This window comes from Rhinopithecus bieti, unplaced genomic scaffold (genome assembly GCF_001698545.2).
Source record: "Rhinopithecus bieti isolate Rb0 unplaced genomic scaffold, ASM169854v2 scaffold_11964, whole genome shotgun sequence".
NCBI lineage: Eukaryota > Metazoa > Chordata > Mammalia > Primates > Cercopithecidae > Rhinopithecus > Rhinopithecus bieti.
In genome coordinates this window covers 925,792-996,561 of record NW_016807677.1, presented here as the reverse complement: position 1 = coordinate 996,561, position 70,770 = coordinate 925,792, and the positions used below count along the sequence as shown (strand labels likewise).

The window sequence follows — 70,770 nt, the reverse complement described above, 5'->3', positions numbered from 1 at the left end:
CCCTGACCCACGGGCCTGGATACCCAGAAACGTGCTCTACTTTTAGAGGAGGGGGCCGTTGACCTGACTCTGTCTTTGGAGGAGAGGTCTGTTGACCTGACTCTGTCTCTGTTGCAAGAAACACATTCTCCCCTCCCTCCCCCCAGTGCATCCTCATCCCCAGAGAGCCAAGGCCCACATCCCTTCCCACGTAGGGCTGTCACCAGTGTATGTCCCCATCACACCACAGCTCCCTGGGAGCACAGGCACACCCTGGCCATCTCTGGATCCCCAGCACTGAGCACAGCAGCCACTCAATAAATGTTGATGTGTGAATGAATGGACTCTTCAGCATCATTATCCCTCTATGTCGAATCCATCCTAAGCTCAGAACAACCAAAGGATCTGTAGGGAATTTTTCAGGCATTTAAAACTTTCTCGGTATCCTCCATCCTCCATTGCCTCATTTCTAACCTCTGGGCCTCTGTCAAATCCCAACTATCAAAATGCTGTGATGAATCAGCCTCTCTCCTTTGACTTCAGCTTTTAAGCATCTCTCAGACCTCAGATGGGGTCAAATTCTTAGTTTCCAGACTCTAGCAAAGCAACTGGGAGGCTGAGATGACACATGGTAACAAAGGGATGTGCATCTTGGGAACGCATGGTGTGCACCGGGGCTTGGGAGACAGCCGGGAAGGGCAACCGGGTGTCCACACCTCCTGGTGGTGAGGACTCTTCCTCATGCGTGTCACAGCATACACGCTGCTCACTGGGCTTTCTCCATGTGTCTGACACTGTGCCAGGCACTATGGGGAGAACAGATCTGCCATTGAGAGGAGGTGCAGTGGAGTGCGGGGGGCGGGGGCAGGGCATGTCCATCCGCAGCTAAAATGCAGGTGCGTGCTCTCACGGAAGAACTAACAGGACATTCACGATATAGGAGGAATATGTTTATTGGGAATTTTAATGCCTGTTTATTGGGAATATGGAAGAGTTACCTGAAAGAATCAACACTTGGGAGGAGCCATGAAGGATGACATCACAATAATAATGCCATTCGAATAATCCTAGCAATGTGTCATTACTACCATTACTACAGCAGCTGATATCTCCTGAGTGTTTACTCTGTGCTAGGCAGCATGCTGAGCCCTGTGCACAACTCACCTCATACTGTCCTCACACTCATTTGACAGGTAAGGAAACTGAGGCTTAGGAAAGTGAAGAAATCTAGGAAGCATCAGAATCCAGGTTAGAATCCAAGTTTGTGTGTCTACAAAGACTGCCACCCTCTACTCGGCACATTCCAGCAAGGGCCTGAGCTCAGGCAGAGGGTGAGACAGTAGCAGGCTTCGGATGACCATCTGGAGAAGGTGCCTGCAGAGGTGGCTGCAGCCAGGTCACGCTGAGCCTGGAGTGCCCGCACCATGTACCTGTGCTTATTAATAGGCACAGTCGAGCCTGGGGAGGTTTTTGAGCAGAGGAGTGGCAAACCTGAACCTGAGCTGTAACATCAGCGGGTAAAATGGAGTGGGCTGAGAGGGTGGACATTCAGAGGCCATCACCACGGTCTGAGAGACTGCAGCTCTTTGGGCGAAGAGAGAGGGCGTGTGGGAACGTGCGAGCCCCTGCCTCTCTGTCGGGTGTGGGAGATTATGTATGTGTGAGGAAGGGAAAGTGTGTGTGAGCATAAGTGCACCCGTGATTGCATGGAGGGGCTCTTCTTATGGAGGAAGAAGGTCGCAGAGCCTCCTGGTAGGAGGTGGACGTGAGGTGGGCAGTGGGAGAGAAGAAGGAACAGGATAAGCCAGTTGATCTACCTGAGCAGGAAGGCTCCAGTGAAGGAGAAACCTCAGAAGCCCACAGGGCCTGCCTGACCTATGAGGGGAACACTTATTAAAAGGGTGAATGGAAGAGTTTGAAACCTTAGCCTCTGGTCTCTCAGTACGGGCCTGGCTTTGTCCTCCAGCTGCGTGGGGGGTCACTGTCATTCTAACTACATCCCTTCATCCTTGGCCCTCTCTGCCCACATCACATATTCTGAGCTGGAGCAGCCCTATTCCCATGGCTCCAGCCTGGTCCATGGGGCCCCAGCCCCTTCCCAGGCTGTGTGCTCCCTCCCACATCTTTGTAGCAAACACGTTCCTGTGCAGCCTCCAAACTGGCTTCATCCCTTCCCAGGTCAGGGCCTCTCCCTCCCCCGATTCTGGAGCAGAGATGATGTTGCCAAATTGATCCCATGCTTTTGTTTCGGCCAGAGATGTCCTGCCTCTCATCAGGGACAGTGTCAGAGCACTGTGTTCCCGACCGGCCCCTCTTGTTGCAACTCTCCAGCTGGCCAGGGGTTCTCCCTGGAGAAGATTTCTTGGACCACCAAAATGACAGCCCTGTCCTCTCCAGTTGTCCTCTCCAGAGAACAACTCTTTAAAGACCCCACCCAGTGTGCACCCTGGTAGAAAAGGCCAGGTAGACCACAGCGTCCAGGAGGAGCCAGCTCCCTTGGCCCTCAAGAAAAACATTTGGTTTCAGCTTCTTGGTCACCTTCTGCCACACTGGGTGAAAAGGAGGCTTTCTCCAGGGTAACCTGAGCCCAGCCCCTTCCTGTTCAGCTCAGCTGCAGCCCTGTATTGTGAAATGAGTACTATTTGGTACCTGGAGAGAAAATGGATCTGTTTCAAGACTGTATAATCCACACAAATTTAGAGGAAGACATGCCTTGGAAATCATGAATCTAAACCTCACTATTGACAGAGGCGGAAACAAAGGTCTAAAATCCGAAAGGCTTTCAGTTGCTAAAGAGCAGTCTAAGCCATTTCTGGATTTCACTAGAAGCCCAGTTTGCATCCAAAGGGGTATTTGTGCGATGAATGCATTTGCCTTTCAGTAGCGTGGAAGCTCAGGGGCAGAGCTGGGGCTAGAACCTGGCCTTTCCACTTCAGGCTCCCTGCCTCCTTGAAGCTGTGCCTTTCATGACTGGTTTGCTTCCTCCAGGGTGCTCAGAAGGTGATTTGTTCGAAGGTGAGTCTTGGGGGGCTGCCTGGCATAGTCTGCCATCCAGATGGCAGCTGACTAAGTCCAACAAGGTTGGCAGGAAGAGAGGAGGTGCTCTTATTTAGGGGAGATCTTGGTGGGCTGACTCCCCCAAGGCTGTCGGGGAATTTCCAGGGTCTAGGAAACTGCCCCTTCTCCCCGCTCTCCTTGCCACACCTTCCAGCTTCGCCTTCCAAGAAAACATAGTGAAGCAGGCTCCCCAGTTGTCCCCGCCCACTAGGGGACCCTCACTTTGGAAGGGCGTCCCAGTCACCAGCTGACCAAAGGCTCTTCCTCCAAAGGGCTCCATCGACCCACCATCTCTGATGGTGACTGAGAAAAGAAAGCAAGGGATGCAGGATAGGCAGTGTGAAGACCAAAATTCTGGCTGAGGAGTTAGAAGGCCTCAGCTGCTACTGGCCATGTGACTGCTGAGCCTCAGTTTCCCCCACTGTGTTCTGACTGGATGCTCCCTCAAGGCCTCTTCCGGCTCTGAGAAACCTAGGATTCCAACGTCAGGGACTGTGTCTCCCTCCTCACCTTCATGTCCCCTGCAATTAATACATAGTAGACACTTAAAACAGTTCATTGAATGATTGAATGAAATGGGTCGTAAGGTCAGTCTGAAGATCCAGTGGAAGCCAGGAAGGAAATTCTTCCCCCAGGAGCCTACCTTGCAACAACTGTAGAAGCCACACATCTTGGGAGAACCCTGGCAAGCCTAGAGCCCTTTGCACACCCGCTTCCTCTCCTAGATGCACAGATTTGGTTGGAGGAGCCAAGCAGGAAGCAGGAAAACGTGCCAGGAAGAGAGGGTGGCCTGAACCCCAGGCAACGGTGAGTAGCCCTAACTTTCACTTTATTGACTCCTGTGGCCCCTCTCCTTCCCTCTTTCTGGTTTCCCTCCCCTTCCTACCTCCCTGGTCTGGCCTCCTCAGCTTCCCTGGAACAGTAACTACTTTTCCTTCTCTCCTTTGTGGGGGCTCAGAGCGTCCGATGGTCCCAGTGCTGGCCTGATCCTCTGCTGGTGAGGATGACTCCCAGAGCCTCAGGCTTTCTCTGGGTCAGGGAAGAGAGCAGCGGCAGTGAAGAGATTGAAATTCTGGTTGGTGCCCAGCCTGGCTCTCGTTAACACCTGGAGCTCCAGACTAGGGCTTTGAGGAGGAGGGAAAAGGGCTGCACCCAATCTTTATCCAACCTTCCCTTCCAGGTTTAGGGAAGGGGCTCCTCTTTTGAGGGAATCTGGCAGTGCCTTTTCCTCCATCTTGTTCTGCAGGGTTCCTAGGGAGATGTTAGGGTTTTCCTTCTGGGCTTCCTGAGACTCCACATTTTCCCCTCTACACCCCTAGGGAGGTGGCTGGATAAGGAAGGAAACTGCCCTCTCTCTCCCCTGCTGCAGCCCAGCCTGAGACTTATGTAGACGTACTGTGTGTGTGCATGTGTGTGCATGTGTGCATGCACAGTGCAAGTGTCGGGTGTCAGTGTAGCATTGTAGGTGGTGTGTGGTGGTGCGGTATATATGTGGTGTGTTTCGTGTGTATGTGTGTATAGGTATAATGTATGTGTATGTGTGGTGTGAGTGTGAGAGTGTGTTGATTGCGTAGTGTGGTATATGTCTGTATGTGTTTGTGGTGTTGGTGATGTGCAGTGTGTGTGAAGTGGGTGGTGTGAGTAAGGGGCCACTGCAACTGGGTGTAGGAGCCAGATATCTAGGTCTCCTAGCCAGGGATAACCAGTATCTAGGCAACCATATTGGGGGGAGGGGAGGAGATATGGAGGTGAGGAATGGGCAGGAGAAAGAGGGAGGCTGAGAAATGGAGGAGTTTCCATAGCAACCACCAGGCAAGTCACGTGCAAAAGGCTAAGTTGCGGACATAGACATACACATCCGTAATATGAGGGTGGCTGGATCCCCAGTGGGGGCTCCTTTCAGAGAGGGCCTAAGATGCCCACTGATCCATATTCAAAGCTGGAAATCCTAGCCCAGTCAGAGAGCACGAAGCCACCAAGACAAAGGTAGTGGAGGCAGACGGCACACTGGTGGGGAGAAGCCTCCAGTAGCCACGGTCCCGTGAGCGTGCAGGCTTGCAGCAGGTGACGAGGCAGGCCCATGTTTCCAGCGAGGCTGCTCCCAGCTCCCACCCTTGGGTGCCTCCTCTACCAGCCACCACTTGTAAGAGCCAGAAGCCAGCGCTGGGAGCCCCAGGCTGCACACCCAACTCTCCACGGAAGCCCGGGAGACACAATAGCGGAGGCTTTGCCAGGGCCAGCCCTGCTGGGGAAAGGGGCAGTGGGGGACCCCAGGGCCCCCCGGAGAGGAAACAGGATTGGATGCATAGACAAGAAGGAGGGGGAAAAAACGATGCACTCTCATGAATCCTCGAGCTCTAGAATCCTTCTTTCCCTGCGCCCTCATCCAGTGCCCACTGCCCAGCCCCACCTTCCCCAAGCACCAAACCAGCAAGTTCCATTTTGTGTCGCTCATGTGTCCACACTCACACCCAGCCACACGCTCTCGTCCGTAATTCCCCAAGCTCCCCCAAGTGTCCACAGCTTCCAAGTAACAAAGGGAAAACTCCTCATGGATAAAAGGGTGGGCGCAGCCCTTTCCCCTTCTCCTGAAAACCCTGACCCCAAGCTCAAGGCAGCATCGAGAGCAGTTCCCAGCCACCAGCGTCACCCCCAGCGCCACAGCCTGCCTCTCCTAGAGGCTGCTCTCTCTTCCGACGCCGATCTCCTTGTTTACATCCCCAGCCCGGTTTCCCGCTGCCCAGGCGGGGACCGCGGCGCTGCTGACCGAGGACGTCCGCACACACCCACTGAACAAACGAAACCTTGCGCTCCCGGCGCTCCAGAGATCGGTCCCCAAGGAGCCTCGCTCCTCCTCGGAAAAAGGAGCCAACTTTGCCCACCTCCCCAGCCGCCTACCTGCACAGCCGGTCCCCTCCGAGACTCCCAGGAGGACCCGCCGAGTCCCGAGGAACCTGGGAGTGGCGGGGCTGGGGGCAGGGCGGTGGGTGAGGCTTGAGCTGCTTTCCCGCCTCCCCTCCTCCTAGGAGTCGGGCGGGCTGGGAGGCGCGTCCTGCAGGGGCGGCTGCGGGGGGCTCGCTCGGGGCGGGACGCGGGGACAGCCCACTCCGTGCCGCCGTCCTCAGGCTTCTGGGTAGCGGCCGCGCGCAAACCCCTTCTCCTCCTCTCCCTGTCCGTCCTCCCGCTCCGTGCTTGCGCGCGTCCTCTGCTCCCCTCTCCTGTCGAGGGGCGGAGAGATTTTTCCAAAGGGCAGTCAAGCTCGGAGAAGCAACAGGAGACTGCCGCCGAGGGGGCGTGCAAGCGCCGGAGCAGATTTGCCATCAGCTGTTGCTTTTCGGTTTCCCTCTGGTTAGGGTGGGAAGGGAGCAAAACAGACACAATGACAGACCTGGTGTCTCTCTGCAATAGTAAACTCCGAGGAACAGAAAAATAGGAGAAAATAACCCAGCACCAGACACGGCAGCCCACGTTAATTGGGAACCTTGGTAATTAAGGGGAGTGTGCACCAAAAGCATGAATGGCTGTGTCGTGGGCGCAGGAGCCAGCTCCAGTTGTAGTTGTCATTTTCAGCTAGAGTCAGGTGGGGAGCTGGGGTGATGGCCCTCACTTGAACCATAGATCTGCTGCCATGAACCCCCTTTTCAAGCCCCATCCAAATCTGGCCCTGCCAGGAGCAGTACCACCCCATCCTCAGCCCAGTCCCCAAGAGTCAAAATTCACAATGACGAACTTTGAATGGGAAGATGTAAATCCTGGCTCGGCAACCCTGCCTGTGACGCGGCTTGGAGCACATCTCTGCACTCAGCTCCTGAGTCTATTTCCTCACGTGGGAACGTGGTGATTAGAAGACTGACCCCACGGGAGGCTTAGCTCATAGCCAGTGCTCAAGAAATTGGCTCTTACTATTAGGGGCAGAGCTTGTAGGAAGGGACAGTGGCCAGGCACTGGTGGAAACCAAAGAAACCCAAGTGTCAGTAGCCAGGAGCCATGCTGAGATGGAGGCTGTCCAGCCTCAGTCAAGGCGTGTGTATGGCCGGGCTGTGAGAAAGGCTGGGATTGTCCAAACCTAGGTAGGGCCACGGAGAACTTCCTTACAAACCCCAAGCCAGGGGTGATGGGTATTGCTAGGAAGAAACCCAGCCCTGCCTTTGCTGCCCCCAGTTCTAGGTCTGTTTCCTCATTTGTGAAATTAGGGAGACGGAATAGATGATCCTGAAGTCTCTTCCAGCTCTGCCCTGGATGATTGAACTATTTTAATAAATAGTCAGGTCTCAAAACCCCAAGGCAGGAAATATACATGAACTCAAGAAGGCTTTGGAACCAGTAGAGGAACCATAAATAGCTAATGAGAAAGAGTACCCAAAGAGCATCTCCTCAGGGAGACTCCTGGGGGACAGTTCTGACCCCTTAATCATGGGACTGGGCTGAATGGATGCCACTCTGGCCCAGTCCTGAAGTCTCTGGGGTTCCTGTGAATGCTAAAGCTCCTTCTCCAAAGCCAGACTCAAATCTTGCCCATTTGCATGCCTAACCCTTCCGTTCCTGTCTTTTCCTCTATAAACTGAGGACAGCATTACAATTGTCCTTTTCCCTTTTCATGTGTTCTAGGTGGCAGATTTAAAACCACACCCCAGCTGGGCGCAGTGGCTCATGCCTGTAATCCCAGCACTTTGGGAGGCCAAGGCAGGTGGATCACGAGGTCAGGAGATCGAGACCATCCTGGCTAACACGGTGAAACCTCGTCTCTACTAAAAATACAAAAAATTAGCCGGGCATGAAAGCGGGCGCCTGTAGTCCCAGCTACTCAGGAGGCTGAGGCGGGAGAATAGCGTGAACCCAGGAGGCGGAGCTGGCAGTGAGCCTAGATCAAGATCGCACCACTGCACTCCAGCCTGGGCGACAGAGCAAGACACCATCTCAAAAAAGAAAAAACAAAAACAAAAACAAAAAACACACATCCCTTTCTAGGCCCATGTCCTTAGGCAGGTACATTCATCCCTCCAAATGACCTCGAATCCTGCCTTTTGGCCACCTCTCTGTGTTGCTTTTTAGAGCACCTACTAGTGATAACACGTCAAGCCCAGGCTTTGCAAGCCTGTTTGAGAAAGGATAGTTCAGAACTCCAAAGCCAAGCCACCTTTTGGTTCAGTCCCATTTCCAGCCAGTGTTTGGCCCAGTGACTTCCCAGCTCCCCCTACCTAATGCTGACCAGCCCAGGCTGCAGAGGGATAACAGGAGTTAAATGTGCATGAGAAACTGCCATGGCTTGACTCTCAAATAGTGCTTCTTCACTTTCCATCCAGGGGTACCGCTGGAAGAATTTGGGGTGTTACAGCTACAAAGCAGCACACAAGCTTGTTCTAGGGTGAGTCACATCTCCCTTCTAGCAGGAAAAGAAACACATCTATCCCCTGTGAAAAATGTGGGCATTCATAAAAAGAGGTCACCAGCTGCTCCATTCTTTCAACCATTTATGGACGGGAGGAGCCACTCTTCACTGAGTCCTGGGCCAAGATCTGGGGATATACTGTGGAGAGGAAAGATGTGGTCCCTGGGTGAGATAGAGATTTAGCAAATGTTCCCATGAATAAAAGTGTAATTAAAGCATAGTTCAGAGCCCTGAAGATATAGCCCTTGAGAAAGGTCAGGAGGTGTTAAGAAGATGAGGTAAAGAGCCAAGGATTTGGATGTCAGGGTGGGAAGATGATTCTGCCTCTGGAACAGAAGGTACGTGCAAAAGCCCTGAGGCAGGAGGGGTATGGTATGGAAGGAGCCAGGGTGGGACTGGCCCAACAATTCCTGGTGATTCCAGCTTTTATCCGGAGAAGCCACTGATGGGCATCAAGAAAACTGTTCTGAGCAAGAATTGGTGAGAGGCTGGTTTGGGATGTTCCTGGTGGACCCTACAAGTCAGAGTTCAGGGGGCTGTGTGGGAGCAGCACTAACATGAAACTGAGAAATAAGACTAATCCCCACTAAAGAATCCTGCTTCTTTACAAGCCCAAGGAGCAAAGAGAGAGCCAGGGCAGGGCTGCGCAGCCATGGAGAAAGTAGGATAAGAAAGGATGGAAACCATTCCTGAAACCCTCTCCATCCCCCGGAACTGGAACCATGGGAAGACCTGGAGTTGGAGAGAACAGTATAACTGCTGGGAGCATCAGGGACTGCTCTATGCTTTGAAGCTTGCTCTGGGCTAAGTAACTCACAACTGTGCAGCTAAAATCCCATCTGGAGAGCACTTGCCCTGGTCCCCTTGTATTGCGGCAAAATAACCCTTCCCCATGTCAGTGCCCCGATCACACAGCCACAGGCAGGTCACAGAGTGACCACCTGTGTCCTGGTCACACAGGACACGGAGGGCCCGAAGGGGAAATTAAAGGGGAGAGACCAGGAGTCTTAGAAGAGACCTCATCCCTCCTAGCAGGTATCCCTTCTAGATAGACACAGAAGGCAATTGGGGCACCACTTCATCCTGGGGTGGGGCTGCAGAAGGGAGCTGACCTTGCCCACTGACTGCTACTTTGTGTCCTTGCATACCCACTTGGCTTTGCACAGGTGTGAATGTGTGTCCTCCCCACTCAGCCAAATGCCAAGCCCCCAACCCCTAGGACAGAACTGTTTCCTAGCTCCTTAGCTGAAACAGCTCTGCTCACTTCCAAACCACTCCTTGATTCTGGGTCCCTTCCTCTCTCCCCAACCTTTCTTTGTCAAACTCCTCCAGCCTATCCCTCAAGCAGCTGTATTGAGTCCTCGGTCATTTTATGCAGTTTCTGGACAATCTAAATCCACAGTCACTTAGTGAGTTTTACCACCCACTTAGGCTTGATGAGTCCACAATCTCCAGCCCAGTCCTCTCCCCGGGAGACCCAAGCAAGTAATCCCAGGGAGTCAGCACCGCCCACTCCCAATCCATCCTCCCAATCTACTCCGTATCCATCCTCTCACACCTTGAAGCTGTTCCCTCTCATATCTTCCTTGTATTTATGAAAGGCACTGCCCCCAATCCAGTTACCCTGCAAAACACATGCCACGCTCAGACCTCTCTCCCAGTGCCTCCTTTCCTGTCCACCACTCCTGTTCTAGGTCAGGTCTCCGGCACCAGATTCCCACTGGTGACTCTGCCACAGTCCCCCTACCTCTAGGTAGAGTGATCTTCCACAATACAAATGTGATTCAAAACTTCAATGGCTCCCTATTTTCTACAAGTTAAAGTCAAAATTCTTTTTTTTTTTTTTTTTTTTTGAGACGGAGTCTCACTCTGTCACCCAGGCTGGAGTGCAGTGGTGCGATCTCGGCTCACTGCAACCTCCGCCTCCTGGGCTCACGCCATTCTCCTGCCTCATCCTCCCGAGCAGCTGGGACTACAGGCACCTGCCACCACGCCTGGCTAATTTTTTTGTATTTTTAGTAGAGATGGGGTTTCACCGTGTTCGCCAGAATGGTCTCGATCTCCTGACGTCGTGATCCGCCCGCCTCGGCCTCCCAAAGTGCTAGGATTACAGACGTGAGCCTCCGCACCCGGCCAAAGTCAAAATTCTTGACACGACATTCAGTCTTTACAACCTGACACCCACCTGCCTCTCCTGCTTCATCTCCCGACCCACTCCCTGCCCTATTTCACCCCATCACCCTCATCTCTCCAATCTTTGTAAATGCCGTGTCCCAGACCAAAAGAGCCATGCAGTTATCCAAATATGCTGCCTGCTTCCTACCCCCAAATCTTTGTTTACATAGTTTTCTCTGCTTGAAACATCCTCTGCCTCTACATCCTCTGCCTATTTTCTCTACTTTCAAGAATTCTACCTACGCTGCAAAGCTAAGTTCAAATATTACCTTATTAAAAATGAAAGCTGTCTTAGCCATGCTGTAATTAACAGCATTGTGTCTCTACGTCTATAATTGCACTTATCATAGCCTGAACTTTGCTATGTTTACTTGCATGTGTCTGCTGCCCTAATAGAATGAGAACTCCTTAAGGTCAGACCTGGCCTCTCACTCCACTTACAGACCCCATTATTGTGTGCGGTGACCCATTTATAACTTGTTGAATTTAAGTGAATTGTAGTTGTTGACTTGAAGGACCCTGCCTGGTCTTGCTCCAACCAACTTTTCCACATTCATTTTGATCTCCAGCCAGCAACCCACCGGCTTAACCAAAGGTCTTAGCCATAAGTCTTCAGGGAGTCTTCAGAATTGGTTCCCTGAGCACTGATACCCTGTGCCTAGACCACACTTGTGAAATTCATTAGCTTTGCTTTCTCTTGCCAAGATGAAGGGAGGAAGTAGTTGGTGCTCAAGGCCACAGTCAAAGGAGAGATGGTTAGTGAGCCTCACAGGGCTGTGATCATTTCCAAATGAAGGTCTTCTCCTCAATGGTGAGTCCTGAGGACCTCCCAGGCCAGGACTCCAAAGGAAGAGCAGACAACCCTCACACTGACCCGGGGGATGAAAAGCAGGTGTTCTCTGACTACGCATGGAACTGTAGGGATAGGGTGGCAGACACTGCTCGGTCCCTAGCCAGCTTCAATTCTCTTCTTTTTCCTTTCTATCAGAACGTTTTCCTAACTGAGCAGCAATGTGGTCAGTTTAAACTACTCACTTTCCCAGATTCCTTTGCAACTCTAGGTGCCCATATGACCAGTTCTGGCCAAGGGGATTGGAACAGAATTGCTCCAAGAAAAATACAGTGGTATGTTCCTTTTGCCCTCAGCCCTTTGTTCTTTCCTGTCTTCCTCCTCCTCATTCTTCTGCTTTGTCAGAAACATGGATGTGATGCCTGGAGGTGAAGCAGCCATTTTGTAACCATGAAGAAAATAAGTATTTGAGTAAGGATGGTAGGATGAGAAGCTGTAAGAGCCATCAACAATATCCGAATGCCTTCACCCCAGATTTCTTGTTATGTGAGCAAATTCAACTCCTATTACATAAAGCGACGGTAGCTGGTTTTCTGTTCCATACATCCAATACAAGCCTAACTGATGTACGTGGGTTGGAACAGCTGGGGAGGACAGGCTTTCACCATGAGAAAGCAAAAATTCAGCACAAGTGCTTCTCCTCTAAAAGACCTTGACCTGCCACTTGCAGCCCAGTAACACACACCTGACACGTGCCTGCACATCAGAAGCATAAACACCAGCATCTCTCTTCGTAGAATGGGTCCTGCACAGTCCGTTTCCTTACTTAGATACCTTTATACCAGGATCTTGATTTTGGGGAAAGGGAGAAAGCAAAGGCAGTCAGAGTGAGGGAAGTCTGAAATAAAATTTCACTCTGTCTTCCCGCAGGGAAACCATAGCATATGTAAGGAAAAAGCATGATTCAAGGCATGCCAAGACACGGATGAGATTTGTTTCTAAGTGAAAAATCCACCCCAATCCAATTAGTCTAGAGAACCAATTGCTGCCTGATTAACTTAAACTTCTCTTGTAAGTGTGAAATGTCACCTTGAGGTGCCGATCTCTAATTATGAACACGCCTCTTTCAGAAGCTGTTGGTGATCCAAATCAGAGCACATGACCACTCCTCCCCCAAGCCCCGCGTCTCTGCAAATATGCCCCCATTTGTCTTTTCCCGGTGAATGCAAATGGGAGAAAAACGGAGCATTGTTGCCCTTTGGAGATAATGACTTTGGAAATTCAAGACATAATGGCTCCCGAGACAAGACCAGAATAGCTTCATATTTCTGCTTTCCTGGTGCACAGAGAAGCTGACAGCCTGTTAGCATAAGCAGGCGCCTGAACTCCCCGCCCCTCCCTGAGTGCTTTGAGCCAGCGTTCGTGGGGAGAGGCACCTGTTTATCATCATATACTTTCTTCCAGCCCACTGGCTCCAGGCTCAGAACAGAGGCTGTAGCTGAGGTTTTAAGCAAGGAGGAATTGTAGGGACCCAGTAGGCACCTCCGTTCAGTCTGGAGAACAGCTTCACAACTAGACAATAACCCACTAGCCCAATCATGTTTGCTGGGCAAATAAGACTGATTTGAATCCACTTATTCTCTTTGGCATCTCCCACTCCCACCTCCACCCCAAAGCCTGAACTGGAGTTTAGGAAAACAATAAAAATGATTTGGGGCTGGTAGATCACTGAACTTGTTTATAAGGAAGTCACATGAAGCCTGCAGTCTAACTGCCGGGAAGGTAGAAAGGACCTTCCCTGTAGGGAAAATTCAGTGCCTGTAGACAAACTTACATTTCTTCCAAGCAAGGTATAACAGTGGCCAGAGGCCTGGCATCCCAGGGCTGTGCCTGGCCTGTCTTGGGGAAGCGGCTCATTTCTGATGACACTGGGTGCCCAAGTGGAGCGCTAGGCAGGTCAGCAGACCACTCTGGCCGTAGAGGCACTGCCTCTCTTGTCTGTTTCTAATGGACTCCTGGGTCCATTGACTTCTCCACACTCCCAATCCTCCTGTAATTTAATGATCTCTTTGATGATACTGTTAGTGTAATTGCTCCTCAGACCAGATGCATATTTGATGTCCACCATTTATAACGTTATCTCTATTGATTTTTACTTTTCAGACCTTGTAAGGACCTTAGATATGGCCAGTGGGAGGTGCTGGCTGTAAAGCACTCACTATTCTGGCCACTTATAATTTATTATTAAACATTTATAGAGCCCTGAAACACATCTTCCACATCTTCCTGGCACATTGTTAAAAAGAGAACGCACAGTTATCTTCTTAAGTTTAGCTTGGAACTTTCTAATTAGGAATCAGAAGGGATGTAATGACTCAGTCCCAAGAGTTAGCTAAGCTGTTTACTTTTAGATGGCAAGTAACCTAAGGATGGGAAAGCTGTCTCGTTGGTGTTTTTAACCCTCTCCCTCCCCTCCCCCAGTGTCAATATAAAGGGTGTGTGATGCTTATTTGTTGAATGCAAAAGATAGGAATGATATAGACAGAGAAAACCAAGATGCATCAATAATTAGTCCCCCATCAGCCTTGGGGGCAGCCTGGTGCTGCTCATCACCCGTCAGGAAGGAGAAAGGGGAAGTGGGACCAGACTTCCCGGGACGTGGTTCACAGACCTTGAGCACATCAGACCAATCTGGAAAGTGTTTCTAAAGTTGTGGTCAATTATATTTCCAAAGATGGCCTCAGCAATAGGTCCTCCTCCCTTGTGCTCTTCTGCAATGAAGCTTTGCCACTGCTTCCACTGAGAGAGGGGTCTGTTTCCTCTCTCTTTCAAACTGGGCTGGCTCTGTGACTTGTTCTGAGCAACAGAAAGAGGCAGGCTTATCACTGTATAACTTTTAACTGGGCCTTAAGAAATCTGCAACTTCTGCCTTCACTGTTTGAATGCTGCCTCTTAAGAAGTCAGACTAACCGGGCACGGTGGCTCACACCTCTAATCCTAGCACTTTTGGAGGCCAAGGCGGGTGGATTGTCTGAGCTTAGGAGTTTGAGACCAGCCTGGGTAACACGGTGAAGCCCCATCTCTACTTAAATAGAAAAAAATTAACTGGGTGTGGCAGCATGCTCCCGTTGTCCCAGCTACTCAGAAGGCTGAGGCAGGAGAATTGTTTGAACCCGGGAGATGGAGGTTGCAGTGAGCCAAGATTGCACCACTGTACTCCAGCCTGGGTGACAGAATGAGACTCCATCTCCAGAAAAAACAAACAAACAAACAAACAAGAAGTCAGACTCCCCTACTGGGTCTACAGAGAGACCACATGGGGAGAGACCTGAAGTCTTCTGGGACATTCCCATCCCAGCTCTCAGCTGAAGGCAGCCTCTCCAGCTACCTTGACCAGAAACTACACAGCTGGGCCTTGCCTAATTCTTAATCCTCAGAAATGAGCAAGTTCGTTGGTTGTTTTTTAAATGCAAAGTTGGGAGGCATTTTCTGGTGCAGCAGCAGATGACTAAAGTAAGGTGATAAGGCCTCATCTCAAGCCCATAATTCTCCAGGGATGGGACCTGGACATCTGTATTTTAGCAGGCCCTCCCTGGGACCATGAGTTGAGCCTCCCACTGAGTTCTCCCCTGGGCTGCTTCATGCATGACTTGCAGACAACACAGTGAGCGTTAGTCTTGGAACATGCAGTGAGCTTGAGCCGCAGGAGCCTGGGCCAGGGACGTGTGGTAAGAGTGACCAGGCAGCCTCAGAAAAGCAGAGCTGGGAAGACGTGGGGCATAAGAGATTTCCGTGTGCAGAGCCCTGAACCAGACACAGCAAAGTGAGTCAAAGGAAGCTGAGCCATGGAATATATGAGCTGGATGAGACCTTTGAGAATGTTTTACAAACTGGGAGTCCAGGACTCAGAGAGGTGAACTGACTTGCTCAGAGTCACACAGAGCTTGTCAGTGGCTGAGTCGGGACCAGAACAAGATCTCGTGAGTATCGGTCCAGTCCCCCTTCCCTTGCCCCATTCATCTCGTATGATTTCTGCATCCTAACCAAGGAGTGAGAAAACACAGAATTTCCTAAATTGTCAAAACACTAAAAAATATTAGCGAACCTATGTATTTGTGAGTGCTGATTATTAATCTCCCAATTAAGGTGAGACTACCAAAGGTATCCAGAGTAAGAGAGAGATCAGAACAGGGATGGGATGGGTCGGGGCCATCTTCTTGAAGAGCCACCCGTGAAGGAGGAGGGTTTAGGGTGGGGGCAGGCAAGCTGAGGCAGAGGTAGGAATGACTTGCATGGGACCTGCAGGCTGCTTACTTGGCAGGAAAAGTTCTACTGGGAAGGAACAAGGGTTTCAAAGTTTCCATGTGGTCCATTTGTCTTATTTGGTTCCTCCACCAGCAGAGAGGGGAAAGGACTGGCTGGTGCCCAAGTGGGAGGGCCTTTAACATAGACGTCCTGGGCTCCACCGTGCCAATCAGAAATCTCACCAGGGCCTTGAAGAGGACCAGATCCAGGCGCTAAATCAGCGAGGCGGAGGGCTTCTAAACCTGGTGTCCGGATTCTGCTCTCTGCCTTCCCTTCCCCTCCAAGTCCAGCCTCTCTTTGTCATTGGAAGAGGCCTCAGAGACACCACCCAACAGAGTTTATTTTTAGTTTTCCATTCTCCTAAGAACCGCTGGTCATGGCGCAAGCTGTTTAAATCTTCCCATCTGCCCTGCTGAGGACTGAACAGTAGAGAAGGGGTTTTGTTGAGGTAGAAGGGGTCAAGGTCAGGCAGCGGGAAGAATCCACCCTGTGGCCAGAGCGGGCAGAATGAGCCAGGTTCGTACATTTTATTTCCTTGGCAAATAATTCTTGCTCAACAGAGAGGTCAATAATGCTGTCTGCAGTTTCCATGCCAAAGAATGAGGTTCTTTTGGAAGGCAGTAGGGCGGTAGCAGAATGAGCGCAAATAATCATTAATTGAATTCCAGGACTTGACACTTAATTCCTGTTGGTCTTGGACAAGTAACTTAACTTCTCTGAGCATCAGTTTCCTCATCTGTTAAGATTATATCTGTGATATTCATCACTTCTTTCATAGGGTAATTAGGAAGATTCATTAAGATAACACAGGTAAAATACCTGCCGCAGTGCCTGGCAATGATAATTATAATAACTATATTTACCACCAAAGGTATCCAGAGTAAGAGAGGGGTCAGAACGGAGATGGGACCAGTCAAGGCTATCTTCCTGAAGAGCCACCCATGAAGGAGGAGGAGGAGAGTTTGGGGTGGGGGTAGGTTAGCTGAGGCACAGAGGTAGGAATGACTTGTGTGGGACCTGCAGGCTGATAGTTATAATAACTATAACTATAATAGCTCAATAACTATTCATCTCTTGACTTTCTTATACTAACTCAGAACACTTTGATTCATCCCAAGATAGAACTTAATCTACTTAATCTTTAACAACCTATTTTGTACCTACTATGTGCCAGGCCTGGAGCCAGGCATGTCCCACACCTTATCCCTAGAGAACGTAGCAGGCTGGGCATTACTTATCTCCACTTCACCCATGACTCTCTTTATGGTGAACTTCACCCTATAGCAGACTACTGTGATATAGTCATGGTGGATGCCGAGATGCAAGGCATCAGAAACAGTGGGGCAGAGAATATGCCCACTACTTCAGATACTTCAGATCTTTACAGGGTGCCCAGAAATTAAGTGCTCCAGGAGGAAAGAAAGAGCCATTGACCCCAACCCCATGTCTGTGGGACCCTGGCCATACCAATTTAACTCATGGAGCTCGTTCAGGGAGTGGAGCAAGAAGACCAAATGTAACTCTCTGGTCATGCCTCAAGAAAGCAATGCAAACACAGCGGCCAACTTTAACTGAGCATTTACTATGTGCCTGGCATGGTATTGATCAGTTCACACTTGTATCTCATCTAATCCGTACAACAGCCCTGGGATGTAGATTGTATTGTTATCCCCATTTCAGAGACAAGGAGACTGAACCTCAAAGAGTTGAAGCGACTTTCCCAAAGTCACTCAGTTGATAAGTGGCAGAGCCAGGACTGGAATCCGGGTGCAAAGCAAGTAGTTGCTTGAGATTTTGTTTGGGGGAGACGTGACTTTGGCTCACAGCCTTCAGGCATTCTGTACTCCTGGTGACTTCTTCCCATGAGGAGATCCTGCTCCACAGGGGGCCCACCATGCCTGATCCTGTGACACTAGGACTCCCTCTCTCAGTCACTGGCCATCTCTGACCCCTGCCCCATGTGGGGCTGAGATCTGGATGCCCACCCCTGCTCTCTCTGTCTCTCTCTGCATACCCAGAGACATCAGTCAGGGGTGGGTAGAAATGGTTTCCTTTGTCCCAGCAATCTGCTTAAGGGAAGTACAGGATGTTTTTTGACTCCTAATCGGTCATTTCTCCTGCTCTCCCAGTGTGAACCTCCTGCTTTCTGCACAGTTGAGATTAGATTTCTATGGTGATAAAAGGAGGGCAACTTGTGGCTGCTCTACCCAGGGACTGATAAGAAATGGGGGCTCAGCTGGAGACGTGTCTGGCTCTGTCATTACCATCAACATTTAATATGTGCTAAGTGCCCCAGAGTGCCTGCCCTAACCTCAGGAGTGCTCTCAGAGGACAAGGTCAAGTGAGATAGAGTGGGCTGTCTGCCGTAAGGATGCGTAGATGCAAATCTCCACCTGCAAGTCAAATATCCCCAAGCCTAGGGCACACAGGTGCGATCACACAAACACGCCCTCCAGGCCAGTGGTTCTCAAACTTGGGAATGCTTCACAGACCTTGAGAGGCTTGTTAAAACACAGATATCTGGGCCCAGCCCAAAGAAATGCTTATACTTCTGGTCAAGGGAATGCATCCTGATGGGCAGTGACCAGTACACCTACCAACAGCACTTAGATGCTCACACATGCACCGTTGCATGGGCACCCTGAGACACGCAAGATCAGGCACATCTTCAGTACCCGGCACATCTTCAGTACCCACTGGCCTCACTCTCCCGTTCTCTCTTTGGGCTCCAGCCTCTCCAGGCTTCTTTGCATTTTTTGAGTCATAGCTTCCTGCCTTGGGAGGAAAAAGAGTTGGGAGAACAGCGAACCGAGGCAGAAAGGCAGGACTGCTCATGTGTGTGGAATGGCAGTAGATTTGCTTGGCAAGATATTCCTGCTGAGGGTGGAACAAGAGATAAAAATTTTCTCTCTGCTGGGAACACGGTTCTTCCTCCTACTCTTCATCTAGTGAATGCCTTCTTATGCTTCAGAGCTTAGCTCTAATATTCCCTTTTCAAGGAAGCCTTCCTTGATCTCCCCCAGTCATCACCAGACCGGTGTAGACCCTCAGTACAGGCAGTCATATCTTTACATAATTTTTCTTCATCCACTGATGGCAGTTGTTTTATTTTAAAAAGATATATGTTCGACTCCATCAGAGCTGGAGTCATGTTGAGTTTCTCACAGTTGAATCCCTGACTCTCTGCCTCATGGTAGATGCTCAAAAATGTTAAATGAATAAGTGAACCCTCACGCCTATGGAAAACTGACATATACACACAGGTATCCACATAAGAACACATTCACATGCACTTTTCTGTCAGCCTTTAGCTTTCTTTGAAGCTACAGTAGACACCATTGGAGGAATAGAAGTGAATTCAACTCTTCTAAAAAACAGTTTCGCATTTGGGTTAGAAATGTAAACAATCTTATTTATAGGAATTTACCTTTTGGAGATCATTGCTTCAGAATGCACGAAGAAATTTATTGCAGTATTGTTTATATTAATACTATTACCAATTGGAAACTACCCTACTTAGATGTCCACTTGTGGATTAAGTAAACTGATACATCCATACCGTGAAATATTCTGAAACCATTAAAAAAGAAAGTACAGGAGTCCTTCCATTCCATGATTTAATTTTTTTTTTTTTTTTAGAAACAGAATCTCACTATGTTGCCTAGACTGGTCTCAAACTCCTAGGCTCAAGTGATCTTTCCACCTCCACCTCCCAAAGTGCTAGGATTATAGGCATGAGCCACTGTACCCAGCCCATGATTTCATTTTTCATGTTTCAGTTCCCTATGTTCAACCAAGATCCTAAAATAATAAATGAAAAATTCCAGAAATAAACAATTCCTTAGTTTTAAATGGTACACTGTTCTGAGTAGTGTGATGAAAACTTGTGCCATCAGGCTCTGTCCCTTCTTCATCACAGCAAGAAGGGTAAGGACAGTTCAATAAGATATTCTGAGAGAGAGAGAGAGAGAGAGAGAGAGAGAGAGAGAGAGAGACCACATTCCCATAACTTTTATTACAATATATTATTAAATTGTTCTATGTTATTATTATTGTTGTTAGTTTCTTACAGTGCCCAATTTATAAATTAAACTTTTTTGTAGGTATGCGTGTATAGGAAAAAACATAGTGTGTGTATACACACATATATATACACTTATATAGAGACAGCATGTGTGTGTATACATATATATATATAAAGAGAGAGAGAGTGTGTAGATAGACATGTAGACAGATAGATAGATGATAGATAGAGATAGAGAGAGATAGGGTTTGGTACTAGCCACAGTTTCAGGCATCTACTGGGAGCTTGAAACATATCCCCCTCAGATGATGGAGGACTACTTATAATGTCCAACCTCATGGGGAAGGTGTTCATCTCATTTAACAGAAAAAAATCAAGATACAAAACAACCTATATAATATGATCCCATTAATATACAACTGTAGACATCTATCTATGGATGTGTAGAAAAAGTTCCAGAAAGATTTTACCAAAATGCTAGCAGTATTTACCTCTAGATGGTGGGATTGATTACTTTCTTTTTTGTAACAGTACCTACTTCATAATGTTTGGAGAGATTGAGATAAGGTATGTGACAATGTGATGAGTTTATAGCACAATACTTGGCACATATAAATGGCACATTTTATATTATTTTCATAATTTTCAGGATTTTTGTTTTGTTTTGTTTCGGTTTAGAGACAGGACCTCTATCACTGAGACTGGAGGGCAGTGGTTGGATCACAGCTCATTGCAATCTTGAATTCCAGGGCTTAAGAGATCTTCTTGCCTCACCCTTCCAAGTAGCTGGGAGGCACCACCATGCCTGGTTATTTTTAATTTTTTTTTGTAGATATGAGGTCCAATATGTTGTCCAGGCTGGTCTCAAATTCCTGACCTAAAGTGATTCTCTCACCTCGGCCTTCCAAAGTGTTGAGATTACAGATGTGAGCCACTGTGCCCAGCGAGTTTGGATTATTTTAAATGCTCCTAAAATGAGAACTAAATTACAAAATTACAAACACAATCAAGCTTAAAAAAAACAAAACAAACAAACAAAAAAAAAAAAACAAGAAGACCAGAGTAGGAAGGGCCAGCGAGGGGAACACTGTGATGAATTACCAATAGGTGTGTGTCCTCTAACCCAACCTCAGCCTCTGTTCCCAGTGTTTCAGACAGTCCTTGGTACTAATAAGTGCCTGTGACAACTTGTTGAATTCAATTGAATTTGGGTCATCTATTAGTCCAGTTAGAGGGATAATCAGAGGGGAACTGATGGATTCTGATCTCTAGTCCCAACCACAAAACTGAACCCATCCAGATGTCATCACTGATATTGACTATATCAGATATGCTTCCTGAAACCCAGAGAGAATTATTGAGGTGTTTCTAAGTAGAATCTGAGTGCTCACCTGGGATGCATCAAACCCAGGAAGTTAAGAAAATGCAAATTCCCAACCACTCTTCTTCCTCCCACCCACTGTGCTCTTTATTAAACTGCAGTTAGATTTTCATCCATCTCCTTCAACAAGACCCAACATCACAGCATAAAGCTGACTAGACTTAGGCCTCTTCAGATGACAGATTGTTCACTTTTCCCCGAAAGTAGGAAAAGGTAGTGAGGGTGAGATAAAGATATGACTCCAACAGAATTTCCAGGAAGTACGGTTCAAATCAATATCTCTAGATTTTTCTTTTTTGTCTCGTATGGTCTAATGTAGCAGGGTCTGAGAACTCCTGGGGCAGCCAGAGACATTTTCAGGGAGTCAGCAGGGTCAAAACTATTTTCATAATGATGCTATGATGTCCATTTGTCTTTTTCACTGTGTTGACATCTGCACCAACGGCATAGAAGCAAGGTGAGTCTCCTCAGCAGGAATCAGACAGTGGCACCAACCTGCTCAGTACTTGTAGTGACTGTTGTTCACCTGCACACACTTGCCAGTTTCACTTAAGAGCATCCTTGAAGAAGCCACAAAAATTATTATTAGAAATTATTAAGATGGTTAAATTTCAACCCTGAGCACATGTCTTTTTAATATTTAGTGTGACAAAATGGGAAGCATGCATAGAGGATCTCTGCTGCACACCAAAGTGTTAAGTGTCTCTCAAAGAAAAAGACTTCTTGTACTTTTGAGCTGCATGCTAAGCTAACTGGTTTTTTCACAAAACACCATTTTTACTTGAGTGAAGATCAACAGACAAATTATAACTACGCAGACTTGAGAACTGGCAATTATTTTTTAGAAATTAGTAAAATGAGCTTATCACCTCAAGGAAAACAAACGACAATATTTGTCACTAATGATAAAGTTTAAACTTTCCATTAAAAATTAGAATCTTCAGGCCGGGCACGGTGTCTCACGCCTGTAATCCGAGCACTTTGGGAAGCCGAGGTGGGTGGATCACCTGAGGTTAGGAGTTTGAGACCAGCCTGGCCAACATGGTGAAACCCCATCTCTACTAAAAAATACAAAAATCAGCCGGACGTGGTGGTGCATGTCTGTAGTCCCAGCAGCTACTCAGGAGGCTGAGGCACAAGAATAGCTTGAACCCAGGGGGCGGAGGTTGCAGTGAGGCAAGATCTCATCGTTACACTCCAGCCTGGGCGACAAGAGAGAGATTCCATCTCAATAAATAAATAAATAAATAATAAATAAAAATTAGAATTTTAGAGAATCTACATCCTTTACCAAGAGCTTGACAGCTTCCCAATTTGTAAAATCTTTTCCGATGAGATCAGTGGTGATTTTTGTTGTTGTTGTTAGGCATGATGAACATTTTATTTATTTTTTGTATTAAGTATTTTTATAATTTCAACTTTTATTTTAGATTCAGGGGGTATATGTACAGGTTTGTTATATGCATATGTTGTGTAATGCTGAGGTTTGGTGTACAAATGAACCCACCATCCAGGTACTGAGCATAGTGCTCAATGGTTAGTTTTTCAAGCCTTGCCCCACTCCATCCCCCCTCTTTAGTAGTCCCCAGTGTCTACTCTTGCCATGTTAATGTTCATGAGTACCCAATGTTTAGTTCCCACTTATAAGTGAGAACATGCTCTATTTGGTTTTCTGTTCCTACATTAATTTGCTAAGGATAATGGCCTCCAGGCTGCATCCATGTTGCTGCAAAGGACATGGTTTTGTTCTTTTTATGGCTGTGTAGTATTCCATGGTGTGTATATACCACATTTTCTTTATCCAATCCACAGTTTTTGGGCACCTAGGTTGATTTTATGTCTTTTATGTTGTGAATAGTGCTGCAATGAACACATGAGTGCATGTGTCTTTTTGGTAGAACTGTTTAGTTTCTTTTGGATATGTGCCCAGTGATGATAGCTCTGTTTTTAAGTTCTTTGAGAAATCTCTAAACTTCTTTCCATAGTGGCTGAACTAATTTACATTCCCACTAACAGTGTATAAGTGTTCTCTTTTCTCCACAGTCTCCCCAGCGTTTGTTGTTTTTTGACTTTTTAATAGTAGCCATTCTGACTGGTGTGAGACGGTGTCTCATTGTGGCTTTGATTAACATTTCTCTGGTGATTAGTGATGTGGAGCACTTTTTGGTGTTTGTTGGCTGCTTGTATGTCTTGTTTTGAGATGTGTCTGCTCATGTCTTTTGACCATTTTTTAATAGGGGTATTTGTTTTTTTGTTCGTTCAATTGTTTAAGTCCCTTATTGATTCTGGATATTAGACCTTTGTCAGATGTACAGTCTGTGAATGTTTTCTCCCATTCTGTAGGCTTTCTGTTTACTCTGTTGATAGCTTCTTTTGCTCTACAGAAGCTCTGTAGTTAGGTAGGTCCCACTTGTCAATTTTTGCTTTTGTTGCAATTGCTTTTGAGGACTTAGTCATAAATTCTTTCCCAGGGCTGATGTCCCAAATGGTGTTTCCTAGGTTTTCTTCTAGGATTTTTATAGTTTGAGGTCTTACATTTAAACGTTTACTCTATCTTGAGTTAATTTTTATCTATGGTGAAAGGTGGGTGTCCAGTTTCATTCTTCTGTATATGGCTAGCCAGCTATCCCAGAACCATTTACTGAATAGGGAGTTTTTTCCTCATTGCTTATTTTTGTTGACTTTGTCAGAGATCAGATACCTATAGGTGTGTGGCTTTATTTCTGGGTTGTCTATTCTGTGTTTCATTGGTCTGTGTGACTTTTTTTGTACCAGTACCATGCTGTTTTGGTTACTATGGCGTTATAGTGGAGTTTGAAGCCTAGTAACATGATGCCTGTGGCTTTGCTGCTTTTGCTTAGGATTACTTTGGCTGTTTGGACTCTTCTTTGCTTCCATATGAATTTTACAATAGTTTTTTCTAGTTTTTTGAAAAATGGCATTGATAGTTTGATAGGAATAGCATTGAATCTATAGATTTCTTTGGGTGATATGGCCGTTTTAACAATATTGATTCTTCTAATTCATGAGCACAAAATTTTTTTCATTTGTTTTTGTCATCTGTGATTTCATTCAGAAGTGTTTTGTACCTCTTGTAGAGATCTTTCACCTCCTTGGGAGACGTACTCCTAGATTTTGTGTGTATGTTTGGTTATTGTAGATAGAATTGCATTCTTGATTTGACTCTCAACTTGAAGGTTATGGGCATATAGAAATCTACTGATCTTTGTACATTGATTTTGTATCCTGAAACTTTACTGGAGCTGTTTATCAGTTCTAGCGGCCTTTTGGCAGAGTTTTCAGGGTCTTCTAGGTATAGAATCATATAATCAGTGAAGAGAGATAGTTTGACTTCTTCTTTTCCTATTTGAATATCTTTTATTTCTTTCTCCTGCCTGTTTGCTCTGGCTAGGACTTCCAGTGGTGATATTAAGACATGTAGTTTTCGATATTGTGTAATGAAATGTGCTAACATTTGGAAGTCATTTACAACTTAGAGAACCAATATTTTCCAAATGATCAATGAATGATGCTATAAAATTAGGCATGGGTAAAAGACCCATTTTGGAGTGCAAGATAGACCAATATCTAATTAGATTTTAAATTAACCCAATACAAAAATTAATTAATATGGTTTCTGATTCCACATTGCAACTAAACTTCAAGAATTTGCCACTTCTCAAGGTTAAGTATAATATTTTAAAAAGGATCCAGAATTGTCTGAAACTGAATACCCTTCCACTTTCCAACTCTGTATCTATGTGAGATTGGATTTTCTTCATATATTTCAACAAAAACAACATAAACAACAGATTGAATAGAGAACCAAGTATGAGAATCCAGTTATCTTTTATTAAGCCAGACATTAAAGAGATTTGCAAAAATGTAAAGCAGTATAAACAATGTAAAATACTTTGTTTTGATTTGAAAAACATAGTTATTTTAGTAAAAATGTTATGTTAACCTGTAAATACTTAGCTGTAAGTCTCACAAAATAGGTACAGGATTTGTGTGCTGAAAACTACACAACCTAGATGAAAGAAATCTAAGCTCTATGTAATATAAATGGAGCAACATGCTCAATATAATTAACATGTTCATTCTCTTCAAATTGACCTATAGATTTAACACAATCCCAACAAAAAAAAAAAAACTCTAACAGATTTCTTTGTAAATATAGACAAGCTGTTCTGAAACTTACATGAAAATGTAAAAGAACCAGAATGGTTAAAGCAATTTTGGACAAGGACGAATTTGGAGGATTCACTCTACCCAATTTTGTCATACTATAAAGCTACAGTGATTGAAACAGCATGGTATAATTGAGAGAACAGACATGCAGATCAATGGAACAGAACAGATAGTCAAGAAACACACCCACACAAATATGTTCCACTGATTTTTGACAAATGTAAAGACAACTGGATGGGAAAAGTGCAGTCTTTTCAACAAATAGTGCCGGAACAACTGAACATCCTTGAACATCCTTTTGCAAACAGACAAATAAAAATGAACCTTAATCTAGACCTCAAGAGTATTCAAAAATTAATTCAAAATGGATCACAGGCCCAAATGTAAAACATAAAACAATAAAATTCTTAAGGGAAAATATCAGAGAAAATTTTCCTGAGTTTGGATTTGGCAAAGAGTTCTTAGATACAATAGCAAAAGCACAATCTAAAAGAAAAACATTGATAAGTTGAATTTTACCAAATGAAAAATGTTTGGTCTGTTAAGGACACAATTAAGAGAATGAAAAGACAAGCCACAAAGTGAGAAACTATTTGTAAATCACATGTCCAACAAAAACTGTATCCAGAATATATAAAGAACTCTCAAAACTGAGCAATAAGAAACAACCCAATGAAGAAACTGGTAAAATATTTGAACAGATACATCACCAGAGAGGATATGAAGATGGCAAATGAACACATCAAAAGGTTCTCAATATTATTAGTTATTAGGAAAATGCAGATTAAAACCACAAAGAGATAGCATTGTGTCTTGTTGCATCCATTAGAATGGCTACAAAAAAAGATACTGACAATACCGGTGAGGATGCGGAACAAACGAAATGCTTACATTGTTGGTAGGAATGAAAAATTGTATAGCCACTCTAGAAAAAGCCTGGCAGTTTTTTACAAAGTTAAACATACAATTACCAGAGGATACAATAGTCCCACTGATAGTAGTTTATCCTAGAGGAATGAAAACTGACATTCACATGAAAATGTGTGCACTATTACTGAATTCTATACTCATTCTGATTTCTGGCATGATCTTATCAGGAAGGAATGGCCTTGATCTCATAGAGAATTTACAAGCCTTTGTGCACTGTTCATAAAAGAGATAGGCCTGAACTACCTGCTAGGGGAAGAAGATTTGAGGGTTGAAGATTTGAGGTGCAGCCTCAGTCTGACCCAGGGACAGTGAGGTCCCTGAGCGTGAGGGCACGGAGAACAAAAGTTTGGAAACTATGCCCTTTACCTGTACAGTACTCGGAGGGGTACCCACAAGGGCTGCAGATGGAGTACCCAACCTGGGGATCAATGGCCAAGAAGCTCTTCTGGGGAAGAAGATGACAAGGGATGTTTTTCAGCCAGGCTGCAGCAGTTCAAAGTCAGATTCGTCTGATTTTAAAAAGAAAGGTGAGATTTTTTACTCTTTAGTGACATGGAGCAAATTCCTGCTGGCTCCATAGGTGTATGTTGCAAACCCTGGGAATAGATGACATGGCCCATGGTTAGCATTTACCATTTACCAAGAGAAAAGAAGAGAGCTGGGAACGTCTCCTGGGAACACAATTTCAGAATCTGTGGAAGACTGAGAAAGAGCAGCCAGAGGGCAGTAAGGGGACCTGGGAGAGTCCATGTCCCAGAGGTCATACCAATGTCATAAAGTAGGGGGCACTCGATGGTTAGAAGCTACAAGGGTTCCAGGAAGACGAAGACTAAGAAGTGTCTCCCAGACACTGGTATGATGGGCAGGAGATGGCTGTGGATTGAGGAGTTGTGAGGGCTGAAGATGAATGCCGCTCACAGCCCTGAGTTGCCTGATTCTATTGGCTGAGCAGTCTGAGGCTGCCAGGGCAGGACATTAACATCTCCCAGAGGACAATTCTTCCAGGGTCAAGCAGCTTTCCTGGCCCTGTCAGTGATAAGAGAGAACAGGGTGAGCTCCTCTCAGTCATGGAGCACCACAACTTAGAGGGACCACCAGCTGGGACTGTCCACCTGGCCTAGGTGGTAGCGTCACCTCCGTGGAGGATCAGTTCATTGCTAAAAGCCTAGGAGCAAAGTTTATGGAGAGACATCGCAAATTTCCTAGGACTCGAAGATTTATCCAAAATTCTGTCTCCCATGTCATGTGTTTGATGAAGCGCCTGGGGGTGAAGGATCTGACCCTTTCGCTGCGAATTCAACATCTGCAGAGAAGTCATGATATGCCAATCACTTTGCCCTGCATGTTTATATGGATCATCCCATTTAATCTCACAACAAAGGTAGGCCAGATACACCCATTTTACATATGAAGAAACAGAGAGGATGGTTTGTCTAAGACCACATAGCTAAGTAAGTAGTAGAGCTGGAATTTGTACCTCCAGGTACTTCGATTCCAACTCCCAGAGCTCTCTCTGCTACAACACAGTGTAATTAGAAGGAATTATTCAAAGCAGATTCCCAGACCCTTCCTTGTATGAAAAGTAAAGAACCTTTTCTGGGACTCAGGGCTTGGACAGAGAAGGCCTCCTGTTATGTCCACCTCCCATGTCCCATTGGAAGGAGTGAGCTGTGGAGGGCCATAAACCAGGCCATGCCCTCACCTTTCTTAGAGGTCTCATCTAACAAGACCTCCTGTCCCGGAAGGTCCAGGGCTGTTTGTCTCCTGAGCACAGTCCTCCCTGTTCTCTGGGAGAACCCACTGTAAGATCGGTACAGCGCGCTTACTTCCTAGACTGGGTGGCAGCCTTCCTAGGGACAGGAAGCCTGGGCCAGTGCGCAGAAGATGGAGAATGAATGGCATGTTCCTTTCAGAGTCATCCACCTACACTTGGAGGTGTCCTGGGTGACAGCTTGTTGTGACTTGACAGAGCCTCCCAGAAACCATCCACTTGGGACCGGGGTGGAGAATGGCTTCCTCCCACTCATGATGCACTTGTCCAAGTTTCCAGAAACCGCATAGTTTAAGCCTCTGGTCATGCCACACTCTGATGGGTGCGCCCAGCCTTCTCTGGGGAGTTGTCTCACCCTGCCACTCCTGGAAAGATACGCAGAGCCAGACAGCGGAGCCTATGAGGTCCCAGTTGGGAGGATTCCACCTGACTCTGGTGCAGAGTATAAAAGAGCAGCTGAATGTCAGAGCCTGAATTCAAATCCACCTCTGCCATGCAGCAGTCATGCAGTTTGGGAGGCTTATTTCACTTCTCTTGGCCTTTGTTTCCTCATCTGTAAATTAGGAATGATGACAATGCCCACTTTATGGGATCTTGTGCTGGCAGGAGATAATATACATCAGGTGTCCAACACAGCATGTGGCACACAGCAAACGTTTAGCAAACGCTGGCTATTACTATAATTATCCTCATCGTGGCGTTCACGGGGACTCCATATGCGTGTCCCCATGTCCACCCAATTGCATCAGGACCACAGCTAAGCGATTATGGGGAAGAATGGTCCCTGGGAATCTAACCAAAGCCCAGAGGCAGCTGGGGCACCTGCTAGGCTGTAAGTGGCTCCTTCTGCAAAGAGCCATCATCTCTTCCCACAACAGCCTCCTCCTCCTCCTGCCCAGCACACTCACTTGGCACTCCTTTCCCAGGGAAATTACATGGAAATGCAGCAGTCAATAGAGTCGACAAAGCCAGAAGGCTTGGCTGGTACTTGGAGGTGCCTAGGCTCCAGGACACAGGACAATGTCACTGCAACTCCCTCCCTGCCCAAAACACAATTCCCTGGAGATTCTGGGCCAGTTTAGAATGCCCCATCTCCCCACTCCATCTATAATTTTTGTAGCCTCTATAGATATCCTGGGCCAAAGGAATGTATTTTTCTTTTTCCATCCAGATCCTTCTTTTTCTCTACCTTATTTCCCTGTCCCGTTCCCATACCCTTACACCCCTGCCAATCAATTTATGTCCTAGGAATCCCCTGAGAGAGAAGGGAAAGTGTCTGCTTTCTAAGGGGAAAGAAACAGAAATGGCCTAAGCCTTAAGTCTCTGCCCAGGCCGGGCTTCTGAGGATGCAGCCACCTTCCTACGGTGAGTGGACATGGCTGGTTGTCTTCCGAAATGAGTGCTGTCTCCTGCAGGGGAATCTGCCAAGGACTGCCTTTCCCAGCCCAACTTTGTCTAGATGGTGCCGCATGACACATATGACATGTCTGTACCCATAAAATGTCAGTGAAAATGACTTCTGGGCTAGAGCACTTAAGGACTGAATGAATCTTTTTTATATTTTCTTTCTGGCTAGAAGTAGACAACAATGTGGATGACAAGCTCCCAAGATGGAAAAAGCTTGTGGAAGAAAGTCTCCCTCTGATCAGAACACCCTTACTGGACTGTTACATGGATGCGAAACAAACTTCAATTAAGTTAAACCATTGAAATGGTGAGAAACTGTGGGATCTATTACAGTCAGTGTCACTCCTCTTAGGAATATAGTAAGCGTGGCACCTGCCACCTCCCCCATACCTTCTTGTGCACATGGAGCGAGAAAGGAATCGAAAGAAGGACTTTCCCTGGCATTGATATGAAAGACTAAAGCAATCAAGTTCAGGGTGTCCAGAGGCTGGATGCGTGTGGGGAAACCTGGAGAATCCTGTGCTTGTGGCTGGTGTGCTGGGGACTACGAGCCCACTGGTGAATGGGGGTACAGAGGTGGAGCTGGGGATTCACCAGTGGGCTCAGAATGGTTGAGGTCAATATGGTAAACACAGGAAAAGTGCAAAGCAAGAAGGGGTAGATTGTTCAGAAGAGGCCAGCGGGACCACCCATCTGATTCTCTTGGAAATAGCTGAGTAAGCTTTGGGGCTTCCTTGTCAACACACCTGTTGTTAAGCCAGCAAAGGCAGAAGTGGAGGAAGAGGAAGAGGGTAAGAACATGCCCTGGAGTGCCCTTCCCCTGCCCCCACCTGCTTTGTGAAGGTTTATTCCAAACCTGACCTTCTCTGTGAAGCTTCCTTGACATCTCTAGGTGTGGCTGGTGGTTGTTCTGAGCATGTTCCAAGCATGGTGTCCACACTCAATCACAGCTTCCATCACATTGGGTCATGACCCAGTTCCCTGAGGATACTGTCATGCCCTTTGTATCTTCTGGGCCTAGTATGAGTACCTGGCACAGAGTAGGTACGGATGCAGTTGGTGAATGGATGAATACATGAATGTATGGCTAAATGAGCAGAACCCAGAGACGAGGAAACAAAACTAAGAACCAAAACCAAGAGTGTCTGGGCACTAGGGTGGGCAACCTCAATTTGTTGCCTAGGGTACCAGTAAAACATCCAAAGACAGATATCTCAGGTCACACAACTTTTATTGCTGAAGACCATCAGTGGGGGCTGCTGCAGACAGGAATGTGGCCGCCTTCCCAGTCTTGCTAACATTCCCCAGTGTACCTAGCCCCATGAGCCCCTGCCCAGCCTCTCCAGCCTGCTCTTCTGGGGCAGTCTTTCCCTTGAGCGGCCACGGCCTGCCTGAGCTGGGCTAGGCTGGGCTGATCTGCTTGGATCCTGCCTCTGAGAACCACAGCACCACAAAAGACCCTGACGGGCCCAAGGAAGGTGAGGGGAGCAGGGCTGGCAGAGGAATAGGCGCCCCAGAGAAAAGGCTGTGGAAGGCCCAGGCTTTTAACTGGTGAGTCCAGGCACACTGATGATTTGCAGGAACATGGTCAACTTGGATCCTTCAGAAGGGCTGCCTGGAGGGCCTGGGACCACATTAGGTTTCTCTCCATGGCAGTTTTTATGTCAGTATTATGTTTCCGGAACAACTGAGAAATTGAAAGGTGGAGAAAGCTGAGAAGAAATTCCAAAGTCCCAGGACAGTCCCTGGGAATGAGAGATGCTCTCCACCTGGACCTCCCTGGGGCCCTTGGGAGCCTATGCAGGAACAGCATCCGTTTCTTCATGCCTTTGTCAGGGCCCTTGGATGCAGAAACAGTTTGTGGACCTCGTCATGTCGGATTTGCTTGCCAGTCCAAAAGAGTATTTGCTTCCCTGAGTATCTCCTAGGGGCTCCAGATGCTGTAGTGACTTGGGAGATGTCTATCCTGGGGACTCAGTCCAGTCTCTTCATCCAGTCCCTTGAGGCCAGAAATATTCTGTAGGATTCTTAAAATATGACACTTCCCATGAGTCCCCTGGGGGTCTTGGGCTGATTGATGCTAGCTGTCAAGGCTCCTGGAGTTTTTGGAGAATCTTTAAAATACCCGTATTTTCATTTCTTAAATATAAAAATAAAATAAAATAAAACCCGCCCCAGCAGCTTGTGACCAGATGAGTACAATGAATCCTCATCTCAGTTGTCAGTCTGGTTAGCCATAGCACAGCTCAACTGCAGACATCTACGGCACCAGCAGGAGGTCTGGGTGAGGGCTCGATGCTTATAACGACAACAGGAGCAGCTTTCCCCAGAAGACAGTCCAGGCAAAGGGAAGCTGCATCCACCAAAACCTGCGATCCATCCCGGGACAGCAATGGCGTCACCTGGGTTGCTGGCATCTGTCCACACTGGGCTAGTCTGTAAGTGAGGGTCAGAGAAGCAAGAATTCCAGGCCCTTCCTTGGGCTCTGGGCTCCACCTCCTCCATCCATCTATGGACACCCCTGTAGGAGCATCCACAGTACTCAGGCTCTTGTCTCCAGGTAATTTCCAGCCTGGGATTTTGAGAAGAGTTGACAGCTCTGCTGGTTTCTGAAAAACTTGAGAGTGGCAATGCACACTATGTACACACACACACACACACAGACAGCAGACAGTGGAGGTGAGAGTCCGATGGTGCCTGGTGGCCATTAGCCCAGATGATGCCACACATGGCCAGTCACTGTAGCCAGAGTCTTCACAGCAGCCGGTGCTGTGCAGAGCAGCAGGCCAGCTGGTTAGGATTTTCCAAATCGCACCTCGCTCTGAGGAAGAGAACGGGAGAAGAAGGTGATGGTGGGCTGGGCGGGCGGGGAGCGCAGAAGCCCAAGGTTGGGGTTCAGAACCTATAATTCAGCCCAGCTGTCACCTAGCACTGCCTCTCCAAGGAGGGACAGTAAAAGGAAAGGATGGATGCAGGCTTGGAGGGCCTCTCTGCACTAGATTTCTGGAGCCTTCCCTGCTCCCCCTGTGTGAGCCCTCCCGTGTTCCCCAGGCAGAGAAGGGGAGGGCTGGCAGAGCAACCTCTGCTTTTCAGCTAAAGGCTGAAGGCCCAGAGAAGGCAGGGTCTCAACTGGGTCAGCAGAGTTGCAGGCAGACCCCTGGTTCCTGATGCCCAAATTCCTGCCATGGAGGGAAGCCTCCCATCACTCCACCGCCAGTGGCCTGTGTGAACTCACACCTCGGTCATCCCTGGGAGAGGAGAGTGACACTGGGGCCGGCACCGAGGTTAGGCCCACCTTTTATTCTTTACATTTATTTGTTTATTCATTCATCCTTCATTTATAACAATACATAGTAAATACCGAGGATATTCCAGGCGTTGTAAATGGCTGATTTTGATAGATCAGTCAGAGCTCTTCAGTAAGAAAAACGGAAGATGAGAAGGTAGAAGTGGGAGAGGGGCCTCTCTAGGGTGGATCAAGTATTCCAAAGGCCAAGGGCAAGGTAAGGTGCACACTGAAGAATTTGTGGTTCAGTTTGACCTGAACAATGACTTCTAAGGCTGGACATAGGTTAAAGCAAGTCAAAAAACATAAAAGAAGTTTTTATTTTATTACTTTATACGCTTTTACGATAGTAGTGAGGCGCTGCTGAAATATTTTAAGTGGGAAAGGGAAAGAATTGTAGTTCTCAGGGAGCATTCTGGTGACAGCTGTGAAAGTTGTCAGAGTCAAAATGAAGTCCCTTGTGTTTTTTAAAAAAGACAACAACAACAAAAAGAAAATAAAAAAGACTCCAGCAAACAGAGCTGGGAAAGGCCATGAAGAGCGGGTTCTCATGCATAAATGCTTGATAACAAAAACTATCACAAAACCCTCTGCAGAAACTGAAACGTTTTCAAAGTCCATTGCAACCTTACACAAAAAATTACTTCTGGGGGAATATCTGCCTAGCAACTGCCTGCCTAGCCTCTAGGCCCACCCTTTTGCAACTCTCTGAGCTCTGTTTTGAGGGAAGAAAAGCAGGGAAAGAAACACAGGCAGCTGGGATTGACCCCAGGCATCACGTTTGACACTGTCCAGAACACCCCGAATATGAGACTGCTGAGGGGATCTCTGCCTACACCCTGGGTGCTCCTCCAGGGTCCCCACCTTAGGAAGTTCCCAGGCTGCTGGGTGCAGTGTCCTGGTGCAGGGATCTTACCTCCATCTTGCTGTAAATCCAGGGAAGAACTTCTGTCACTTTGGTGTACACACCGGGTTTGTTTCTCTGGCCACAGCCTGTGCCCCAGCTGGTGACACCTGCCAGGTACCAGCGGTTGTTCTGCTCGCAGACAAGAGGCCCCCCGCTGTCTCCCTACAGGGAAGAGGGGGCACATGTGCAGGATGGGACAGGTAGTCCGTAAGCAGGAAAGGGTGGGGTCCCAATTCCCACATCAGCCCCAACACCCCAGCCTCCCCCATCCCCAGGGTGCTGGGACCTGAGCCCCACCCCTAGGTACCCTCACCTGGCAGGAGTCTCTGCCCCCACGAAGGTCCCCAGCACACATCATCCTCGGGGTAAGGTAACTGTCATAGACCAAGTAGTCATTGCATTTCTTGAAGTCGATGAGATTGACCTGCACCTCCCGGAGGAAGGGGGATGTCTTGTCTTCAGTGAAGTGGGGTGGAGGAGACAGAGGATGGAAAGCCAGTGAGATTCTGGATAGCTTCCTGGTGGTCCAGCTGCCACCCCAAGACCTAGAATCACAGCCTCCCGGGAATGGAGGATGCCATGCCTGTGCCTGGCTCCGACCCAAGGGAGGCCCTCTGTGGTTGGACATCCAGGACATATTGACACACATGCCCTCACACAAGACACAGCTCGCTGCACGTGAAACAGAGACATCCATGTACACAGACACACTCACAAGCCTATCAGGCTACGCGACATGTTGCACAGCACTTGCCTACATTTAAAGCACCTGAATACATGGCTTTGTTTAAGCATCTGAATACATTGCTTTGTTTGTTTTTGGAAGCTATGTGTCCTAAAGAGAGCAGATGGTATTAATCCATTTACAGGTGGGGAAGCCTGGGGCTGGAGAAGTGACCTGCCCACAGTCATACAGCTAGTAGAGTATGGAGACAAGACAAGAAGAAGGCTGTGCCCAGATCAGTCATCGCTTTGCCTCACGGAGGGAGGGAAAAGCGGTCCCAATGCCTGGCAGTGCCCTGAGTCTAACTGCGGGGTCATCCTGCTCAAAGTAAGCCATCTCACAGGACAAGGCACTCTGTGATTGGGATGATGTAAAAACAAGACCACTTCATCATCTTGTTTAAGGCCAAAGACAAGGGCATCTGCAAATCACAACAGTACCAAACATCCCCCTCTCCTGGCCAATATGAGTGACTGCTGCTTCCTTACCGCTTAGAGCTCCTAGATAATTTTTTTTTTTTTAATTGAGACGGGTTTCACTCTGTCGCCCAGGCTAGAGTGCAGTGGCATGATCATGGCTCACTGTAGCCTCAACCTCCCTGGGATCAGGTGATCCTCTTGCCTCAGCCCCTCTCGTAGCTGGGACTACAGGCACACACCACCATGTTCAGCTAATTTTTCTATTTTTTGTAGAGATGGGGTTTTGCCATGATGCCCAGACTGGTCTTGAACTCCTGGGCTCAAGTGATTCTCCCACCTTGGCTTCCCAAAGTGCTGGGACTACAGGTGCAAGCTACTGTGCCCGGCCTCTAGATAAGGTTATTAAGCTTCCCAATCACAGAGTAACCTCTGCTTCCTGACACCATCCAATTTAGAGAAAAGTCCTACGTATTTGAATCCTCCCCAAGCCACCCAAATCCTATGAGCAGTCCTCTCTGACACGCTGTTGCTGAGATGCTCCATGGTTCTTCATGGTGTGCTCTTTCTCATTGCAATGAGCAATGAACTCAACTGATTCAACCACAGCAGTTTTCTAGGTGGTCTTGACTGGAAGGCATTGTCACAGCGACCGCACCGGCATATACTCAGGTGTCTATACACACACATTCACACCCAGGCCCATGAATCTGTATACCCAAACTCTCATTAACATAGGTTCTCATCTGTATACCCAGACACATTGCTTACACGCACTCACGTATACACACACATGCACATGAATACACACACACAACCAAGCATCTTTGCCGCTTACCATCTGTCTCCCTGGTCTTGCCAAAGCCTGTGATCCAGCAGGTCTCATTGAGGCTAAAGGTCTGTCCATGCATGGGGAGGCAAGCAGGGTGGATGTGAGCTGCAACAAGACCTCCAGATGTCAGTGAAGGAGCAAGTCTGAGACTTTCAGTAGGGGGAGGAAGAAGGAGCAGAACCACTCTGGGGGCAAGGAGGAGGCTCCTAGAGCATTAATCCTTGACTCTAGAGTGGTTCTGAATCCTCCAGAACCTTGGACTGACCAGACACGAAACTTGATCACTTTATCAAAACCCACTAGCCTTTGGGGACTACCAGAGGCTGAAAGCCATTCTGATTTCAGTGGTTGCCCTGTGGTCAGATGCATAAGCCTTGGAAGCTCCCTTGTACAAGCTGATACTGGGCAGCTGAGGGTCTCTCCCCACAAAGAGAGTCTCTCCTGGCAGAGCCTCTTCCATGTCTTTCCATTAGAACAAGGAACAGCAGCAGGCTAAGACCCAGATATTATGACCGTTGCCTCTCAGCGGTATGTCCAGCCTGGTCTGGCGAGGGTACCCACTGGTTGTCCAGGGCCTGTGGCTCTCCCTCCAAATGTTTGCCCAGCACAAGGTAAGAAATCTCTCCAAACAGGAAACACATTCCTAGAGACACAGACCACAGAATTCCTGCTAACTTGATCCCACACTCAGAAGTATTATATTTAGAAGTCACTGTTATATATCACTTCATAAGCTCTGAGGACTGGTGTCTCTAGGGGGACCAGGGCATTGACCAACACACCTGAGTTTGCAGGAGGAAAATATTAGTTGATAGAATGTTTGCAGTATTCTCTACCATTTGTTATATTCACTGCAGTATTCTGCACCTAAGACAATGCCTGTCACATATTCAGTGCTCAATAAATGTTTAAAAAGAGAAAGAGAGAGAAGGCAGGAAGGGTAGATGGGAAGGATGATTTTAAATTCTTCTCCCATAAATTGGAATTAGGCTTTAAACATTGGTGTCTACCCTAGTTTTGTCTGCTAGAGAGTAAACAAAAAATAGATGAAGGAATAGCATGCATTATTAACAAAATGCAAAATAGGATTTCTTTTCTCTGCCCCTTTTTGAGATGTAAAGTTTTAAAAACATGTAACACTGATATATGATCCATTGTTACATATTTCACTGTTTTTTATGGGGAAATTAAATTTACCAGTGAACTTTCACAAACGAAAGTACTTCTAGTGCTCTACCTGCTAAATGAGTTTAAGAAATCTTAAGAAAATCTGCACTGATTTATAAACCAAAAATCAGGGCACATGTTCTGGCCACAGGACTACATACATCTGAGCTGTGATTCTCAGACTAAGGGTCTGCTTCCTGCCCAAAAGCCTATCAGAGTCTATTTGAAAAGCATACGCAATGTGAGAATAGCCTTCATTCGGTTTTAGAAACTATTTAGTTTTGGAATTTCAAATAATATTAAGGGGTGGGGGGTGGGTGAGAGGTAAGATTTGGATGTTTAGCCAAATACAGCCCGGGTTTGACAAGGTGAGAAGGCCTGCTCTGGTCCTGCAGACTGTGCTCTTCCTGTGTGCTGAGCGGCAGGGCAGGGGGCAGCGGGCATCCCTCACCTCAGCCCTGGGCTCCACAGACAAGGCTGGAGTTGCAGAAGGGCTGGTGGGCGTGTCGTGTCAGGGCGTGGCTACTAGTGGGAGTGACGCTGCGTGGGCGTGGTTCTGGGCTAGCGCTGCCCAACCGATCTCTTGCCAGGGATCCTCCTCCTCACCCCACTCTGATGATCTAACTGCTCTGACTCGTGATAGACACCGCCTCCACAATTAATGTGCGAGGAAACACCAGCTCACAAGCTCAGAGCACGAGAATGGCTAGACTAACCAGAGAGTCCTCCAAGGCTTCCAGAAATCCCGGTACTCCTCCTCCCTTTTCCACCTGTAAAACTGCTTATGCCAGGGGGCTCTGGCTCCATTCTTCAGGATCCTCCCTGAGCCCCCATTGCCTGTCTTCTCCAATCTTTTCAGGACCCACCTTGGCTATCCTTCCTCTGCTGAGCTTCCCCAGGATGATTAGTTGCTCCCGCCTGTGCCACCATAGCTCCCCGCTCACCCAAAACATCGCATAATTGACCTCTACTGGTCGTCTTGGTGTATGTCACCCATTTTATTTCTATTTGCAACTGTACTATAGGACTGCCATATAGTAGACGCATAGTATTTGATAAGTGAACAGATGAGTGAATGGATGAATGAATGAATGAATGAAGTCTTCTTTGAGGTCCCCTGTCCACAGTGATCATCTGAGAACCTCTACATTTCCTTTGTGTAGCCTCATTTGGTCCGTAGCAACAACGTTGTAGCAATTAGCTGTTTGAATGTGTACTCAGCTTATGTTCTCGACTGCAGGGTAAGCAATTTGCCAGTCTAGAGCCAGGTGGGGAGAGCATTGCTTGGGAATCAGATCGACCTAGTTCCAGTCCCAGAGCTACCACCTATTACTTGTGGCCTCGGGTAATTATCTCTCTGTAAAGTTCTATTTCCTCATATGTCAAATGAAGTTCATAGTAGTACCTGCTCCACAGGGTTGGTTGTGAAGAGTAAATGAAATCCTACGTGTAAAATGCCTACCATAGTGTTTGGCCTCTAGGTGCTCAGTTAATATCAGTGAAAGAATTCAATCTATTGATTAAGATCAGTACCCAAGCACTGACTCTGTCATCAATTTGTAATGTGAGATGTGTCATTTGGAGCAAACTTATTTATAGCCCTTGGGCTTCAGTTTCCCTAATTATACAACAGACGTGTTCCATGTAAGGATCTTTAAGGGTCTTTGACTTCTGCCATGCAGACGCTTTGGGGCCCACATATGAGTTGACAGATGCTGGCAAGCGCGAGGGCTGCAGAGGGTGCTGGGGCTGGGGGACAGGAGAGCGGGGAGTGCAGATTCACTCACCGGACAGGGTCAGGGGCTTGGACAGCCGCATGAGGGCGATGTCATAGTCGTCCTCTTCGTCAGTGTAGTTGCTGTTGATGATAATCTCCGCGATGGAGGCTGCCTCAGGCAACTGGTGCAGGTTGCTGGTGCCCGCATACACCTTCCAGCCCTCCAGGACCTTCTCCCGGGTCCTGCAAGAGCCACAGAGGAGCGTGGTCCAGTACCTGCCTGGCAGCGTTCACTGGCAGCATCAGCTTGGAGGCAGGAGGATGGATAAAATGACCTCTGGAAGGAACCCTCTATCTTATCACTGGAGCCAAAGCAATCCCTCACAGCCCCTCAAAAATTATGAGCTTGCAGCTCTGCACCTTACAGTAATAAAGAGGGAATGATGAGTAAGACCTCTGTGTGACACTCACCCCCCACTATCTCCTCTGCAAGTCACCAAGGATCAAATAAGAGTCTTTGACTTTTGCCATGCTGAAGCTCTGGGGCCTTGATATGAACTGACAGATGCTGGCAAGTCACAGGGCTGCAGAAGGTGCTGGGACTAGGGATAGGGGCACAGATTCACTCACCGGGCAGGGTCAAGGGCTTGTACTGATAAGATCTCAGTATTATTACCCTCAGCAAATTCAGACAGGACAAAGTAACATGCTGAACTCATTATTAGAGAGGCCAGTGCCCCTGAGGCCTGGTCTCAGAGCTCTTTCCTGCCCACCAGCCTGGGCTGTGGGCCCCCAGACACTAGGTCAGCTGGTGACTGTTGGAAGCTGATACAGTGCTCTCCCTGCAATCCCTAGCCCTCAATTTCTGGGATAACTAGGGGCTCCTCTGCTATGCGTTCCAGTTGCAGGAAGCAGCAACAAACCCAAAGTCTTTTGCATTTCACCCTGTTCTTCAGGGGTCGGCTCCTAGTCCCTCTTCCTGCCTGCCTCTCTCCCTTGGGGCCATCAATGGGACTTTCTCATCCTTGGGCCTAGCTCAGAACAAACACCCCCGATCCACACTCTCAGGACCAAGTGAACACCCAAGCTACACCAGTGCCAACTGGCCCATGGGGGCTGGACTCACACCCAGAGTCCTCCTCCACGAAGAAGTCAATCTGCAGCCAGTCCTTCCTGGTGGTCCCTGACCTTGGGCAGTGTCAAATCACCTGCCTCTCAGGCACTTACACGAAGAAGCAGTGAGCGGCAGTGAGCACCCACTGGGCGTCAATGAGCGTGCCTCCACAGATGTGGGTGGTGCCGAAGTGCAGACTCACTTGCCAAGGCCACTTGCTCTCTGAGGCCAGTGCCCCTCCCACGATCCGCCCGGTCATGGCCCTCAGTCCGCAGTCTGGGGAGAAGGAGTAGATGTACTGTGAACCCTGCTTTTCCCAGGGTTCTGTCCGAGTTCCTGATCAGAATGCCTCTGCCGTACTCCCAGGGCCAGGACAGGCTCAGGCAGCCCCGTCCTGAAGGGCACCCACCCTCCCACAGATGGGCTTTGCTCCCTTATCTGCTACACACAGCAGTTCCCGTGAGAGCATTGCCACCACATGGTGGGGTGGTTTCCTGGGATCATTCAGTGGGAAGTTTGACCCCAGGCAGGTTCCTCTTTCTTCTCCTTTACTCATTCTTTCACTGATTTGACAAATGCTTTCTAAGTGTCTCAAGCTTTGGGCATTGTGCCAGGCATTGGGGTCACAATGGTAAGTCCCAGGACTGCCATTAGGAGCACAGGAACGCAGACCAGTTCTAACGTCACCCTGAATTGACAAGCATTATAATGGGGGTCTCTATTGTTTCTAAACATAGGAAGAATACACTTCCCCTGATGCACGGGAGACTCAGACAGCTTCCCTGGAATAAGAGGTTGCTGGGCTGAGCCCCTGCCAGAGTCAGGAGAAGGGGAAATGTTATCCTGGGTGTACCGGTGCCTTACAGGGACTCCAGCCCTGAAGCAGGCCTGCTGACTAAGACACTGTTCCTTACTTGAACTCCAGTGCCAAACACCTCCCTTGGAGGAGTTCTGCCCCTCTGCCCTTTACTCCCACACGACATTGACCACAATCCAAGAAGAAGAATATCTTACGGGAACACTGGAGAGAGATATACCGCTGGGAAGGGCATTCAGACCTGCAGGAGGAGACACAGAAAGTGGGTAAATGGTATATTAGCTACCTCCTCCAGGAAGGCTTCCTGATTGATTCCTGCTCAGTTCCTATCCTGTTTCCAAGGAAGCTACCCTTTGCACAGGAAGCAGGAGATTCTGAGCTTCTCCTTCATGTGTGACACTCTCCCTTCCAGTGCTTTGTCCAGAATGGCAGTGGTTTAGTGCAAATCATCACTCTCATCCCCTCAACTAGTTTTCTTGTGGCAGATTGCAGACATTGGCCCAGATCCATGTTCTTTGAACTTAGGACTTCGTTGTCCCAGCATCTTTTCACGGCTAAACAGATGGCCTGGTGCTCCTCTGACACACTTCCTCAACGCAGATGCAGAAACCACGCAGCACAGAGCAGGCATCCAGATGCAGCAAATTCACGTCCCTTCCTTCACCATTACTTCTCTTGGAGCCTGGCTTCTTCTCTGCCCTCTGCAGAGCAAACAATGCCAGCTGGCAGAGCCCCCAAACCTCCGATGCTTCCCACATGGCCCTCCCTGTCCCTGACACCTGCACCTGGCAGCCCCCTACTTCTCTACCCTGTCCCCAACCCCAGTGATGCTTCTCCCGCCCCAATCCAGTTCCACTCCCTGCAGCAGCTCTCAGTCCAAACACCTGGTTGACTGGAGGTCCCGAGGCTCGTGAATTGCCGCTGACAACCAGGTAAACTCTCAGGGGCACCCCTGATCTCCAATTGCTCTCAGCACTGAGCCTCAAACAATAATTTTTAAGTCAGGAGGCAGTTTGGTGAATAAGGACTGTTTCCGAGATGCCCCGAACACTCATGGTGGACTCCTGGAGGCTGGATCCTAGAAAAGCCAGGGAAGGGGGCTCCCTGACTCAAAGACCCCCTCCCACTCGCTCCTTCCCCTGCTCACAAACAGGCAGCCTGCCTGCCCCACCATACCTGTGGAGGCTTTCCTGGATGGTGAAGTTGTATCTTGAGATTGAGAAGCTGTTGGCAAAATCCCTGTGGGCAACCTCGGTTGTCCGGTAAGCACTACAAGGGAGTAGAGGGGAGAAGAATGAGCCTCCTGGAGACAGGGTCATCCCAAGTCCTCCACTAGGCTTACAGCCCCACCAGCCCTGCTGACAGAGGCCAGACTGTGATGGTCTGAATGGTGGCCAACTCCTCCAAGCAGCAGTCAAGGCCCGATAAAGTGCAGCCCCCCCCCACATATTCCACCACTGCCCCTATCTCCCCAACTCCCCTCCAAGACCCCCAGCCCTATGCACTACTCAGTGTTTCTCAGAGTGTAGACTGGTAGCATTACCATTGTCTGGGAAGTTATTAATATTTGCAATGCTTCTGAATCAGAAACTGGGTGTGGGCCCAGTGATCATCATTTTAACAAGTTCTCTAGTTATGCTGATACGCACTCAAGTTTGACAAACCCCAATCTAGCCCTTTTCTATCCAAACTGTGATCTATTAATAAGCAGCAGCAGCACCCCCCAGACCTATTGAATCAGAGTCTGCATTTTAAAGAATCCCAGGTTACTGAACTGTACATTAAAGCGTGACAACCTCGGGGCAAGCCTACTGGATCTCAGAACACAGTGTGCCTAAGAATCACCTTGGGATGTTTGCTGAGCAGGTTTTAAGTCCTAATCCCAGAGATTCTGATTCCAAGATGCATTTTCACAAGCATGGCAGGTGATTCTAATGTGTTCTACTCTCTGTGTGGAATTTATATATATTTCTAGAACGTGGTACACCCCTGCATGTCACCCTGGCATGACACTTTGCATATGCTGCTCCTCTACCCAGAGGGCCTGTTCCTCCCTTCTCTGCTCTTTCCACCAGTGCAGTTAGGCACCCTCTCCACTGTGTGCCCTTAGTGCTTCACACACATCCTTATCATTACACATCACATCATACTGTGGTTATTGGTTTAAGCCTGTCTCACTGAGCCACACTAGAGGTCCTTCAAGCCTGGGCTCCTGTCTTAATCCTTTGTGTCCAGGTACTACACAGTATCTAGCAAATAATAAAAGCTCAATGAATATTCTTTGAATAAGTGGCATTCAAAGACCTGAATGCCCAAGGGAGGTTCAGGCTTGCGTAAGGCCACGCACACAACTCATGGATAAAAGATGCCCATGGTCTTCCATCTGGATTACTCTGATCCCGCTTTTGTGGCTCTGGACAGGCTGAGGTGGGGTAGAGGACTAGTTCCAAATCCTAACCCCCCACCCCAGGTGTTTTCAGTGCTTCTTCTGTAGAGAACCCACAGTGAGATCTTAAACTCTTCTCCCCACGACCTCATACACACTGACAAACCCCAAACTACCCATCTTGAAAACTCAGTCCAAGAGGGAGATGGAGATGTGTGTCTGGGCTGAAAATCAGGCACTTCTTCAAAGTGGAAAGTCATCGCTCACCTACTCCTTCCTCTACCTGTTAGCACTGCCTGATTTGTTTAAAATCTTTAGAGCCAAAGATCCTTATGATTCTGCCTGGCCTCACCTGGCCCATTTCATTCTCCATTTGATGAGGTCTGGCTCAAGCCACGGTAGCTGTAGCTCGAAGTCCATTGAAGGGCTTTGCACAACCTGAGCTTCTAGTTCCGTGATATAAGAAGAAAAGATCTGCCCAAATGCCTACCCAAGGCGTAGGGCCACCACCGCGATGGTGAATGTGATAACGGATGTCAGGGTGCTTTGAGGCAAAGAACCATCTAGGAGTCCGATACTATTACAGATCTATACATCATTATGTTGGCCTCAGGAAAACAATTTGCTCCAGACTCATAGGATCTCAGGGCTTCTGACTCTGAATACCTTGAGGGTGTCCAGAACTAGTGAGATCAGCCCTGGTTCCCAAGGGTCTTTTTAATACAACGTTTCTGCAACATGCTTGAGAGGCCCTATGAAGAGCCTGAGACATCCCTGAAGCCTGGACTCTGGGGCCGGGTTGGGGGTTACCTCTCGAAGCCCAGCTGCTGGCAGATCTTCTCTGAGTAGGAGTCATTCCAGTTGCTGCTACAGATGGGAAGCCACTGATGGGAGGACCCAGAGTAGATTTTAAGCAGAGACTTGTCCCAGTCAAACCTCACTGCAGGGCAAGAAAAAGGCAGAACAGGTCCTCAGCACCTAGGAAGCATCAAGCTCTTGGATGAGCCGAGTGAGGCTCTGAGAAGCGCCTGTCCTGACAGCACTCCTTGCTGAGGCCTGGGAAAAGTCCAGGAACGTGGCCTGGGTCATGGGCGGGTCAACCAGTACTCAGAAGCCCAGGATGCCTAGCATGGACAGAGCCAAGGCAAAGTCACCAGAGTGCTACAGGCTGGTGCAAACTGTGTATCAGCTCAAATGGGAGGCAATGGACAGGGAATCATTGGGTCTGGATTACATACATGCACACGTGCCCACATACATACATGCACACACACAAACACACACATACACACACATGCACGCACACACAGATATACACACACAGGTATGCCTACACACACATATATACAAACAGGCACACAAACACATGCACATGTACACACACACATGCACACGCTCGCCCACACCCAGTCCCCTTACCGCAGCCCAGCTCATCACTCTTCAGCTTGCAGTCCACCACCCCGTCACAGCGAACAGCATGCTTGGGACAGCTCTCCCTCTGCTCCTTGTACCTGATCCCTGTGTGGCCCCGCCAGAACCGGACTAGAGAAAAAGAAGCAGACAGCTGGGTCACGAGCAGCTCCACAGAGATGAGATACTGAGCAGCCCAAGGCCCTGGGGGTTCTGAGACACCGACCTGCAATCCCTCTTGGACTCTGGGGCTCTCGTCCCCCATCTGTATGGAGAGAAAGGCTGCTCAGGAATGCTCCGGAATGCTCCAGAAAGCTCCTGCAAGCATGGCAGCACCAGGCAGATTCGAGCAGCCAGCCACCCAGAGAGAAAGAGAAAGAGAGAGAGAGAGTACTGTGGAGATGGGGACCACCTTGGGAACTCCCCTCCCTACATACTGGCAAATGCAGTGGCCAGAGAAACCACCTCCTCCAGTGTCCCAGAGCTTCCCTCTCAGAACCCCTCTGCCATCCCATCTTCTCTGTGTTCCACAGGGTCACAGCAGATAAATTTCTGTCCTCACAGTCACACACGCAACCACCATCTGTCTGTTCTCAAAGGCGACCATCCTTCCGGTCTCAGAAGCTCCTGGGTTTTTTCCTTCTCCCTCTCCCCTGCACAAGGGACACCCCTATGCTCAGTTCTTTCCCCATGACTTGTCTTTATGCCTTTAAATGTCTTTTCATTCAATCAGCAATTCTAGGTGGCTGATTCCCACATATACAAGTTGGAGCTAAAACAAAACAGTTTTACAAGCCATATGTGCAAATCTGCTTCACGATTTCCTCCCTCTCTAACGGCAATCTCTTTCCAAACCAGGGGCGGTGGGCCCTCCTGCCTGGAGGCACCTCCCGTTGGCTGCCTCACAGATCCAGGTTCTAATTTCTCACCCCGCCTCTCCTCCTCCACCAGCTCCTCAGCCCCACCCCTTGCTTCTCCTCCAGGGCCCACTGTGCTCTCTGTCACCCAGGGTAAAGTTCGCCGGTGTGTGACTGCTCCGTCCAGGTCCCGACACAAATCCCTCCTAATCTCTTGGGCTGGCCCCTCCTCTCTGTGCCCTGGTCTTCCTCCCACATCCTGGGCACTCAACCCCCAGGGAACCCTGGGCAGTCTCCCTTGGAGTGCTCGTGGAGCCCCACATGGATGTGTAGTGGAGAGGGTGCTGGGCCAGGTGGGGAGTCGGGAGGCCTGGGCTCTAGTCCTGACCCCACCAGGTAGCTGCTCAGTGACCTGCAGAAGTCAAGCCACCTCCCTAGCCCTGGAGGTCTAGAGGCCTCCCTGGCAGAGCTTATGGGGACTTCAGGAAATGCTGTGAAACCACGCTGAGAGCTTTAGTTCTATTCTGTGAGCCCACCCATGGGTGCCATCTCGCCCCTCCACGGGTCATTCCTGCCGCTTTCATGGAGCGAGGTGCTCTGTGGTGGGAAAAGGAGGGAGGGCAGGGCAGTAAGTCACAGCAGGCACCATGCCGAGGCCTTTATGTGCATTATGACAGTGATCACCCCACCCAGTCAGACAGGTGGGGAAACGGAGGCTCAGAATGTTAATGGACTTGTCGAATTCACACAGCTGATCGGTGGCAGAGCCGGGGCCTGCGTGGCACCAAAGCCTGCTCTGCCAGCACACTGCCCCTCCCTCAGAATCCCCTTCAACAGCCCTGCGGGCAGACGTTTCCACGCGCTGGTCCACTCCGCCCTTCACCGCTGGTGCTGCCTCTTTCACAGAATCCTTACTCTTTGGCCTGGCGTTTAAAGCTCTCTACAATGGGGCCCAGCCTTGCCGAACCGAGCAGACGGCTACAGGTCCCTGACTGTTCCTTCTCCACTCTGGTTAGGCAGGTCCCTTCCTCTCCCCCATGCTGTCCTTGCCACCTGGCTTCCCACATTTTCTGTGGCTGCTCATTCGCGCGGATGCCCTCCTGGGCATAATTGCTGTCCCACCTTCCAGGTCTTCATCTGGCACCACAGCCATAAGAAGCTATCCCCTGCATCCAGCCCACATAGCTGTCATCCCCTCCTCATAGTCACACTCAAATGCATTTGCCCTTCAAAATTTCCAGCTATTCTCCCAGGAGACTGTAATCTCCCTGAGGACAGGGCAGAATAATGTACATGCACATTTGCGCTGCCTAAAGTTTCCCACTGTGCTGGGCTCATAGTGGACCCCTGAGCAGAGAGCCCTGGGGCATGCCTGGGTATCTTTGCTGAAGAGAATGGGGAAATTGAGGGGGCCTGAACCCCTGAATGCTGAACACATCATCCCATTGACTGAATATCCTTGATAGACTGTTTCCAATCAGTGTTTTCATGTGTTTTTTTTAATAGCTAGTATTTGTAGATTTTGTTCCAGGAATTGTGCTGTTGTCTGATTTACTCCTCATAATCTAGTGAGGTTGGAATGAGATCTTATGGGGCACATAGTAATGAAATGGGTGAATGAATTTTGTCCCATCAGAAGATGCAGAAACTGAGCTCAGAGTGGTTAACTAACCAGCCCAAATAAGCTGCATAGTAAGTGGCACAGATGAGACCCAAGCTCAGGTTCCTCTAACTTCCACACTCTTAACCTGGATGCCCCACAGGGGCCTGGAGGCAGCACAGTCCAAGGCCATTTGCAGGAGTGTCCCTCTCCGGACACAGTAGCCGGGTGAGTGGGTGGTCCCCACACCTGTCCCCCCGCCTGTCCCCATCCCTGGTCCCACTCTGCCTGGCAGTGCCCAGAACCCACCCCTGCACCCTCCGTTCAACTCACAGAGGATGATGAGCGAAACCACCAGGGCAATGAGGAGGAGCACGCACCCGATGAGCGGCAGCCGCTTCTGGCCCTCCCGCCAGGTGAACTTGGGCAGGCTCGTACCTAGGAGCAGGGCAGCAGCAGGGGAAGGTGAGGCTGGAGAGGAGTCTGACGAGGTGGAGAGGGTGGGGGAAGCAAGGCTGTGGCCCAGGAGGGCCCCGTGAGGATCACTCCACCCCAGAAGTTGAAATGAGATTTTATGGGGCACAAGGTCAATGGAATGAATGAATGAATTTTGTCCCATCTGAAAATGCAGAAACTGAGCTCACCCTGCCTGGCGCCAGCAGTCGTCTTTTACTGTGCTCCTCTCTGGGCCAGCCAGGCACTCTGCCTGTGTTCTCTTAATTCTCACGGCAACCTCATGAGCAGAGTCTTATTAGGCCCATTGTATGGATGGGGAAACTGAGGCTCATGGAAGTGAAATCACTTGCCCGGGGTTACTTGGTGAGTTAGTGGCAGAGTTGGGATTCCAATGCAGTGGGTCTGATACCAAAGCACCTCACCCACCCTGGAGAGGGCAAGGCTGTGGGATGGGCCCCAAACTTCGAGTGATCCTCCAAAGCCACGTATCATCCAGGCCTGGGTGTACTGTGGTGGTGGGGAAAGTCTGAATTCTAGGATGGGAGGAGGACAGCACTGAGGCAGGCAGAAACACTGATTCCTTAAGGGCAGACCCGGTCCCCAAGGCCTATTCGACCTCTCTAACTCCCTAATAGGTGAACCATGCAACCCACAATTTGGAAGGCTGGGGATGGACTTGAACACCTGGTCAGAATCTCTCCTTTTCCTCGCCCACCCACAGATGGGCCCGCTGATCATGACCTTGTTCCACTGCAGACCCCAGCTTCTTAGGTAGACCCACAGGACAGCACAAGGAGAGAACCCTGTGACTAACTGGGGGACCTTGTTACTGAAACCAGTACTCTGACCTGGGTTGTGCAGACTCCAGGGTGACACGCTGCTTTGTTAGTCCTGGCTTCTTATCACCTACCCCCCTTCACGCCTAATTTTCCACGTCTCACGTTTTCACATTTCACAAAAATGTTTCGTTTTTGCCCCTGCCCCCAAGTCCCTCACTGCCCACCCCGCTGCCTCCCCTTCCCCGCATCATTGTCTGCTATGACAACAGAGCACATTGGCTCTGAGATTTCCTCCCTGCCCATGGGCTGCTTCCCATCTCTCTTGTCTTCCCTGCAGCGTCCCCCTTACCTGGGCTCTCCCTGGTGTCCCTGGCAGCTGGTGCTGACCTGGCAGGAGATGATCGGATGGGTACAGCCCCCACTGGTGTTGCTCTAACAAGGTACACTCTGGTTGGGGAGGTCGTCACGGAGGCTGACCTGGCAGATGATGACCTGCCGGATGAGGACCTGGAAGGTGAGGACCGAGCCGGAGACGCCCTGGCTGGAGATGCCCTGGCTGGAGATGCCCTGACTGGAGATACTTGGGCTGGTGATGCTCGGGCTGGAGATGCCTGGGCTGGAGATGCCCGGCCTGGAGGTGTCCCAGCTGGAGATGCCTGGGCTGGAGATGCCCGGCCTGGAGGTGTCCCAGCTGGAGATGCCTGGGCTGGAGATGCCCCAGCCGAAGGTGTTCTTGCTGGAGATGCATTCTGAAAGCAGATCGAAGAGTGTCCCTCAGGCTGCTCCTCTGCCAACTCACCTCAGCTGTCTGCTCTGCTGCACTAGGATATGAATGCTCTGAGGCAGCAGCTAGGGGTTGAGCAAAGCCCCCCAGACAAGGAAGCATCTGAGAGGAGGACTGTGTCCAAGGACAGAATGAAAGCTCAAAGAGTCTGCTGTCCCCCAGCTCTCCTAGGGGCTCCCCTGCCACTTAGGACCTGCAGAGAAGGGTAGAGGGAAATGGGCCATGTGCCCGGGGATTGGGGGTCACCCGCTTAGGCTACGCATGTCTAGGAAGGGTTAAAGGAAGAGGCTGCTGGGCTGGTCACTCACTCTGAGACCTCATATCAAGGGAATGTGGTCCCCTATGGGGAAAGCAAAGACCCCTTCTGCCCTCTTCCCTTCCACCTCCTACATCTGTATCCTTTACTTTCATGTATGTGTGTTAGATTATAAAATATTGTTCTTACTATGAGCTGTAATCCCTAGTTAAGCACTAGTTAAGAAAAGCCCTGACCTGCCAACTGAAGGGGCAGAGCGCCAGTGTGAGCTCATCTGAGGGAGAAAAAGAATGCTGTACAAAGGCCAGACTAAGGTCTTTCCATAACATGGACAAGCCTCAGCTGCAGAAGGCCCTGCCCTTCCTTCTGGTGGTGGCCTGGGCCTCGGCTCCTGCCAGAGGTCCTGGCATTGTGGCATCTTCACTGGCCTGCCTGGTCTCCCTTCCTCTTTTGTACACACTCTAAGTCTTCCCCAACTTCAGGGGGAATTCCCGTAAGCCAGGACAATAAAATACTAATCACTCACGTGCATGGCACGTTAGAGTTGAAAATAAACTTTCACATCTGTGGCCTCACGATGGCCTCACCGCATCCCTGGGAGGTTAGTACTTTTGGAAGCCCATTTTACAGATAGGGAAGCCAAGGTTCAGAGCTCAGCTTGCAGAATCACAGAGTCAGGGTTCTACCCCAGGCCTATTTGTCTCTAAGTCTCCTGCCCTTCTTGAGTCAGAAGAGCTTCCCAGCACAGTCTTCATGAACGGTGTGTACAGAGAGTGCTCATTTTGCCTTTGTGGGACTGGTTAAGAATGGGGCCCCGTGGCCCAGGCAGGAAACCTGGGGATAGGGCGGAGGATTACAACAGGGATCTTGGCCTTGTGGTACTTTCTGGTGTGACCCACCGTTGGGCCCTGTGACCTGCCAAGACCAGGGGTTGCCTAGTGGCCCAGAGCAGCAGGGTCAGGTGGGTCCTCAGGTGCTCTGGGTTAGAGAGACCAGGTTGGAATTTGGCCTGCCTCTAAGGCGGCTGGGTGCCCCAGGCAAGTGACTTCGCCTCTTTACATCTCAGTTTCCTATCTGTAAGCTGGAGTGAAGCACCTTGCTTCATGGTACTGAAGTCACAGACCATACCTGTAAAATGCCCGACACACAGTGAGGGCGTGATGAGCACTGGCTGTGATGGAGGGGTTTTGTTTGTTTGTTTGTTGAGTCTTGCTCTGTCACCCAGGCTGTAGTGCAGTGGCACGATCTTGGCTCACTGCAACCTCTGCCTCCCGGGTTCAAGCTATTTTCCTGCCTCAGCCTCCCCAGTAGCTGGGGCTACAGATGTATGCCACTGCAACTGGCTACATTTGTATTGGAATCTCGCCCTATTGCCCAGGCTGGAGTGCAATGCCATAATCTTGGCTCACTGCAACCTCTGCTGGGTTTAAGGGATTCTCCTGCCTCAGCCTCCCGAGAAGCTGGGATTATAGGCACTCACCGCCGTGCCCAGTTAATTTTTTTTTAATTATTATTATACTTTAAGTTCTAGGGTACATGTACACAACATGCAAGTTTTTGTATTTTTAGTAGAGATGGGCTTTCACCATGTTGGCAAGGCTGGTCTCAAACTCCTGACCTCAAATGATCCACCCGCCTCAGCCTCCCAAAGTGCTGGGACCACATGTGTGAGGCATCACACCACACCTAGCCGGTAGTGGGGTTTTGTTTGTTTGCTTGTGAGAATGCTGGCTTGCTATGAAAAATCTGTTTGAATCTGATTGTCTCCATTCCCAATTGCATTTCCTGGGCAAGCGACATAACGCTTCAGTGCCTGATTCCATGCGTGTGAAATGGGCAGACCTTACCTCCTTCCCCCGGATAAATGGGTGATACACATGAAAAAGCCTGGTCTATAAATGTGTGTCAAACCATGACAAAGATAACGGCCTACTAGCACTTTCCGGGATCCCATTCCCACCTCTTCACAGCTCTTTGCAGTTGATATGGTTAGCATCATTTTATAGATACTGAAACAGAGGTCCAGGCAGGTTAAAAACATGCCCAGATTCACACACCACGTAACTGACAGCTCAGATTCTAGCCAGGCCTGCTAGGAGCAAGGAGGACCTTGACCTACAGTGTCACAAACATCCCCAGGACCTACCTTCGTCTCTTCAGGGCTTGTATGTGCAGTTTTGCACCATTCTGTGATTTGATCCTCACAAGTCTCTCAGTTAGCAAGCTGGGCAGGAATTACTACCCCCAGTTTGTACACAAGGACCCGGGGCTCAGAGAGACCAAACAGCCCACCTGAACGACCTGGTGGTCTTTAGGAACTCTCGCACAGTCTTCTAATTCCCAGGCAGCTCAGGCTGTCTCTACCTGAACAGGACCCTGCCATCCAGCCCCAGCTGCCCCATCAGGAAGTGGCCCAGAGGAAAATGGGTGGGCAGGTGGGGGAGGAAGCTGGGGAAAGCTGTAAAGCTAGAACAGGAGAAGGGAGTCAGGCCAGAGAGGGAACTGGTGGTGAGGGAGCATGGGTGGAAAGCCAAGAACTGCAGAAAGGGCGACACATCCAAAAATGGAATGGAGGCCCTGCAGGCCCTGAGTCTGGGGGTATCTAGCTCTGGTCTGAGTAGAGCAAGTGCTCTGCTGTCAGAGCCTGGGAGGCAGGTGGAAAGCCACTGGACCCCCAGACCAGGGCAAGAGGAGAGTTCTGGAGCCTCAAGACCTAAAGGAGAATTGCCCATGAAGAGAACTACAAGTCCCAACAGGGGCATCAGGATGAAGGGGCAGCCCCCAGACCAGATGAGAGCAGCATCCAGAGTGAGGCCCCCGCTCCACCCCCTGACTCTGACGCTCAACCCAAACCCTCCCAGACATCAAGAAGAGTTCTCATCTTTAGGGATCATCTGAGTATGAGATTCCACACCAGCCTTCTTTAGGCACTTCACAGCCTGCTGTCCCATGCTGCTGGAAGTTTCCTGATATCTAACCTGTTATAGCACTAACTCATTTCTTTGCCCCAATTCTTGGAGAACAACTGCTGAGCCTCTAGCCTCCCACCAGAGGCCTGACCTCACCCTCAGAGTAGAGGCCTTCAGCAGCTGGGGAATGGGAAGGGGAGGAGACTACTTGTTTGCTTGTTTGTTTGTTTGTTTGTTTTGAGACAGAGTCTCCTCTGTCACCAGGCTGGAGTGCAGTGGCGCCATCTTGGCTCACTGCAACCTCCACCTCCTGGATTCAAAAGATTCTCCTTCCTCAGCCTCCTGAGTACCTGGGACTACAGGCAAGCGCCACCATGCCCAAATTTTTGTATTTTTAGTTGAGATGGGGTTTCACCATGTTGGCCAGGATGGTCTCCATCTCTTGAGCTTGTGCCTGCCTCGGCCTCCCAAAGTGCTGGGATTATAGACGTGAGCCACCACGCCCGGCCGAGACTTCTTATCCAAGGTCCCAACCTACAAGGGGCAGAACCAGGACCAGAGCCCAAGCTTCCCAAATCCTGGCCTTTGGCAGTGAGCTGGAGACTCAGGAATGGAAGTAAAATGACCAACTCCTTGATGTGTCCTGGTGTCTCCACAACATGCCTGCAGACCAAAGGCTTCTCAGCCTGCTCAGGGGCAGGTGCACAGGGCGGAGCAGGGGAGTGTGGTCAACTCTGAGCCACGTCCCTGGCCTAACTTTGCCAACCATTCTTTCCTGGCTGTGCCTCTCCTCCACACCTACCCCTGGGGTGGTCTCTGAGGTTACCCCTGGCAGTAACATAATTATAAGCCCTTACCATGCCATGGAACAGGCCCACACCCCAGGCTGTCACTGCTACCACCTGGCTATGCCTCTGTAGCTCCCAAGGGTCCTCACCCAAGGCTTGTTCAGGACCCTCTAGACATTTTGGGGCAGGAAGCAGCATGGCAGGAAGGCAGGGCAGGAATCCGCAGGAAAGCAGTGAAGGGCAAGCTACGGAGGGCTAAGAGGAGGAGCCCCTGGCTCCGGGAGTCTTTCCAAAGCCTGTCCCTGGACAGAAGTCTGTAAGAATTTTTACTCCCGCTTTACAGACTGAGAGGTAGAGGCCCAAAACGTTTGCGTGCTTTGCCCAAAGTTGTTCAGGCCCATCTTATAGTAGAGGACCGACTAAAATCCAAGGCCCCCTGCTTCCAGCCTAGGGCTCTCGACACCACAGCTCCCAGGGGTAGCTCCCCCGTGAGGCGAATGGGATGTTTCTCTGGTTTCCAGTTGCAGACTCTGTCCCTTGGGCCGTTACCTGGTAGGGATGGTAGTAAGTTAGCCAACCCCTGAGTATGTCCAGCCCTTGGCCTCTCCTGGACCTTCTGGGGGCCCAGCCAGTGATGCCAGGGAGAGGGGGGCCTCTGTCTTTGCTGAGTGATGCGGGCTCATGGTTGCTTCATCTCAGTGGTTACGGAGCTGCTGCCGTGGATCGAGCCCCAGGCTCTGCATAGTGAGAGTTCTCCAGCCATAAGCAGCAGCCTGAACTTGAGAAATATGCACTTCAGGTCCCCCAGAGCCTGGGCTTGCAGTGCGAACGATCCCATAAAAAGTTCTCCCTCAATTGAACAATGAGAACACTTGGACATAGGATGGGGAACATCACACACCAGCGCCTGTGGTGGGGTTGGGGGAGGGGGGAGGGATAGCATTAGGAGATATATCTAATGTAAATGACGAGTTAATGGGTGCAACACACCAACATGGCACATGGATACATATGTAACAAACCTGCACATTGTGCACATGTACCCTAGAACTTCAAGTATTTAAAAAAAAAAAAAAAAAAAAAAACTCTCCCGCTAGTCCTGAAGAATGTCCAGCAGGCAGCAGCAGCTGCGATGATGCATCTTCATGGCCTGAGGGCAGGTGCATCAGGGCCCCTTTCAGTCCAGTTTAAGCCAACTGGGCCTCCCTCATCAGCCCTGGGCCATTCCTTCGTAAAGCTATCACCCAGGGTTGGGCATATCACAGGCTGTCAGAACTGCAAGGACTCTGAAAACCCTCTAAGCCAGGCATGGTGGTGCCGGCCTGTAGTCCCAGCTACTTGGGAGGCTGAGATGGGAGAATGGCTTGAGGCCAGAAGCTCAAGAGCAACCTAGGCAGCATAGCAAGACCCCATCTCAAAGAAAAGGAAAGAAAAGAAAACCCACCCAAGCCCTTTATACTATTGATGAGGCGATGAAGGCCCAGAAAGGCTGTGTGACTTGCTCACGGTCACACAGCCAGTTGGGGACGGTGCCAGTTCTAGAACCCTGATCTTCTGGCGCTCATCCTTGGGCTGTTACACAACACTCTGCGCTTCCCCTGTCTGTCCCTTACCAGCCTCCATGAGAAAGGACCCTTCCCAGACAGAGGCCCCCATGGCAGCATCTCTCTCCCAGTGACCCTGGGCATCAAGGGTGCCCATAGGGTGGGCACAGGCAGACCATAGGCCAACAACCCAGCACTCTGGGCTAGGCAAGAAGAAACTCCCCTCCCTAAACCCTTCTGGAAGCACTGGGGACACTAAGAAAGATCAGGAGCTCCCTTCAACAGAGCCTAAAAACCCTCCTTGCCTGTTGGGAACCTGGGGTGCCCTTGGTCTGTGGCAGGGGAGGCCTGAACCTTTCCCAGAGAGGGCCATGCTGGAGTGGGTGACTTTTTTCCCTTCCTCACGGCTAGACCCAGGCTTCACTGTGCCTCCAGGTACCCAAGGCCCTTTCCTACTCTCCCCTCCCTGAACCCAGAGAAACCCCACAAATATAGGTTCCCCTCAGCACACAGGCATCTTCCCCACCATCTCCTCACCCACTACCAGCAGGGCCTGCCTCGCCCTGGGGATGTGGGGCCAGGGGAGCCTCACTTCTGCTCCTAGGCAGGCATGTGACCTTGGGGACAGTCACATCCCCCTCTGGGCCTCACCTCCCTCATCTATAAAATAAGGGTGTTGGACAATCAGCAGTTTTCAAACAGGGTTCCACAGAGCATTTCAGTTTCCATGGAGTTGCCTTGGAGACCAGCTGGTGGGGACTTTGGTGGGCTCTGAGCCCTTACCCCACCTCAGCAGAGAAGATCAACCTTTCAGTTTCATACAGTGGAGTCTACGTAACATTCATTTGAACAAAAGAGGCAGCTGCTACAAAGAACTTGAAAGGGACTGGCCAGGGTAAGTGCTGAAGTTCCTTCCAGTTTCCGACGCCTCCTGTGCACATGAAAAAGCCTGGGAAATCCGTGTTAGACCAGAATCAAGACGCCTCCCTGTTCATTCTTTCATTCATTCATTCATTCATTCATTCATTCATTCATCAAATGCTGTAAAGAACATGGAGTGCCCACTATTGCCAAACAAATAATATTTGATTGCCCAGGAACTTGCTGCCTCATTGTTTCCCTATGTCTGTGCCTTCTCTTGCTGCCAGTCCTAGGGGACTGGCGGCAAGTCACTCAGGGCTGGTACATAACGGCGGCCCCGCTAAAGTTTTGGGTATTGCTTCCCTCCTAGGGAAACCAGCCCCCATCTGGTGCTGTCAAGGCCTCCGCTTGACTGCTAAAGCCGGCGTTCCCTGTGGTGGCTTCCCTCGTGCCTGCGCCACCAGTGCCCTGCCCACTTGTCCAGGCACATCCACCCTCATTGTTGCTATACCAAGAGGAAGCTGTTTTGCCAAAACAAGACACTTAAGCTAAGTGGCCATTGTTACAACAGTCATCCTTCCCACCCAGCTCCCCAGCCCAGGGCCCAATACACACACTCCCACACGCTTACACTCACATCTGCCAAGTCTCAGGGGACAACACAGGGGAAAGCAAGGTGGCTGTGCCAAGGGAAGTCTGCTCCGCACCAATGACAATGTGAAATAGAGGACGAGGTGAGGGCTGCACACCTGCAGTGGCATAGGGCAGGTGCCAGGGTCCTTGGGGTGCCTGGGGCTGGGAGACGGCAGAGTGACTTGAGCCTGCGGGTGAGCCATCTTGGGAACTGCCCAGCCCCCTCTGGAAAGGATGCCTCATCCTGGACCAGCGCCGGGCCCCCAGATGGTTCTCACTAGTCCCTAGCACCTGTAGCCTTGGGCTAATTTCGAACCTGTTCCACTTGAAGAAGGCCCAGTATAAGAAAATCCACTCCACAAAGGAACGTTGCTTCATCAATGGGTCTAATTCAGTCTTTCTTTAATAAGCATTGCACTGCTCTGAGAATTAAAAATGTGACCCATTTTGAAAAGGCACAAAATATGCGCTGTCAAGAACAAATGCACATATCTGGTGTGGCGCACCTGCCATCCCGTTCTATGTAATTCCAGACTGTCAGGGAGCCAGAAGGGAGCCTCAGGGGGGGAATTTGTCCAACCTTCTTCTTTGGTGGGAAAGCTGAGGCACAGGGAGAAGGTGTTTGTCCAAATCTGTAAGAGCCAGCGCTAAATTCTAGGCAGTGATGATAAATTTCAATATTCTGTGACTCTGTCTCTATCTATCTCTATCTCTCTATGCCAGATGCTGTTCTAAATGAGCCTTACTATGGGAAGGACACTATTTTGAGACTCCTTGAGGTAGGTATTAAATTAAGTTTAGCCTAAAGCTGCCTCCTTACATATTTTAAGTTTGGATCAAAAGGTTTCTCCGTACATAATGAACTATAACTCAACTGGACGTGTACACAGACTGTAAGCTACTCTTGTTAACAATCACCAAGTTTGCCCAATCAAAGGCAGCCAACTGTTCAAACCATGTTCAACTAAGGCTGTTTCTGTAGCTCACTTCCATTTTCCAAACGCTACTTGCCTTTTTCTGTCCATAAATCCTCTCCAACCACGCAGCTGTGTGGGAATCTCTCTGAATCTATTCTTCGGGGGACTGCTCCATTTGAGAATCGTTCTTTGCTCAATTAAACTCTGTTAAATTTAATTTGTCCAACATTTTTCTTTTGAGAGTAGTGTTATTATTCCATTTTACAGATGAAGAAACTAAGGTACAGAAAGGTGAAGTGGCTTGCCCAAAGCTGACGGGGAATGTGGTCAGTTCTCTGTCTACCACAACATGCAACTTTCTTTTGAATATGAGAAACTGAGACCCTTCTCCACTTCTTTTCCAAGGTCCCTCTGAAGATCCAGCAGCTGCCAGAGGAGTGCCATCAGGCTCGAGCCCACTGGCCGTCATCTTCCTCACGACATTTTGGAGTTGAGGGACAGAAATCACAATGCATCTGTCTGCAGTAAAGCCCTCAGGGAGAAGGCACAAGCTCAGGCGGCCAGCTTCTCCCAGCCCACTCCTATATAACCAAGGTTAAGAAATCTGCTGCAGATGGGATTACGAGCCCCAACTATAGGCTCACTTTCTTGGGGGTTCCATCTTAAATAGGGGAGTAAAGTTAAGAACCTTAAATAAGGATGTAATGATTCCATTCTTCCATTTCAAGATAAGTTTGGACAATCTTTTTTTCAGAATGAACATGGTACCTGTCATAATATTTGACACTTAATTCATAGATTAATTAGGAGTTCCCCAGTGAAGTCTATTCTCTGTCCTGTATCCCTCCAGCAACCTTCAGATTGGTCCCTGACTCTGAAGAAATGAGCTTCCCGGGAAGACATCGCCCCATCACCCTGTCTCAGGGACAGACTATCCATCTCCAATGGGAGCATGGCCACCCTCCCGATAGCTCAGCCCTTCTCACTCTTGGGTTTAGGGACCATCTCGTTTACGCTCCCAGCAAATTGCCAAGGAGGAGGCCGCATGGCTGTGACTAAGTGTTCAACTTCTGCATGCCCCTGTGTACCCCGCTTACTGCTCAACAGTAAGAGGCTCTGATAACCTCCCAAGGCCTAGGGCCAAGTGACTTTGGTGAGGTAGAGACAAGAACCAAGGAGCCCAGAACAGAGGGCAAGGGAGGCAGCCTGGGAAAGAAGAGTCAAGAAGGGGCTGGAAGAATGGTGGGAAAAATGATGGTAAAGTTTGCAGAAGCACATTGGGGGTTCAGAATGGACCGCAAGACAACTATAAGCCAGAATATAGGATGAGCTGACGTTTCCCAAACCCAGTGCTGGCCCATTCTTCCACCATATCAGTAAGGTACAGAGAATTTGGAGAGGGGCAGAAAACAAGACCTAAAGGAGAAATGAGAGCACAAAAGGGATTTCCTGGAAGAAAAGAAAGTGGAGGCACAGAAGAACAAAATCTTTGGCAGCTTTCATGTGTGTATGACTGGCTTTCCCACAGAGGACAGGCTAGCTGCTCTCTCCCACCCCAAGAGCAGCAGAAGAAAGGAGCTTGAGTGGTGGCAGGACTTGTGGTTAAACATGAGGAAGCAATTCCCAAGCGTGAAAGTTATTAAGCCCTAAAAGAAGTGACTAAGGGAGGTTGAAACATCCCCTTGAAAATCTTAAATGCACACAGAAAGTCACAGTTTTCTGGGAAGGTTTAGGAGTGTAGTGAGGGGTTTAGACAAGGTGACCCTGAATTGCAGTTAGAATGCTTTTGATTTTCCAACCAGCAAAAATGAGATTAAAGTAGATTAGCCTGGATTCCCAACCAGTCAAGTTGATGCTGTAACAGCATGGACGCCCGGCCACAGAGCAGGAACCCGCGACTCAGCCACACAGCCCTGGGGTGCTTACCAGCCAGACCCCAATCCCAGCACCTTCTCCTCCCAGGGGCTCTTTCTAGAACCATGTTAAAAGGAGACCAAGAGATCTTGATCCTAAGTAGCTTCAAACTAGAAGAGGCACAGCCAGTTTCCCCCGAACCTGAAACACAGAGGTGGCCGTCCCACCTGTCTTCCAGCCTCAGCCCTGCTTCCTCAGCGCTGGGAGGATCTGGTCCAAGGCCTGAGGTCACACTCACCCCGTCGCTGTCCCTCTCCATGGTCTCTGAGGGAAGAGTCCTCCAGGCTTAGCTGATGTCGAGGACAAGATCCATGTTGGCCCCTGGCTTCCCAGGCATGTGGGATAAAGGGGTTGGAGGGCCAAGGGCCAGCCCCCACCAAACGGGGCGGGGAAGCCGGTTGGGATACGTGAAGTAATCCCCAGTATAAACAACACAGAACTTGCCAGACCTGTTCCTCTGCCCCTCCTCGTCGAGGCCATCCCAGTTACTCAGCGAATACTGAATTCCGAATACCGGGAACCTGAATCTGCCTTTACTCTTGAAACTGCCCCCACAGAAGCAGTGGAGTGTTCTGAGCTGCTTCTTCAGAGGGGCCCTGAGAGAAAGGGCAGAGCCTTGAGAGGACGGTCTTGGTCCTGTTGACCTGAGCCCCTGAAACAGATGCTCCTGAGGCTTCTGAGGGATGACCCTAACCCCACAGGGTACATTCCAGGCCAGGGACAGAGCCCCACCTATGGCAGGACAGTGGGAACCTTCATCTCCAAGGACCAGGTGTCAAAATCCCAAATCAGGGCACATGGTCTCTGGGCACATGGTCTGGCAATTGTTTTTTCCTGAACTCTGTTTGTTTTTATGAAACGCTTAACAAATAAATGAAAATCAAATGATCTTCAATTATGCACATAATGAATCACCCTCTATTGAAAACAATAAAGAGCCAGAAGCAACACATCAAAGTCAATGAAATAAAACATAGCTATCTAAATGGAAACTGTTCCAAGAAATATTGGGCTGACTCATAGTCCCAAACCTAGACCCATTCTGATCCTCACAGTCAAAAGAAGTAGAGGAAGGGCTATTGCAAAAGGAGTGCTTAGCGCCTCCGATCCCAGCTGAGCTGCTGCCGAGAACTGCAAAAAAAGAAAAAGGAGTTCCTGGTGAGGTTTGGGAAGAACTTTCCTGAGCATTTGGAGGCACCAAGATTTTTAGAGTTTGAAGGAAGCTCATGGATCTTTAGTGGTTCAATCATCTCATTTTACAGATGGAGAGACAGAGGGCCAGAGAGGCTAAGGAATGTGCTCAAGCCACACAGCAAACAATAGCAGCAGCAATAATCTAAAGATGCCAAGAACCCTGTGAAACACTTCACACGCATCCTTCACGTGCTCATTCAACAAATATGTACTGAGTGCCTGGCATTGCTTTAGGTGCTGGGGACACAGGAACAAAATAGGCAAAGGCTCCGGCCCTATGGCTCTAGTATTTGGGGTTGGGGAAAAGCAGACAAAATCAATACATCAGTTACACAGCCTCCTAGAAAGTGAGAAATACTGTTCAGAAAAATAAAGCAGTGAAAGGATCGAGAAGGCAGGGGAGGCGGAGTCCTGGCCATTGGGAACAGGATGGTCAGACCGGGCTCTCTGTGGTGACATTTGAGCAAAAACTGAAAGGAAGTGACTACTATCCTCCCCATTTACATTCGAGAAAACAGAAACTTCTAGCTCACAATGGAAGCTGTGCCCCAGCTTAGGGTATCTTGAGGGAAATCTAACCCAGAGGCAAGAGGCTGGAGGAGAGCACCCTGGAGGGCCCAGGCAGGGACCCTAGAGTTCTCTCATCTTGGCTTATTGTCTGAGCCACTTCTCTGGCTTTCAAAGAGAGCAGAATTCAGCCACAGGCCACATCCCCTTCCTGCCCCATCCACCGGCCCACCATGACGAAGGGACCCCTCCCATCCTGAGGAGAGACAGGCCTCCTGTCCTCAGCTCTTCCTCTTCCCTCTCTCCTAGGGAAGAGCCCAGCCCCTCTCTGGCTGCCACTGAGCCCTGGCACCCTCAGGCCAGATCTGAGGGCCTCCACTTTATCCCCCAAGCAGGCCACTGGTCTCCAAAGGGCACCCCCAGCCCCCTTCCCTGAAGGTCCCACCAACCTCAGGCTCGGGGGTCTGGGCGAGTGGGGGGGAAATGAGAACCCTAACTCTGAGGGGAACTTGCAAGGCCTGACAGGTTCACCATCGGGAAAATGAGGAGAACACATAGAACCAGAGGAAGTGTCTGGCACGGGGCACTGGGCAGGCTGGGAAGGAATGTCACTTTCATCTCTTGCTCTTTTCCTTGGTTTCCATCAGAGACACTGTCCCTGTCCCAGAGTCCTCACTGACCAAGCCACCTGACCCACGTGACATCCCCTTCAAGGGCAGTTCAGTTCAGCAAGCATTAACTGCTCAGCACCAGGCCCACGGTGGCTGCTAGGGAGTCAGGGTGGTGGGCAAAGAAGAGAAAGGCAGGGGCCCTGCCCTGGGAGAAGACACAGTTGATGTGTTGGGTGGGCAGTGGAGGCGACACTGAGGCATGACATTCCTTGCTGGTGGTTTTCCTATTTCCAGAGTAAAGGCGCTGGGGCAGCGCAAGACCTGGATGCTTCCCCCATGGAGCTGGACTTGGAGGCCTGCACCGCTTTTGACTTCCCCACCTGACCTTGGCCTGGCCCTTTCCTGGCCCCCTCTTCCCGGCCTCCTTTGCTGTCCTCCTGACTGTACAATCCCAGGCTCTCTCTGCCTCCCACACTTCCCTTTGTCTCCTTCTCTCTGGCCTTGGTCCCTGGCTTTCTTCCTCCAGCTCCCTGGTTGCCTTCTGGAAAGACGCCTACCAGGCCCACCTATGACTACTCCGCAGAACCTGGGACCCACCTTCTGCTCCCTGAACCCCTCAGGGAGAGTGTAGGCCAGCCATCAGGCCCATTTGTACCCTGATCATTTCCTACCTGGGTCATTTCCATGTGGAGTGGAGGGAGTTTTACAGAAAAAATGTCAGCCATGCAAACAAGCACACATCTCCTGGCAGCTGGCCAGGAGAGTGAGGAGTGAGAAAATCTCACTACTGTTTTGAGACTAAACTCTGAGCTCTCCGCTTCCATGGCTGTTTCAGCCACCACTACCCCAATGCCTTGGGAGCTCCCTCCTGGGGCTCCAGCCTGGGAAACTGAGCTCTGCGCCTTCTATTCCCAGCCTTGTTGTCTTCCTCAGAGTTCCCACCTTGGGCCCGTGCTCCTCCCTCCTGAGTCTATCAGCAGCTTCACCCCTGAATCACCTCCCAACTCCCTGCTTGGAGCCCTTGCCTACCCTTCCCCACTTTGCGCCCCACTTCTGAGCTTCTCCACTACCCTTGGCACAATAGGTGGGCTTCCCTCCAGGCCTGAGGGCAGCTGGGAAACAAACTACATACTTAGAGGCTCGGCAGGGCAGAAGGGAGACAGTAGGGCCACCCTCAAGGGGGTGAGTCACCAGGAACCACCCCTGGGCCCAGCACACCTAATGCTCCTAATAGTCTGTACTGCCCTCACCCCCGAAGCCCAGCGGTCTTCCCAGCTGCAGCCCCAGGCAGGTCTCTCCCACCCCACTCAGCCTTCCAGGGCTGTCCTGGGTCCCTCCAGGCTGTGGTCTCAGTCATGCTTCTCCCCACTCCAGGCCTGCAGAGGTTGATCGCTGCTGAGTTCTCTGGACTAGAGGCCGGTTCTCTCTTCCTGCTTTTCCCTTGGGGCTGGACATCAGTGATCAAGTGAGGCACTTGCCCAGGCTGCACAATTTAAGAGAGTGCCCAAATAATCAAGATAAATCATGTTTTAATGAACTATTTTAAAAATCTGCGTTAATGGAAAAAGTCCAAGGTGAATAAAATATCAGAATTTTAAGTAAAGGCAGGATCAGCTTTCCATCTGGATTTTGTCTCCCATTTTTATTACTCACATGTTAGCAGGGCCCCATTTTCCCTTGTGATTATTCCTTCTACTTTCTGCAGGATATTGTCCCAGCTGCTCAAAACATCCAGGCCAACCAAGAGCAAGGAAGGCCTCTTCCCAGGGCGTGAGTTCCCTCTCTGCACAGAGCAGACCTGGAGCCCTAGAGAGCTGTTGTCTTCACCATGAATATCCACCCTAGTTCCTTCTTTTTTGTGCAGTATTACTTATTTTCAGTCTTCCATGAATCTGCATGGCTTATATGTTCTTTCTTGTGGCTGAACAGGAGTCCTCAGAATTAAGCAAACTGGTGCCTGCCTGACCATTTGTTGAACATGGCACTTGCTACCAATCTGTTCTAAGATTTGGTTTTTTAAATTAACAATGCATCAATAATAAGTTAACAATTAAATGAATGCTGACAAATGTGCACACCTGTGTAACCACTATGACAATCGAAATCTAGAACATTCCCATCACCCCAAAAAGTTTCCTCCCACCTCTTGCAGTCAATTCTCCACCCCATCCCAGCCCCAGACAATCACTGATCTGCTTCCTGTCACTAGAGGTTAATTTTCCCTTTTCTGGAATCTCATCTAAATCTCCCCTAAGATTTAATGCTGAACCCTGAGTGCAGCCCAGCAGGGTCACTGCCCCAGGACTCGCTTCAGATGCCAGGTCATCCAGATACAATAAGAGGAGGCCAGATCGTGTGGATCATTTTTTTTTTTCAAGCCTAGAGAAAACAGCCCATGAGTCCATACAGAGTCCCTGGTCCCCAACTAGCCTCTCAGCAACTCTAAGGGAGGCTTTCAGGGGACTCTGCTGGTGGGGCAACTCTAAGGATCCCTATTTCCAGCAGATACTGGGTTTCTCCCTTGAGAAAAGGGGAGGGAGAAAAGACTGGCACACCCAGAAGGGGATGCCGGGAAATAAGTGTGGGCAGGAAACCAAAAGACCACCTGATGACTCCCCAGCAGGCCTGTGGTTCAGACAGCCTAGCATCTTAAACGCAGGGGCCACAGGGTTTCTGTTAGTCATGGAGTTTACTGCCCCTTTGTGTCTTGTTCAGGACAACAGGGGGCAGAGAGGGGCAAATCCCTGCTCTTCTTCTGATAATCGGCATTCCTGTCATTGCGTGATCAACACTCCATGATTAAAGGCTGGGTGCAGTGGCTCACTACTATAATCCCATTACTTTGGGAAGTTGAGCCAGGAGGACCGCTTGAAACCAGGAGTTTGAGACCAGCCTGGACAAGGCGAGATACTCTATCTACAATCAATCAGTCAATCAATCAATCAGTCCAATTAGCTGGGGGCAGTGGTGCATGTCTGTAGTCCCAGCTGCTCAGGAGGCTGAAGTGGGAGGATCCCTTGAGCCCAGGAGTTTGAGGCTGCAATGAGCTGTGATTACACCACTGCACTGGCAACAGAGCCAGACCCTGTCTATAAAATAAAATAAAATAAATCCATGATTAGATGGGATAAACTAGGTAAGAAGCCTCTGGCAGGACCCTGTCAGTCTCAGTCAAGTTGGCCTCTATCCCCTTGAAGAGTGGGCAGTGGGCAGTGGAAGAGGCTGCCCCTGCCCTCCAGTACCTCCCAGGCAAAAGCAGCCCAGCCCTCTCAGGTGGACCCTCTGCAACACCCCTGCCTGGTGGCTGCCCGGCCTGTGCCCACATCGCTCCACTGGGGACAGTTCTGACTGACTAGGCACCACCTGTTTCCAAAGAAGGATTTGATACAGTTGCTTTTCCTTGTAATTCACCCCTATGGTGTGTCTGTAGCTCCTTGTTCCCCTCTGAGGGGACCCACAGCAGAAGTCAAATTCCACCTCCCCAAGACAGCCCTTTTCACACTAGAGGGCGACAGCTCAATGACCCTCTGTGTCTGCACTTTTCCCACCTGTTCCTTCACTTGCTTCTGCTGGGAGGTGGTTCCAACCCCTCCCTCAGTGGATTTCTCCAAAACAAGACCCAAGGGCCACAGCCCTCCTGAAGTGCCGGCTGCAGCCATGTTTACACATGCTTAATCTGACTCTTTACATAAAACCCCCACCGTTGCTCACTGGAAATACCCAGTGGGCTGCTGCTAATTTTTCCACAGAAATGAGGCAGCTGCAGACAGATCCGTGATGCTGACAGACAGGGCTTAAGCCTGGCAGGGACAAACATGGGTCCCACTTGCACACATTGGAGTCGAACATTCACAGAGCGGGTAAGGGTGAGAGTGGCTGACTACTGTGACCTCGAGAATCCCACCTTCAGCCGGGACCGTCTTTAACTCCCTTTGAACCACCTGAGAAGGCTTTCTCGAGTAGGAGGTGAGATTCCAGAGGCTACACGAACCACAGAGAGACAGCCTGGTGTTCTAGGCTGCCAGGGGGCACTTGACAGGCCCGCCAAGGGGACATTCAGAGAGGTGAGTGTGGAGTGGTTTGTAAAAGGGACTTTAAGGTCAGACAGCTGTGGAATCACAGCTCTGCCATGTACCGCCTCTATGTTCCTTGAGCAAGCTAATGGCCATCTCAGAACCTCAGTTTCCTCATCCATCAAATGGGGATAATGGTTCCTCCTAGAGTATTTCTGTCCATTCAGTGAAATAGTTTGTATAACACATTTGGCACAGGACCTGGTACCTAGTGCCCACATATGATTATACACACATTATATATATATATATATATATATATATATATATATATATATATACACACACACACACACACACATACACGTATATACTATACATGGTCATGGTTTCAACAACAAATAGGACTGAGCAAGAGAGGAGAGTATTAAAATATGTGCTTTTTTTTCTTTTTTTTTGAGACAGTCTCACTCTGTCACCCAGGATGGAGTGCAGTGGCACAATCATGGCTCACTACAACCTCAACCTCCTGGGTTCAAGCCATCCTCCTACCTCAGCCTCCCAAGTAGCTGTGATTACAGGTGTGTGCCATCATGTCCAGCTAATTTAATTTTTTTTTGTAGAGATAGGGTCTGACTTTGTTACCCAGGCTTGTCTCAAACTCCTGGCCTCAAATGATCCTCCCACCTTGGCCCCCAAAAGTGCTGGGATTATAGATGTGAGCCACCATGTCTGGCCAAGATATGTGCTTTGGATCTGAAGTCCAAAGAGAAGCATCCTTTGCTAGAGATTTGGTGGAGAAAGATCTGGCTTAAGACTTCAGATCTGGGCTTTTGTTGAGATTGTTACTTCTAAGCAGGGCAACTTCCTCCCAGGTGACCCCTGGACTACAGCTTTCTCATCTTAAAAGTGAGGTCCTTTTCAACTCTGGAGAAACTAGAGGTCTCCAGGTAGGAAGATTTGGCACAGAAGAAGGAAGTCATCAAAGGTAATCAGGTGATCTGGAGCTCCTTGTCAAAGAACTGTGAAACAGAAAATCTGAGCGGGGGGACACAGAGTCACAGTTTGAGATAGAAAAAAATGCCCTTAAGCATAGCCCAGAAAGACAGGAACAGAAGGATGGTCAGAACCAGAGGGAAAGCAAAAACAGGTGCAAGATGCAATCAATAAAAATTATAAGGAGAAACTACATGTTTCTTTATGGATAAAAATTAAAAGAACACCAGGAAATAATAACTCACATTTGCAAAGCGCTAGCACATACATATTATTTCATTTTGTCCTCTGAGCACACTCGAATACAGTTCTTATTACCCTCTTCATCTTCCAACAAGGAAGCAAAGACACAAAGAAATACACTTCCCAGCGTCAACAGTTTAAGAAGGAGGGAGCTAATTCTCACATTCATTGCATTGATTCGTTCTAAAGCTATGTTTTCTGTCTCCACATCTATGTTCTTACCATAACAATGTCAGCTGGCATAGAGAGGTATAATGAGTCATTGTATTTTTTAATTTTCTTAATGTCAATCTACTGTTTTGATAATGAAATTTGAAATGTTAAATCCGTACATTCTTGCTAGAACCTTTATCTATTCTCTTTACAACTCACAGTATTTGAAAAGAAATACTTGATTCTGATGCCATTCTTTTCCCAGTTTCATTTCTCAGCTGCTTCAGACAGATGTGTTTTTATCCGAGCAGGTGATGAGTGTGAAGTCACCGAAGGTGAACTCCTGCAGGTCCCCAGATTAATCATGCTGTGTTTTGTCAACTGTCACCCAAAGACAGACACTTATATTGTTTGCTCAGTGAAAAGGAAATTTTATGCATTTTGATTTTTTCTTGCTTTTCGAATGTGAATCATTTAAAAAGCATACAAAGTTACCCAGACTTCAAGCCTAGTTAACGTAATAAATTTCAGATCTTTGAGCATGCAGCTACACAATTTCATTTCTCTTGTAGTATTCTAGAGTTAGTTTGGAAAGAAAACATGAGCCTTTCTGTTTTTTCAGCTTTCAAAAGACTTTTCTGTTTAGAACAAATTCATCTAAAGGAATAAGATTTTTTTTTTTCTGTGCACATAGAAAAGTGGAACAAACTCCAAGGCCATTTCCTAACCCAAGTGTTACATTCCTGCTCTAGCTCTCGGAAGGAGCCTATGCCACTCTGCATCCTTTGACCTCACTTAATCTGACTTGGCCCTGGGTAGAGAAGCTTATACACACTGAGTCAGACCCACAGGCAAACAGGTCCAGGAGGCTGTCTTCAGCAGAGGACATTTAGTGATATCATCCAGTGTGATATTAAGACTTGTAACATCACATTCTCTTCCTTTATCTCATCTGGTCCTCAGGACAATCCTCCAAGGTACATAGGACAAGTACCATTCTTGCTAAAGCCCAGAGAGACTGGACAACCTGCTCAAAGCCACAAAGCCACAAGGCTTGCGGCTTGGCTGAGCCTCGCAGCAAAATACCTCCAAAGCTATGCCCTTCGCAACATTAATGGTACATTCCAGACAGCCTCAGAGTCCCTTCATAGCTCTATGATAGATACAACATCCCTGAAGATATAAACACTGGGGCCGGGCGCTGCAGCTCGCGCCTATAATCCCAGCACTTTGGGAGGCCACTTCAAGTGGGTCACTTGAAGTCAGGAGTTCTAGATCAGCCTGGCCAACATGGTGAAACCCCGTCTCTACTAAAAATGCAAAAATGTTAGCCAGGCATGGTGGCGCTTGCCTGTAATCCCAGCTACTCGGGAGGGTGAGGCAGGAGAATCCCTTGAACCCGGGAGGCGGAGGTTGCAGTGAGCTGAGATCACGCTATTGCACGCCAGCCTGGGCAACAAAAGTGAAACTCTGTCTAAAAAAAGAAAAAAAAAGATGTAAACACTGCCCTTGAACCTGTCTTTATTTCCAACCTGTAGTACTTCTTAGAGACAACATGTCATGGCCCAGGTCCAGCCCTGGGTTGGCTACCCCCCAGAAGTGGAACCCTGGTCAGTCACTTCGCTTTAGTTCTGTCAACTGTGATCCAGCAAAGATGTATCTGCTCTGCCTGTCCCTTAAAGATCAAATGATATGTGAGACGAATCTTGGGGAACTCTGAAGTACTGTAATGACGTTGGACATTCTTACTGTAAGTTTAAAACTCTCTGCAAACAGATCTTCCTATCGTTTGTCTTCACACAATACTTGTGAGTTCTAAGATGCTCCTCTTCTAACCTGTCAGAATTCAGTTCGGCCTTGGAGGATTTAGAGATTTCTATTGTTTTCCTTCTCAGCCTTAGTTTTCCCAAACTGAGGGGTTAGATGTTTCTGGTAGCTCCTGATAGAGACCCTTTAACCATAAAAGCACTGAGTGAGGGGCATAACACAAAGAGAGGAAAAGGTTTCCAGTTGAATTCCAGAATCCTCCCTGAAAACATCCACATTCCATTGGTCTTTTGGATTGTTGCCACCTTGGACTGCCCGTGAGTAGGCTGCATTCAAAATTGTCTGTCATAACTGCCAGCACTCCTTCCTTGAGTCAAAATATCTGGCTCAGGACCCGTGGCCCTAAAGTGAGAGTCATGAAGCATTTTGCAGGGATGTTCTCCCTTCCATTTTAGCAAATCAAAACCCACTCACTCAGCCCCTAAATCTTGCTTAGTTTTTATACATTCCATAAACAATTCTTTACAGTGTACCGGTCATGTTCCAAATACTGCTCAGGCTACTAAAATAGAGCAGGAATAGCCTGACTCTGTGCCTGTCCTCATGACCTTCGCCTTCAGTGAGGAGCCTCGTGCCCCTTTACCCTTGCCCTCCTCACCTTGGGGCCTTGCTGCTAGAAAAACAATAGCTAATGTTTATTGAAGTCTCTTTATGTGCAGTGTCTTCATAGCAACCTTATGCATAGATATTTTTATTCCCATTTTACAGATGAAGAAGCAACTGAGGCTCAAAAAGGGTAAGTAGCTCATGCCTGTAATCCCAGCACTTTAGGAGACCGAGGCGGGCGGATCACCTGAGGTCAGGAGTTCGAGACCAGCCTGCCCAACATGGCAAAACCCTGTCTATACTAAAAAAACAAAAATTAGCCGGGTGTGGTGGCGTGTGCCTGTAATTCCAGCTACTCAGGAGGTTGAGGCATGAGAACCGCTTGAACCCAGAAGTCGAAGGCTGCAGTGAGCCAAGATGGTGCCACTGCACTCCAGCCTGGGTGACAGAGTGAGACTTCATCTCAAAAAAAAAAAAAAAAAAAAAAAAAAAAAAAAAAAAGAAAAGAAAAGAAAAAGAAAAAACAACGGGTAAGCAATTTGTCCAAGACCACATAGCTGACAAGTTCTGGAAATGGGGTTTGCGTCCAAATCCATCTGACTCCTGAAACTGCTTTTAATGTTGCTCTGTGCTCTCTATCCAATCTCCCAATTCAACATCACCTTCAGATGTGGAAATGTTTTTGTCATTCTGTCCTCCAGCCATGAAGCTTTCAGTAAGGTCTATCCACACAGAGATTCTTGGAGAGGGTTACTTGACAATGCTTTGTGTAGACAAGTTTCCACTGTTCTCTGTGGTTGGTTTTCTGTTGGAAACAGCTCCCTATCTCTAAGGCAACATAACATCATGGTTCAGAGTGTAGACCAGATTACGGCTTTTATAAAAGCTGTAAAGTGCACAGGTTCCTCCACCTTCTGTTGGAATTCTGATTGCATTCCTGACAAGCTTACTATCTGAATCTCAGTCTCTTTCTCCACAAAACCAGAAGAATGACATCTATCTCAGGTTGTAAAGATTAAATGAGATAACATCAATGAAAATGATAGTGTATGGCATTATACAACTTCATTATCCGATTTTTCTCTTAATCATAATTTTTTCAATAGCCTTGGGTGTGAGAACTTTTAACATATTAAGAAAGTCTAAAACAAATGTTGCAGACTGGCTGCTGTCAAGCTGGATTAACAAATGTATTTCATTCCATTTGGACAGTATTATTATCTGAATTAATTGCCAGAATTTAAAAATCCAAAGAAGTCTGGTCTGACTGTTAAAATTGACCAGTACTTTGTCTATACCATGCACTTAATAAATAATTACTAATTAATTGATATAATTCTTTTGCATACCCTCAGAAGATCTAGCACAAATGTAAGCAATCAGTTATTCAATAAATAAGTCTTTATCAAATCTCTACTATGTACCAAACAATAGTTGCTTAATAACTTAATTACTTCCTCTGGTCTTCTCATCACAAAGAAAAATTACTGTGTCCTATAAAATAACCCTGATTGAATTAATCACAGCTCTACCCTCATGAGATGGTTCTTACATCACACATACATTCTTCAAAGTAACCAGAAGGAGAGGCTGGATTTCTAGAATTACAGATTTAAGGAGTATGGGCAATGGATGGTTGAGACCTTGGTCTCTGAGTCAGGCAGACCTGCATTTGAATACAGGCTCCACCACATGGAAGGCCCGTGACCTGGAGCAAATAATCAACTTCTCAAGCCTCCGTGTCCTCCTCTGTAACCCAGGCAGGAGAACAGGATCTACCGTATAGGGATGTGGGTATGAAATGAGATCATGTGGATAGAGCCATCGCACAGAGTAAGTGTGCAGCAAATATTAACAATGGGAAGCGCAGAACATAGGAACTGGAAGGAATTTCAGAGATCCTCTCTTCTGAGCAGTTGTTCCCTTAAACTTCTGATTCCAGAGCAGCCCTCTGACATCTTGCGGCAGGGTATTTGAGAGGCCAGGATGTTAAAGATCCACTTCCTGCGCTTGGTCTATCCTCCTAGGCCTCAGCCCATGCCTCGGAGTGTGAGGCTGCCCCAGGCTCCCTTGGTTCAACACTGAACCACAGATTCTGGCATAGGAGTGAGTTCAGAGCCTCAAGGCTAACCCCAAGTTTAACCAGCCAACCATCTTCCGCCCTGCCTGGACCCACCTGGGCCCCACCTGCTCTCAGTTCCAGTTTT

The 70,770-nt window shown here is 48.8% G+C and overlaps 2 protein-coding genes and 1 long non-coding RNA gene across 5 annotated transcripts in view; 1 reads left to right on the top strand and 2 right to left on the bottom strand.

Annotated features, from left to right (window-relative positions):
- The window catches only part of FXYD6 (FXYD domain containing ion transport regulator 6), a 43,306-nt gene extending 36,930 nt beyond the window's left edge, over positions 1-6,376 (bottom strand). The window contains exon 1 of one of the 2 annotated variants that reach the window (XM_017883082.1): positions 5,935-6,376. The gene's annotated coding sequence lies outside the window, so the exon portion shown is untranslated. The remainder of the gene's footprint in view (positions 1-5,934) is intronic. The other variant, XM_017883084.1, reaches the window with a different exon arrangement.
- A 24,235-nt stretch (positions 6,377-30,611) lies between these two features.
- TMPRSS13 (transmembrane serine protease 13) lies at positions 30,612-58,883 on the bottom strand. 2 transcript variants are annotated; one of them, XM_017883273.1, is made up of 14 exons: positions 58,712-58,798; positions 48,524-48,616; positions 48,217-48,478; positions 46,966-47,070; positions 44,185-44,307; positions 43,576-43,705; positions 41,556-41,648; positions 40,577-40,620; positions 39,676-39,838; positions 38,519-38,691; positions 35,571-35,669; positions 33,906-34,048; positions 33,602-33,754; positions 30,612-32,220 (listed from the first exon to the last, which is right to left on the bottom strand). In XM_017883273.1, the coding sequence occupies exons 1-14, from the start codon at positions 58,730-58,732 to the stop codon at positions 32,194-32,196; spliced, it is 1,629 nt and encodes a 542-aa protein (XP_017738762.1). In that variant the 5' UTR covers positions 58,733-58,798; the 3' UTR covers positions 30,612-32,193. The 2 variants fall into 2 exon arrangements, with proteins under 2 accessions (XP_017738762.1, XP_017738761.1); XM_017883272.1 differs by having other exon boundaries at positions 48,217-48,616; positions 58,712-58,883.
- Positions 54,914-57,226, top strand: LOC108536481 (uncharacterized). Its single transcript, XR_001887525.1, has 3 exons — positions 54,914-55,043; positions 56,366-56,421; positions 56,965-57,226. It is a non-coding gene; the product is annotated as an uncharacterized LOC108536481 (long non-coding RNA).
- Positions 58,884-70,770: the final 11,887 nt, after the last annotated feature.

Coding starts and splice junctions, on each gene's coding strand:
- TMPRSS13 (XM_017883272.1), bottom strand. CDS start 58,732: ATGGAGAGGGACAGCGACGGG. Junction 39,839..40,576: donor TATCTCTCTCCAGTGTTCCC/GTAAGATATTCT, acceptor CCTTCTCCCCAG/ACTGCGGACTGAGGGCCATG. Junction 34,049..35,570: donor CAAGACCAGGGAGACAGATG/GTAAGCGGCAAA, acceptor ACTTCACTGAAG/ACAAGACATCCCCCTTCCTC.